At 49.2% G+C, this 71137-nt stretch overlaps 2 protein-coding genes and 2 long non-coding RNA genes across 8 annotated transcripts; 3 read left to right on the top strand and 1 right to left on the bottom strand.

Annotated features, from left to right (window-relative positions):
* The first annotated feature begins 14747 nt into the window (after nucleotides 1-14747).
* LOC120660308 (histone-lysine N-methyltransferase ASHH3-like) lies at nucleotides 14748-30576 on the top strand. 4 transcript variants are annotated; one of them, XM_039938781.1, is made up of 13 exons: nucleotides 14748-15256; nucleotides 15375-15464; nucleotides 15898-16012; nucleotides 16213-16315; nucleotides 16696-16795; nucleotides 17910-17988; nucleotides 18120-18291; nucleotides 18377-18457; nucleotides 18596-18754; nucleotides 19194-19245; nucleotides 19328-19393; nucleotides 29489-29541; nucleotides 29970-30375. In XM_039938781.1, exons 2-12 carry the CDS (start codon nucleotides 15414-15416, stop codon nucleotides 29510-29512), a joined length of 1002 nt encoding a protein of 333 aa, XP_039794715.1. In that variant the 5' UTR covers nucleotides 14748-15256; nucleotides 15375-15413; the 3' UTR covers nucleotides 29513-29541; nucleotides 29970-30375. The 4 variants fall into 4 exon arrangements, with proteins under 4 accessions (XP_039794715.1, XP_039794713.1, XP_039794714.1 ...); XM_039938779.1 differs by having other exon boundaries at nucleotides 14813-15256; nucleotides 18596-18808; nucleotides 29970-30576; XM_039938780.1 differs by having other exon boundaries at nucleotides 14899-15249; nucleotides 29970-30576.
* Nucleotides 30577-31153: 577 nt separating this feature from the next.
* Nucleotides 31154-38177, top strand: LOC120662557. Its single transcript, XM_039941681.1, has 5 exons — nucleotides 31154-31166; nucleotides 31594-31770; nucleotides 31851-31926; nucleotides 37529-37740; nucleotides 37815-38177. The coding sequence occupies exons 1-5, from the start codon at nucleotides 31154-31156 to the stop codon at nucleotides 37820-37822; spliced, it is 486 nt and encodes a 161-aa protein (XP_039797615.1). The 3' UTR covers nucleotides 37823-38177.
* A 387-nt stretch (nucleotides 38178-38564) lies between these two features.
* On the bottom strand, nucleotides 38565-39646 carry LOC120660307. Its single transcript, XR_005669521.1, has 4 exons — nucleotides 39489-39646; nucleotides 39134-39344; nucleotides 38887-39012; nucleotides 38565-38771 (listed from the first exon to the last, which is right to left on the bottom strand). It is a non-coding gene; the product is annotated as an uncharacterized LOC120660307 (long non-coding RNA).
* An 18733-nt stretch (nucleotides 39647-58379) lies between these two features.
* LOC120660306 lies at nucleotides 58380-60451 on the top strand. Of its 2 annotated transcripts, XR_005669520.1 has the most exons (3): nucleotides 58380-59095; nucleotides 59732-59868; nucleotides 60078-60451. It is a non-coding gene; the product is annotated as an uncharacterized LOC120660306 (long non-coding RNA). The 2 variants fall into 2 exon arrangements; XR_005669519.1 differs by having other exon boundaries at nucleotides 58380-59868.
* The last annotated feature ends 10686 nt before the right edge of the window (nucleotides 60452-71137 follow it).

The raw sequence follows: 71137 nt of genomic DNA, 5'->3' as shown, positions 1-71137 counted from the left end.
AAAATGGTGAGCCAACACAGATAGAACCTGACATCAACAATAAAATGAGCCATAATATTTTATTCTTTTAGTACCTATAAGCACCTAGATTACCATTTATCTATGACTTCAAATACTCTGAGTTCATGATCTGTAGCCTGTATTCCATACGAACAACCAAAAGATGGGAAAAGGTAGTTTTTCGGTGCTAGAAATGTATCTGACTTCTGCAAAAAATGGAGCAAGCAAAAATGAACCAAAAACCCTAACACCTATATAGTAGATCCGCACACAACAGCCAACTTAAAAACTGTAATTGTGTACCAAATGTTCTGTAGCCTTAATTAATGGGAATTTTTTTGTTAATGGGTGTGTTATGGTACTTAGCATGTGCACTTGTGTGACTAGAAGTTACAAACATATGTATGTCTCATATTTGGTTAATGGTTATGTTATGGTACTTATAATTGTTGCCTTTCTTACCAGTGAGCAGGGTTCAGCAGCAAAGGTAGAAAATGTATGACCAGCAAAGTGAGCTAGAAAATGTATAAATCAAACACACGCACAAATCATGGGGGATCTAGGTGGAAACCATAACAAAATCGCAGAGGGCACGCTCGCGGATGAGAAACTTACAGTCGAGGACGTCGCTGCCTCCTCCTCGCACTAGTTGCTGTCGCCGATGGGGGCTCCGGCGATCTGGGCACAGAATCACGCAAGCGCCCGCCCAGGAACCATGGCCGCCCCTTGGCTTCCTTCTATCAGACGCAAGAGTGGGTGGGGGTCTGAGCCTCTGACTGAGAAGTCGAAAGGGTAGGATGGGTGGGGGAAATGATGAGAACGTTGCAGCCCGGATAATTAATGCGGCATCCTTCACGGGTCTCACCTAGCACAAATTTGAACCCGCTAACAAAGTAACAGACACGAGGTAGCCATTGGTGCGGGCCCGGAAATAAAATAACACAGGATCCAGGATCAACGTCCGCTTCATATCGTACGAGCCGCATCGTCGATTGACGAATAACAAAATTTCAATCGGCTGATGCCGAGTAAATCTTCTAAAAAAATGAACATGTTTTCATTAGCAAAAGAATATTGCCATACAATCACCTTAGTATTTCTATTTTTAAATTTCAACTTAAAATTCTGTATAAAAAGTTCCCGCAGCAACACGTCGGGTATCACTTAGTTTAGAAGAGAACCACAGACAATGTTTCAAAAGATTTTGCCCACTTTTTATTCATAAGTGCTTTATGCTGTAAAGGTTTGTGGCCGGGTGTGTGATGATAACGAGCAGCACAGGGTCGATCTTTGTGAGATGTGAGTACGCAACGATATTTGTGTTGGTTGATATCCTCGTGACCGAGAAAAAAAAGGCATGAGGGATTGGTCATAATTGCAATATTATATAGAACATTTGACTCCGACTCCGATCTCAACTCTACACGGGTCGGTGAATGCGAGAAGGCACGGAGCAAGGCTGCTGCTGCTCGGGACCGTGAAGTCGAGCACGCGGGGGAGACCGTACTGAGGACCACGGAGGCTTTGGTCGTGGTTTTAGCCGCGTTGGACGCGGCAACCATGGCAGGCTCCGCGGCAGCAAGGAGTGGGCACCCCTCACCAATCTCGGACGACTGGTGAAGACCAGAAGCACCACAGGGTCGAGGAGGCGTACCTTCACTCGCTGCCCATCAAGGAGCACCAGGTCTTGGATGCTCTAGTCTCTGGGCTCACGACGGCACACCGTGAGTTGCTGGAAGAAGAGCACCGTGAGCTGGAGGTTGATCAGCGGTGCCTGGAGGTGGATTGTGCTCGGCAGCGGTAGTTGGACTGCGCTGACCGGCGGTTGGATCGCGACCGCAACTCCGACCTCGACCCCAACTTCAACTCCAAGCCAGAGGTGCAGACAAGATGCACATGGAGTGGAGGCACGCTGAGCTCAGGCTCGCGTGGCGACTGAGTTCTCACTCGGTGGACTCGGCATCTACTCTGGAGCCGACCCAGGTCCTCACTACTTGCAACGGCACCCTAGCCAACACCGCCCCCCTCACGTCCAATCCATGTTCAAGGACTGCCCTCAGGCGATGGGCTATGGCCAGGTTCGTGATGCGCCGTGCGAGAAGGTCAAGCTGGCTCTGTTCCTGTTAGACGAGAACATCGAGCTTCACCTAGTGGCGGCAAAAGGGGGAGTGAAAGGATCAGACTTCTCTCCTCCCATGACAACCACTACCAATTCATTCTACTTCGATGACCCGATGCTTCATCATCGACTGCATCCACCTTGAACTATTCGGGGGAGTCTGCAGCTCTTCTACACCAAGTCTGTCTACTGCAGCATCCGAGTCACCATCGAGCCCGCTGAGTTCTTAGGTTTGTGATGCATCGTACGAGAAGGTCAAGCTGGCTCTGTTCCTGTTGGACGAGAACATCGAGCTTCGCCCAGTGTCGGCAAAAGGAGTAGACAAAGGATCAAACTTCTCTCCACCCATGACAACCGCTACCACTTCATTCCTCTTCGACGACACGATGCTTCATCATCAACTACATCCACCTTGAAGTATCCAAGGGAGTTTGCAACTCTTGTGCACTGAGTCTGTCTACTCCAGAATCCGAGTCACCATCGAGCCCGCCAAGTTTTAACCAGCTCCGGCAGGTTCTCCACCAACACCCACGACAACTTCTGCGTGACTCGGACCACTATGTGAGACTTAGGGGGAGAATGTTAGATAAGTCTCACGTATGTGCTAGGTATAGCCTCCCCCAGGCAATCTAGACTGTTGATGGGATCACACGGTGGTTTTACGGGCCTCTTGTGCCGCCTAGTGTATTGGTGTGAATTACTTTGAGATTTGTAAGTATTAGGGGGAGAGTCTCTCTGAATATTAACTTGTTGCAAACATCATATATTGCACTCCTTTTCTCTTTATGAGATTTTCCCTTAGGGTTTCTCATATAAAGTTTTTAATGAGGCAATATCAACACAAGATCATGTCATATTATCCATTTTCCCCATGGGGGTTTTTGGTGGATGATAATCGAACATAACATGCATTGTACTCTTTCGACGAGTTTTCCCTTGGGATTTCTCATATAAATTTTTTGAAGAGGCAATGCCAACACAAATGTATATGCTATATCATCCATTTTCTCGCAAGGGTTTTTGGATGATGATATTTGAAGCATAACGACAATATGGTCAAAGTGTCAATAGACTAAGACTTTGGATTTATCTTAAGGGTCTATTAACATTGGTAACTGTATATTATGGTGTTTCTCCTTATTTTTTCCCACTGGGTTTTAAGGATTTTTTTCTAGTATACTGGTATTACTTGGGTTTTTCCCACTGGGTTTTCCAAAGATTCTCATCAAATTTGTCCTGAAAGCTTTTGGGGAGTTATATATTATGTGGTATCTCCTATAATTTTTGCCCACTAGGGTTTTTAATGGGTTACCAATGACATAGTGGTTTATATAAATCACAAACAGATATGTTATTTTCTCCTTATTTTCAATAAAGTTTAAAGGAGTTTTTATGGCATATCCATATACATCTCCTAATTTTTCCCATAGAGTTTTCAAGGAGTTTTTCGATTGATTACAAGACCACAAGAATATCAAATTGATTACAAGACCACAAGAAGAAGAAAATTGATCAAGGGGGAGTGTTATGAAGAAATTAAAATTAGTTATCAATTTCTGTAATACTTAATTACATTAATGATATCATTAGGATGTCATTAGGGAGTTATTAATTACATGAAGGGGTCAATCCCGAAGGGGCATGTCCCTTCGGGAGTAGACACCCTTTGGCCCCCTTGGCCATGTATAAAAGATGTGGTCATTGTTTCATTCAAGGGAGTTGATTACAATCATTCATTCAATCCTTTCCATTCGGACTTAATGCTAACATGATCAAAACTATCCAAAAATAAAAGGCCCAACTGATATGACCAGCTATTCTGTTCACAAAACAATCTTCTCTTGTTGCAACTGAACATCTATTTCTGTATATATGCAGAGTACCAGTTCTAGTCGTCAGGAAACAAAAATATTATTGTATGCAAGCTGAATAAGGTGATTGGGCCAAATGTTCTGTAGCCTTAATTAATGGGAATTTTTTTGTTAATGGGTGTGTTATGGTACTTAGCATGTGCACTTGTGTGACTAGAAGTTACAAACATATGTATGTCTCATATTTGGTTAATGGTTATGTTATGGTACTTATAATTGTTGCCTTTCTTACCAGTGAGCAGGGTTCAGCAGCAAAGGTAGAAAATGTATGACCAGCAAAGTGAGCTAGAAAATGTATAAATCAAACACACGCACAAATCATGGGGGATCTAGGTGGAAACCCTAACAAAATCGCAGAGGGCACGCTCGCGGATGAGAAACTTACAGTCGAGGACGTCGCTGCCTCCTCCTCGCACTAGTTGCTGTCGCCGATGGGGGCTCCGGCGATCTGGGCACAGAATCACGCAAGCGCCCGCCCAGGAACCATGGCCGCCCCTTGGCTTCCTTCTATCAGACGCAAGAGTGGGTGGGGGTCTGAGCCTCTGACTGAGAAGTCGAAAGGGTAGGATGGGTGGGGGAAATGATGAGAACGTTGCAGCCCGGATAATTAATGCGGCATCCTTCACGGGTCTCACCTAGCACAAATTTGAACCCGCTAACAAAGTAACAGACACGAGGTAGCCATTGGTGCGGGCCCGGAAATAAAATAACACAGGATCCAGGATCAACGTCCGCTTCATATCGTACGAGCCGCGTCGTCGATTGACGAATAACAAAATTTCAATCGGCTGATGCCGAGTAAATCTTCTAAAAAAATGAACATGTTTTCATTAGCAAAAGAATATTGCCATACAATCACCTTAGTATTTCTATTTTTAAATTTCAACTTAAAATTCTGTATAAAAAGTTCCCGCAGCAACACGTCGGGTATCACTTAGTTTAGAAGAGAACCACAGACAATGTTTCAAAAGATTTTGCCCACTTTTTATTCATAAGTGCTTTATGCTGTAAAGGTTTGTGGCCGGGTGTGTGATGATAACGAGCAGCACAGGGTCGATCTTTGTGAGATGTGAGTACGCAACGATATTTGTGTTGGTTGATATCCTCGTGACCGAGAAAAAAAAGGCATGAGGGATTGGTCATAATTGCAATATTATATAGAACATTTGACTCCGACTCCGATCTCAACTCTACACGGGTCGGTGAATGCGAGAAGGCACGGAGCAAGGCTGCTGCTGCTCGGGACCGTGAAGTCGAGCACGCGGGGGAGACCGTACTGAGGACCACGGAGGCTTTGGTCGTGGTTTTAGCCGCGTTGGACGCGGCAACCATGGCAGGCTCCGCGGCAGCAAGGAGTGGGCACCCCTCACCAATCTCGGACGACTGGTGAAGACCAGAAGCACCACAGGGTCGAGGAGGCGTACCTTCACTCGCTGCCCATCAAGGAGCACCAGGTCTTGGATGCTCTAGTCTCTGGGCTCACGACGGCACACCGTGAGTTGCTGGAAGAAGAGCACCGTGAGCTGGAGGTTGATCAGCGGTGCCTGGAGGTGGATTGTGCTCGGCAGCGGTAGTTGGACTGCGCTGACCGGCGGTTGGATCGCGACCGCAACTCCGACCTCGACCCCAACTTCAACTCCAAGCCAGAGGTGCAGACAAGATGCACATGGAGTGGAGGCACGCTGAGCTCAGGCTCGCGTGGCGACTGAGTTCTCACTCGGTGGACTCGGCATCTACTCTGGAGCCGACCCAGGTCCTCACTACTTGCAACGGCACCCTAGCCAACACCGCCCCCCTCACGTCCAATCCATGTTCAAGGACTGCCCTCAGGCGATGGGCTATGGCCAGGTTCGTGATGCGCCGTGCGAGAAGGTCAAGCTGGCTCTGTTCCTGTTAGACGAGAACATCGAGCTTCACCTAGTGGCGGCAAAAGGGGGAGTGAAAGGATCAGACTTCTCTCCTCCCATGACAACCACTACCAATTCATTCTACTTCGATGACCCGATGCTTCATCATCGACTGCATCCACCTTGAACTATTCGGGGGAGTCTGCAGCTCTTCTACACCAAGTCTGTCTACTGCAGCATCCGAGTCACCATCGAGCCCGCTGAGTTCTTAGGTTTGTGATGCATCGTACGAGAAGGTCAAGCTGGCTCTGTTCCTGTTGGACGAGAACATCGAGCTTCGCCCAGTGTCGGCAAAAGGAGTAGACAAAGGATCAAACTTCTCTCCACCCATGACAACCGCTACCACTTCATTCCTCTTCGACGACACGATGCTTCATCATCAACTACATCCACCTTGAAGTATCCAAGGGAGTTTGCAACTCTTGTGCACTGAGTCTGTCTACTCCAGAATCCGAGTCACCATCGAGCCCGCCAAGTTTTAACCAGCTCCGGCAGGTTCTCCACCAACACCCACGACAACTTCTGCGTGACTCGGACCACTATGTGAGACTTAGGGGGAGAATGTTAGATAAGTCTCACGTATGTGCTAGGTATAGCCTCCCCCAGGCAATCTAGACTGTTGATGGGATCACACGGTGGTTTTACGGGCCTCTTGTGCCGCCTAGTGTATTGGTGTGAATTACTTTGAGATTTGTAAGTATTAGGGGGAGAGTCTCTCTGAATATTAACTTGTTGCAAACATCATATATTGCACTCCTTTTCTCTTTATGAGATTTTCCCTTAGGGTTTCTCATATAAAGTTTTTAATGAGGCAATATCAACACAAGATCATGTCATATTATCCATTTTCCCCATGGGGGTTTTTGGTGGATGATAATCGAACATAACATGCATTGTACTCTTTCGACGAGTTTTCCCTTGGGATTTCTCATATAAATTTTTTGAAGAGGCAATGCCAACACAAATGTATATGCTATATCATCCATTTTCTCGCAAGGGTTTTTGGATGATGATATTTGAAGCATAACGACCATATGGTCAAAGTGTCAATAGACTAAGACTTTGGATTTATCTTAAGGGTCTATTAACATTGGTAACTATATATTATGGTGTTTCTCCTTATTTTTTCCCACTGGGTTTTAAGGAGTTTTTTCTAGTATACTGGTATTACTTAGGTTTTTCCCACTGGGTTTTCCAAAGATTCTCATCAAATTTGTCCTGAAAGCTTTTGGGGAGTTATATATTATGTGGTATCTCCTATAATTTTTGCCCACTAGGGTTTTTAATGGGTTACCAATGACATAGTGGTTTATATAAATCACAAACAGATATGTTATTTTCTCCTTATTTTCAATAAAGTTTAAAGGAGTTTTTATGGCATATCCATATACATCTCCTAATTTTTCCCATAGAGTTTTCAAGGAGTTTTTCGATTGATTACAAGACCACAAGAATATCAAATTGATTACAAGACCACAAGAAGAAGAAAATTGATCAAGGGGGAGTGTTATGAAGAAATTAAAATTAGTTATCAATTTCTGTAATACTTAATTACATTAATGATATCATTAGGATGTCATTAGGGAGTTATTAATTACATGAAGGGGTCAATCCCGAAGGGGCATGTCCCTTCGGGAGTAGACACCCTTTGGCCCCCTTGGCCATGTATAAAAGATGTGGTCATTGTTTCATTCAAGGGAGTTGATTACAATCATTCATTCAATCCTTTCCATTCGGACTTAATGCTAACATGATCAAAACTATCCAAAAATAAAAGGCCCAACTGATATGACCAGCTATTCTGTTCACAAAACAATCTTCTCTTGTTGCAACTGAATATCTATTTCTGTATATATGCAGAGTACCAGTTCTAGTCGTCAGGAAACAAAAATATTATTGTATGCAAGCTGAATAAGGTGATTGGGCCAAATGTTCTGTAGCCTTAATTAATGGGAATTTTTTTGTTAATGGGTGTGTTATGGTACTTAGCATGTGCACTTGTGTGACTAGAAGTTACAAACATATGTATGTCTCATATTTGGTTAATGGTTATGTTATGGTACTTATAATTGTTGCCTTTCTTACCAGTGAGCAGGGTTCAGCAGCAAAGGTAGAAAATGTATGACCAGCAAAGTGAGCTAGAAGACTTGAAGCTGGAGTTCCAGGAATCTGAAGCAGCAAGGGAGAGTCATAGGGGAGAGATTGAAGCAAGAGGAGAGACTTTTTGAATCATAGGTTGTGAGGTCATAGGGATGTCATGGCTGTTATCGAGTGACTTTTGATTTTGGGCTATTTATAGTGACTTGACAACAGGCTATGATATGCATAGGGATCTGATGGTTTTTGGACAAGTGATATCGGGCTGTAATAAATATTCTGTGAAGTGGCCAGTATTTTGAATGAATATGTTGTTTTGAATTGATCTCAGTCCAAATCAAATAATAAGATTGAAAAATAGGCTCAAATTAAGAATTTAATATTTTATGACGAATCAAATCGTCACAATGGAGATGCCACATCATATCCTAGTCATCACCACATAACGTGAGGTAAAAATTTTATAATGTTTTCTATCCTACATGGCACATGTACAGTCATCCAGGCACATAGTTTTGTGACGTTTCTTGGTATTGATTATGATAAAAAATGAGCATCACAAATTAGTGATGACAGAATAATCATCATAAAATTTATGACAAAAAAATGTTCTCGTCGCAGAAGACCTTTTATTACATGGTATAGGCGATGAAGCGATTTTCGTCACGCAAGCGTCACAGATTATGAAATATAAGGAAAATAGAACTTTCAGTGACATAAATGAAATGTCACAGAAACCCACATGTGTTGTAGTGGCCACTTCATGCAAAATGAAATGGCACAAATCAAAAACTACATTTAGAAGTTGATGCTCATGGAGTTGCATGTGGTGCTTTTCTCGGTGAATCTGCAATTAATGAATCGAAAGGAAAAATTAAGCAAGTGTTAGTTAGAGTCAAAAATAATATACACATGCATCTATCCCTAATAATAAAGAGTAGCCCCTTACACATTCGGGTTCAGTAGAGTATATCTTCCTTCCTCCCTCATATGCTTGCACATAGTACCCACGGTACACGGGACTAAACGCTTGTGGCACAGGAAGTGTGTGTGTATAGTCATTTCTTTTGTTCTGTCGGTGGGATGAGCTTCTCATTTGACAACGTAGTACTGGTAAACCCTGTTATAAAAAAGAAAGAAATGAGATGTTAGTTTATATATGTATACTTTAGTGGAGTAATTTGCATGATGTACATATGGAAGATAAGAAATTCACTCGTAATCCTAGGATGACTGTGAATTCTTTATATTTACTCTTTGGCCAATCCAAGGAGTCCAATATGAGGACTTTTCCTGGCTGTAGTACAAAAGCAATCCAGTAATTCCTACAAAAAAATATAATATACAATTGTTAGGCATTGATCAGAGCAAGTATTTAGTATATCAAATGATTGAAATTACATTTACTGGATGTTGTATGGCGCAGATATAGAATCCATGCCTTGCCATTGCCGCACCATAATCAATATGTAGGCCACAACCCTCTTCATGATCTCTTTGTGATATTTATTTCATTGACTTTGTTTTCCTTGCGCGTTTTATACGACTTTAGTATGTCATTGTCATCTTTCCATTAACTTGGCCCGACGTGTAAAGACTCGCAAATTGCTACTGGGTCAAGGTACCAGATCTTTCCTTTTAAATAATGGCATCTCTTGTTTGCAACATGTAGGATATAATGTATGATAATTAAATATTTATGAATATAGAAAATAATATACAAGATATTAGTATCGATGAGGCACTTACATGCACTAGAGTCTAAATGTTTCAATGCCAGTTCTTTGAGGCGGAACATGTTTTGGATGTCTTGAAAATCGAACATGATATCATGGATGGCATTCCCTTTAAGTCCGAATACCTCCCAATCGTGCGGAGCAAATATGTTGTGAGCCCAAGTCTACATACCCTCTTGTACCAACTATACATCATTTGCATGTAACTTGGAACCTCCGTGATTGGCCCAGTCCAGTAGAAAGTCTTTACCATACTCAAACTCTATAGGACAATCATCTAAGTCTTGAATTGCAACCCTCAACGTCGTGTTTGTGCTCTGTGTCAGTGCAGAGCAATGAAAAGTCTGATCATCAGCTGGCATTAGAATTTGGATTATCCTTTGACTTAGCCTTTTCAGCAGATTTCTTGTTTGCGGCATGCCATCTATCCAAAAATATCTGACCCTTCCTTCCGGTTCTGGTAAGCCCATGACACTCGAGGAAGCTGTAGTTCTTGTGTTGCTGGTGGATCCAGGGTTGGTGGCGGAGCCAGTGGAGTATACTCGTGATTCGGAAACCAGAGCCTGTGGTGGCGATAGTGGGGCCTGTGGTGATAGCTCTCGTGTTGGTGGTGATGTTCGAGCCGGTGGTGATAGCGGGGCATGTGGTGATGGCTCTCGTGGTGGTGATGATAGCGGGGCTAGTAGAGGTGGCGGCGGAACCGGTAGAGTATGCTCTAGTGGTGCCCCCTCTTGTTGTTGTTGTTGTTGTGTTGGTGTTGACAAGGTATGACCTGGAGCAGCTAAAGGTTATGGACTAACTAGGATGATATCTCGTTTATGCCATAGAATATTACTGCTGACGCATTCTCCAAGGTAATTTTTTCCATCTGTGGTGGGGATGTCTATCTCATTATCCTCATAGCTAGATTTCAAGAGTTGCTCCACTTGTACGTATGCATATAGGGGCAGGATCAGTTTTCCCTCAAATAAATCCACTACCAGATGCACCTGGACCTTTGCAACTTCTTTTGTCTTACAAGCTCTGCTGATCAAACAAAGCAACAAGTAGGGAGTAGTACTCATTAGCTATCCATCGGGTATGGCTGTGCTGTGGTCGAGGCAACACAACTCTAAGCATATGCCGAACTCACTTGGCCTAGTACCGGAGGGGGCATGACCACCATCTATTGTTGCAGCCCACCTCTTGTGATGGGCTGAGACAAAGTAGCCCTAACTGCTGCTACTCCACAGTTGTTGCCATGAAGAAATCCTTAAACTTCTCATTTAGTGCTTTGTCTATTGCTTCATACATCTCTTTCTTGTAGCGATCATGGCTCCAGTACCTAGCCTGGTCCTTCTCGAAACCATCTTTGATGCTCAGCTTAGAGGGCACTCCTCTGAAGCGGCTTCCATGCTCATTGGACCCAATAGCTACACTAAGAACATCCTTCTTCCTATTGGCCTTGATGTTTCCTTGTTTCTGAAGCTCGACAAGTTCTAACATCTAATCTGCCTGCTGTTCGGTCCTAGGTTGATCAAATTTTAGTTTTCCTTCAACTGTCTTTGGCTTCCTTGCTTGAAGCCACTGCCACTCACGTTTATCCAAGCCTTCAAAAGGGTCGGGCTACCCGACAGCTATTACCGCCTCTCTTTCACGCCCCCACTAGTCGACATGCCTTTGGTACCCATTGTTGATATCTTTTAACATTCACAGATAAGATCTGCAAGCACACGATTCACCCGTGAGTATTCAAGGGGTTTTATTTCCAAAAGGAATGGAGGTGTAAAGGTCTTTTAGCTAGTTTACCCTAAGGAAAAGAAAGACGATAAGATGGTCCTGGGTAGTGTGGTTGTCTACAAGAAGAGATACTTAAGAAAGATAAACCCTGCTCTCACTCGCTTGCTTCGGGCACCAGTTTACTCCTGGTCTGCCAAGAGTATCCGGCTATTAGCTCTACAACCAACCCGGACGTGTGGGACTACTAAGGATAGATAGGGCTGTCATTACCTGCCGCGTACCCCGATAGACCATGGGGAAAGGATGCAAACAAAGGTAACTGTTGGCGGTCGATATCGATGGTTTTCGCTGCTAATGCTCCACCTGATTTGATGAAACATAGGTCATAATCATACCATAACTATTAAATCTAATGAGTTCCACAAGTTTTGGTGTATATTTGATTTCAGGAACAACATATCCAAAATTGAGCCAAAATGGACAATGTTTAGACCGAAAGGCCCGAGCTCGGCCGATCGGCATATCAACTGTGGAATTTCGGCATGAAACTTTACCAAAGTGATCATGAGGACAAATCCAAGCCAATCCAATAGGAATCAACTTAGAATTCACAAGTTAAGACCGGAAGGCTTGAGTCCCTAGGTGATGAGGACATGACATGTATGCGTACGGCCATACTTGGTGATTGGCATGGAGATGAAGGAGGCCAACAAGGCTTTCCAAGTCGAGAAGGAGGCCCAAAGCTCATCCGATTCGAGTCCCCAAGCTGGAGACCCAAAACAACTCAAGTTCGAATCCACCTCAGAGTCCAGGAGCAGCACACACTAAAAATAACTCCCAGGTCACATACGGAGTCTATTTTGCACGTTCTATATATGCATGGAAAGCCAAGGAGATAAGCTTTCCAATGGATCTGGCCCCATGCCTAAACACGGCTGGAGTCAACGGGAATCATCAAAACAATGTGATGTCCAGAATCTGCCAGGGCGCTGCGTCGCCGTCTTTTGGGCTGTTGGCCCGTGTACGGTGTCAGGCCAAGTGGCCCAAGTGGTGGACGCCCCCTTGGCCACCACCAGCAACCCTAGGACGTCCCTTAGGGTATAAACTCAGTAGCCGCCGCCTAGAATCATTGGGTTTTGTTTAGATAAAGTTTTCCATCGAGAAACTGTCTTCATTGTAACTGTGATGTCGAGTCCGTTTGCTGTGAATTCAGGGCCACTATTCTTTTTCTTCACCGCTGTGGTGATTAGTCCTTTTGTGATCAGAGCTTGAACCCCATCTTGATTTTCACTTCATACACATCTGCAATTTCAGATTGTGTGTTTACCCTTTCTTTTGTGTTCTTCGATTCGCTTGCAGAAAAAGCCTTCTTGGCGAGGTCAATCAAGTTGTGCTTGATTGATAACCAATGGAGCAGTGGTGTAACGGTTGCAGGACTTCGAATCGTGTCTGATTAGAAGCCCGGATCGCTAACGTCACATACTCCACCAATCGAATTTACCATACCTCTCGGAAGATCGGGCCAGTCCTACATCACTAAGCACAGAGGGAACACAGGCCCACAATCAGAGAAACTAGACATGTAAAGCCCAGAACCGTCCTTAGGAGCAACATCCAACCGTTGAAGATCATGACGGTGCAACGGAGGGTCGAGAGGCGTCACGGGAAGGCCACCCGGCCTTGACCAGGCCGCCCGGCCCAAGATAACTATTTTTGGATCGAGTACTAGAACACCGACCTCTAGAGAAGATCAGAGCCGTTCCACAGAAAGGCGGTGCCAGGTGGCACAAGGGCCAGGCTGCCCGGCCCCACAGGTCAGGCTCTGGCCATCAATCTTCGCGTGGAAGCTAAGCTGTTGATCAACTTCACGTGCAAGTGAAGTTTGGGTGCAAAACCGACCTTGAAGCACTTTAAATAGACCCCCACTCCTCACTTGTAAGACACACCACTTGGAGCAAGAAGAGTCTCAAGTTTAGTTCACTTCCTAGTTAGAATAGGGAGAGTGTGAGGTGAGAGCTTTGGCGGGAGCCGACCTAAAAGGGTGGAGTCGAGTTCTCTCGACCTTACCCCACTTTTGTAGCCATCTCAAGGAAATACATCTTTCCGAGTAAGTTCCTCGTTTATCTTCAGAGTCTCGCTAGTTTTACTTTTTACTTAAGTTACTTGTTTATTTACTTTCTTTGATCTACGGGATCCTGAGTTTGCGTAAGTAGCAAGTTCTACTTATCTGAGGTTACTTTCTGCCTTTGTACACAGTAGAAGTAAGTAGCTCGATAGTTGTAGGCATGGTGCCCAGGTTTGGTTAGCTATCTCAGGTTGTATTCCACCCCACGGTACCGCAGTGGTAGGCGGCAAGTGGTGACAGCCTTGTCCGTCCCTCGTAGTCCACCACGTTCAGGTATTTTCATAGCAGTAGTTGTCAAGTCTAGACACCATATCTACGCTATCGATTACTACTCTAGCACCAGCTAGACTCCGTCTTAAGACTCAAGTCCTTAAGCTAGAAAATGCATCGCAAGAACGAACGATGATCTCTCAAGCGAATGGTAATGAAAGCTTAACTTAAATAAGAAATCAACAAGTAGACTAAACCCTGATACTTACTCAAAAGGAGGCTCACCGAGGTACAAGTAGAGGGAGGTTGCGACAACTCCGGCTTTTCTCTTGAACTTCTCCTCACACACTCCCTAACCTACTCTGCTAGGTAGCTCTAAAGGTGGAGTCCCCCTCTCTTCTTCTCTTCCAAAATGTGTTGTGTTGAACGAGGGACCCTCTCCACCTTTTATAGCCTTCATAGGTCGGTTTCTGGTGGGATTAGACATGAAAACACATGAGCACCGTCTTTTGGAAAGCGTGGGGGACTACTTCCCACCAAACTACACCTGAATGGGAGTTCGTGCAGGGTCGGGCGACCCTACGGGTTGGCCAACCTCTACGTGCCACCTCTCGCGCCGCCTTTCATCCGAAACATTGCCAGGTGGACCCCAAAGTGGGTACATGGTGGTTGGCGGGTACATGGTGGTTGGCGGTAAGTTAAGCCTCGAATCCTCGTGTTTATGTGCCTTTGAATCCGTGTGCCAAACTTGGAGGTTATATGTTCGGTTTACTATATCCGATTTTGTAGTTGAGTGGGGAATTTTTTTTACTATAGTTGAGGGAGGTGAAATTAATTTTTTCCTCCTTTTTATACCCCACATAGCCCTTTCTAATCCGAAACCCGTATGGCCCCCATATGGGCCTAAAGTTACTACTGCCACCAATAGGCTATTCAAACTGGGCCCAACACCGTGTGGGCCCCACGTGCCAGAATGCTGTCTCTCGCCCTTCTCCTCTTGGTTTTCTTGCCGCTTCGCTCGCTTGCCAGTGCTGCAGACGCAGGTGCAGCTTCCCCCCGCCCCTCATCTCCGCCAGCCACCTGCCGCCGGCGAGCCCCGCTGCGCGCATCTCCGCCGCCGCCGCCGCCCCCGCCGCCGCCGCTGCCCCATAGCAAAATCCTCCCTCCCTCTTGCTCCCTCTCCCCGCCCCTCGCATTGATTCAATTTCCCTCCCACTTGGAGCCACCGAATTCAAGCGTAGAAAGCAATTAAATCCTGCCAAAACTAGCAGCGGCAATACCCTAGGCGGCTCTCCCCTCTCCCCCGAGCTCGAGGCAGCCGACCCAGCGCAGCCGCCGCCCTCTGTTTCTGCGCAGTGGCGGCCGCGCCGTCCTCTGCCTCCGCCACCACCAGCTGCTGGGGCGCCGCCGCACCTCTCACCTGTCCTGGTCGGGGTGGAGCGGAGCCGGTTTCGCCTTCCCCTTGGTAGGAGGTAATCCTAGCTCTGCGCTTCCTACTTCAATTGGATGGTGGATTTGATTCACGCTGCTGGGACACAGTGAGGAACTTTTGGTCCAATTAAAAAAAACTCAAATCTCCCTCCCTCTCAGATTGCTGCGGGCCATTGTCCCGCCCCAATCCATCCGTCCATGGCCCGCGCGGGCTCGTCTTCCTCAGGGCGCAGTGCGGATATGCCCACGGTGAGCGCTTGCACTTCTTTGTACAAACAGTTTTAACTCAACCCCATGCATAGTCTTGGCTGTTTGGATACATGTTCTACTTGCTGTTGATTGTCAAAGCTGTATTTTCCCATTATTGTTTTTAAAAATGGAGATTCATGAATTCAGAATTGGGCTCGCTAGAGGTGCCTAAGTCACGGAAATGGACTCTGTTTATGCCATTGTCTTCGGTTATACACCTGCTGCTTGAATGTGGTTTGCTTCCCAGTCAAAGTATCACAGCGTAACTCAATGATTTTTTTTATGCCCAGAAAGACAGCTTCACAGATGCATATGAGTGACCATGACAGGAGAGGATATTACTTCCTTTTTTCTACTCTACTTCTAGGTTACGTGTAGTTCCTGCTTAGTAGTAACATATCTTACTCACCAATCTTTTACTTTTGTTCTGCAGCAAGTTGAGAACGTCTTTGAGCAATTGATCAGCAAGATAGAAGCTGCGGATTTTGATCCGCGACCCTTATTGAAACAATGTAATGCGTTAGGCCGCTATGAACCAATCAAGCGGAGTATCCTTACGACTAGCCTTTTCAATCTTTGCTGTAATTTATTGTTTCTCCACATTATAAAGTATCTGTACATTTGCCTCATTTAGTTCCTACTATAGCTTCTGAGCTAAAAATAGTAACGGAAATGGCACTCTGCATTGGTGAATCTGATTATGTGCCTATTATGGACATGTCTGCATTTTGTCCTTAATTCTATGAAGATGTATACCGCATTAAGAGACGCACTGAAGATTATGGCATTTTCTGTTCCTGTAAGCCTTCGTCTGGTTCATCAGTTGCATGTGGCAAAGACTGCCATTGTGGGTAAGGTTTCTCTTCCTTCCTCTGTGTCAAAACATTTACTGGCTTCATAGGACTCCAAAAGGACAAGATTTTTAAAAATACACGCTCATATCTCTCATCAAAGATAAAACAGTGCTATTTAGAATGCATCTATTTCACATCTTTTGGTATGCTGGTTTATTCCCGCATTTTTTCTTTTATCTGTAATGAATAGACTTTCTCACAAATTCAACATGATATTTCATTGTGCATATGTTTTTAAAAATTTTAGTGCACATAATAACATTGGTACTACTTGGTTCTGTGATCACCTTTGCAAATTTGTTAACTATTAGATTATTGCACCTATGAGTTTTATCATTATCGAGATATTATTAAATGCTGAAATTTTGCTGATGCAGGATGCTGTTCTCTTGTTGTTCATCAAGCTGTGAATGTGATAACACTTGTGCCAACAAACCATTCCAGCACAGACCTCTGAAGAATACCAAATTGATTACAGTAAGATTATTACTGTGAGATTGATTCAACTTTTCGAAATTATTTATTTTAATAGGGATGACTGTTTAGGGAGAGGAATGATGGGGAACAGTAAATGCATTTGCTGGTGATATATATTGGCATAGCCTCTTCATTCTCTGTTGGGTATGAACAGGGCCCATTGTCATTGACACAGGTAGTCCCACGCCTCAGTGGGATGGGATGGCAAATGAAACAGCCAATCTTAAGATTGGCAAGTTCTTGGATGCCCCTGCTTTCTAAGACTCTGATTTCCCTTTTCTCTGATGTACTCCTGCTTAAACAGAACAAAGATTCATGAAGACTTTCTATGTTAGAGATTGCACAATGGGGTTCAATTACTGTTCCCAGCTAGATAATTCCCGTTTTGCACAATGGGGTGCAGGGTTGGAAATTTTCTTTCCTGGTAAGAGGGATAACCCTACAAAATAGGAGCAAGGATATTCTTATGTCCTGTGTTCATTTTCCGATCTGGCTGTGAGGATCTATGTGCACCCCAACCATGGTCCATGGTAGCACCATTGCCCAATCCCATCCCACTTCTATAGTTCTATGTCCTCAATTCGAGTCCCTGTGTGACTGTGTCATCGCTTCACTCTGCCAGCCTATCTGCCCCAATTATCCCCGCCGGTGCGATAGTGGCAACCAAAAGTGAGTCCAGTGTGCACTGTCCAGCAATATCAATCCTTGCGGGTCACTGTTATCCTTATCCCATGCTGCCGCTTCCACCACCTTATACAATAGCCCTCAGTACTTTCGTGGTTCAGGTGAGTGGTAGTTGCTGCAAACTTTTTAGAATCTTTTCAACTAATCTAGTATATGGTCCTTGCTCGATCTGATGTTTGTGTTTCAGCCTTTGAGGATATGGACAGAACTAAACATCGCTTAAGCTTTCATGATTGATACATCTGCCTTTGTTAAGGAACCGGCAGTTGCTCATTTTTGTAATTAACCGACGGCGCTTCCCAGAAATCTTTAATTTTTAGTGATATTATTTTTAATAGTTTGATCAGTATGGTAGCTTGTTTTACCGGTTATGTTTCTCATTATAATGTTCCTTTTTGTTAGTTCCTGAAAGACTATTGTTTTGTTTCAGACAGAGAAATGTGGATTTGGATTGGTAGCTGAGGATGAAATAAAGAAAGGAGAATTTGTTGTAGAATATGTGGGGGAAGGTATTGTTTTGTTCAATTTAATCGTGAGCAAGTAAATACATTGCATGGAAGTGTATGAATTGTGTTGTATTTCTGAAATCGGATGCTAGACAATCAAACTAACATCCATATATTTTGCATAAATGCTATAGTTATTGATGACAGAACATGCGAGAAAAGATTATGGCAAATGAAAAGGCTGAGTGACACTAACTTCTACCTTTGTGAGGTCAGTAGCAATATGGTCATTGATGCTACAGACAAGGGAAACATGTCCCGATTTATAAACCATAGTTGTGAACCAAACACAGAGATGCAGAAATGGTTAGTTATGCTCTATAAATGCCCTACTTCCCCATGGACCCCATTGATAAACATGATATATGCTGCTAGCACCATATTTTTTCAGGACTGTTGATGGAGAGACCAGAGTTGGAATCTTTGCTCTTCGTGACATAAAGAAAGGGGAGGAGCTGACTTATGACTATAAGTATGTCCATCCCAGTCCCCCAGCTGATCCGATTCCCCAATCCTTCTAATTTTTAACAAAGTTTTTCTCCCATATTGATCTCTTAGTCTTTTGTTTAGGAACTATGTGCTGTCTTTAATCTCTTAACGTTATTTACAGATTTGTCCAGTTTGGAGCAGATCAAGATTGTCATTGTGGATCTTTAAACTGCCGAAAAATGCTTGGAACAACGAAGTCACTTAACTCATTGTTACTTCGAAATGGCTATTCAGTTAGCTCACGTAATCAGTATGTCAAGAAGAAAAAAAGGAAAACAAGGTGTGAGAATTGCATTCAACAGTTTCTTCGTTTGTGGCATCCACGGCAACAAATGTAGGTCTTGATAACCGTATTTCACCCTGTTAACTATATAGGTTTCTTACAAATCTGGAAATTTATCATCGAGTTTTTATATGATCACTTGTTGACATAAAAGAAAACCTGTCATGTTCAACATTGCCCTTGAGTCAGTTAATATACTCACTGTAAACGACTTAAGGAGTTAAGTAGTAAGGAAACTAGCTCCGAAGACTGCCTAGCAGTACCTGTCACCTTCCTGCAATGTTTTTATGATTAATTATTGACATTAAGTATCCATATGCTTTTCTAAGATGTCTCAATATATGATTGAGGAAATTGATCGATGTCTTTGTGTTTGTTTTGATCGATTCCTGATGCACTTTTACCTCTTGTTGTCTATCCAATATTATTTACTCAGGTATGTTGGATGTTGGATAATTGACTTCGATCAAGAAACTAAAATACATACTGTGAGTTCATCAACATATGGCTTTGTCAATCTAATTATTTTATTTCTCATGAGTAATTTTGTATTATTTTTATATTTATCAGCTGCAGTTTACTGACCTCCATGTCGAAAAGTTTAATTTGAAAGAAGAAGAGTGGCACTTCTTACTGGTATGATATTCTTAGGCACAAAACAAGCTGCAGATATGTTCTCTTTTTCTTATGAGGGACTTGGATTATGCTTTTCCTTGCTTTGGTTGCCAACCCACATATTTTGGACCATTCTAGCTACTACATCCTTAAAAGTTACTATGGCATTCTATTAGTGTTATGCATGCTTAATATTTTTTTCATTGATCCTGAAATAGCTTTCTGACTTCTGAGTATCTTGCATGAGTTTAGCAGTTTTTCTTGCATCTTCATAAAGAAGATACTCAGATTTCTCTGCATTTTGCATTATTATAAAACACTATTGGCTTAAAAGTAAACCCTAAGATGCCAGTATCTTCCCTCTACTCTTTCTCTACTCCGTCTCACCTCCGTTTCTAAGGAGGTCGATTCCAGGGGTTAAGTGGAGTCCAGTCATCCAGTGGCAAGGAGGCTTAAAAGTAAACCCTAAGTTGCCAGTATCTTCCCTCTGCTCTTTCTCTAATCTGTCTCACCTCCATTTCTAAGGAGGTCGATTCCAGGGGTTAAGGGGAGTCCAGTCTGTTGGAGTATATTGAGCCCATGTGTATAGATGCCCATCTAGAGACCCATGTATAGGATCTATATATACCCACCCTTCTAGGGTTGGATGAATACAAGCCATTATTCTCTCCTACATGGTATCAGCTAGCCTTCTCCGTCTCTCTCTCTTCCTCTAGCTGCAGCCGCCGCCGCCGCCGCCGGCACCATGGCCGGCCGGCCGCCGGCGCCGCCTCCCCTCCCCTCCCCTGCTTCTGTGCTGCCTCCCCTGCTCCAGCCCGTCACCCCTGCTGCGGTGCTGTGTGCATGGCCCCACCTTGTGGCCGGCCCCGCCGCCGCGTGGCCCAGACCCGCCGGATCCGCTGGAACCGGTGCCACTCCGGCCGCCCAGGCCGCCGCTGCCCAGGCCGCCGCCGCTGCCCAGGCAGCCGCTGCCAGGGCGCGGGCCGTGCATGGCCTGCCCAGGCAGACGCTGCCCTGGCCGCTGGGCATGCGTGGCCTGGATCTGCCGCCGCCGCGTGGCCCAGACCCGCCGGATCCGCCGGAACCGGTGCTCCGGCCGCCCAGGCCGCCGCCGCTGCCCTGGTCGCAGCTGTCCTGGCCGCCGGGCGCGCGTGGCCTGCCCAGGCCGCCGCCGCTGCCCAGGCAGCCGCTGTCCAGGGCGCGGGCCGCGCATGGCCTGCCCAGGCAGACGCTGTCTTGGCCGCCGGGCATGCGTGGCCCGCCACAGCCGCTGCCTCCGCGGGCGCCGCGGGACCTGCTGTCGCCCTGATGCCGCGCACCCCCTCCTCTGCCTGGGCCGCAGCGGCCTCCTGGCCGCAGATCCGGCCTGCTGCTGCCCTGCAGCCCGTCGCCGCCGCCGCCGCAGCAGCTGGCGCGGCCGCGGGTGCCGGGCCTAGGCCGGCCGCCGCCGCTGCCGCGGGTGTAGGCGCGGAGGGGAGCGCCGCCGCCTAGCTGCCTCCTCCCCTGCAGCAGGCGCTGCATGTGCAGCCCGACCTCCCCGGCCGCGGGCGCAGACTCGTGGCCGCCGCGCACGCTGCGCAGGCTGTCGCGCCCGCCGCGCAGGCCGCGCGGGCGCCCGCCGCGCACGCCGCCATTTCGCCCGCCGCGCAGGCTCAGGCTGTCGCGCCCGCAGACCTGGCTGCCGCCGCCGCCTTTGTGGCTGCCGTCGCGCCCGCCGCGCACGCCGCGCAGGCCGCGCGGGCCGCTGCCTCCCTCGCCGCCGCGCACGCCGCCCAGGCCGTTGCGCCCAGGGACCCTGCGCGGGCCGCTGCGCAGGCTGTCGCGCCCGCCGCGCACGCCGCGCCGGTCCAGGTCGTCGCGGGCCCTCGTCCTCGGCCCCAGCCGACGGCCATGCTCGCCGCTGCAGCTCCCTTGTTCGCGCCGTTCTGGACACTGCTCGCTCCACCCAGCCAGCAGCCGACCTGGACTGGGGGGTGCGACCAGGCCGCACTGGCGCAGTCCTTCAACGCCATGGGGCAGACGCCGCCGGTCTGCACTGAGTGGATCGCCGACTTGGGTGCCTCCTTCCACACCACCCCACATGCCGGTATCCTTTATTCTGTCAGACCCCCACACCCCTCTTGTCCTTCTTCCATCATGGTTGGTGACAGGTCTTGCCTTCCTGTCACCGCCGTGGGTTATGCTCCTGGCTCTTTTCGTCTTCCCAATGTCCTTGTTGCTCTTCAGATGGTTCATAACATTCTTTCCATTCGTCAGTTTACAGCTGACAATTCTTGTTCCATCGAGTTTGATTCTTCTGGCCTCACTGTAAAGGATTCGGCCTCCCGGCGTCCGCTACTCCGGTGTGACAGCACGGGGCCCCTTTACACCCTTCGCCTTCCTTCTTCCGCTGCACCACTCTCGTCTTCTTCTTCGCCCTGGCCGTCTTGGTCTGCCGCTTTTGCCACGACGCCGTCTTCCACCACCTGGCACCACCGTCTTGGTCACCCTGGCCGCGACGTTCTGGCTCAGCTCAGTCGTAGTACCGATGTTCCTGGTACTAGGGCTCCTGCTGAGCCCCTCTGCCATGCGTGCCAGCTCGGTCGTCATGTTCGGCTCCCTTTTTCCTCTTCTTCGCATGCAACGCATGCATTTGACCTTGTTCACTGTGACCTGTGGACCTCTCCTGTATTAGCCTTTCTGGTTATAAGTACTATCTGGTGGTGGTCGACGACTTCTCGCACTACTCTTGGATGTTTCCTTTGCGCGCCAAGTCTGTGACCTTCCCCACCCTCCTCCACTTCTTTGCCCGGGTGTCCACTCAGTTCGGCCTCACCGTTAAGGACCGTTAAGGCTGTCCAGTGTGACAACGGGCGGGAGTTTGACAACTCCACCTCCCGTTCCTTCTTCCTGTCTCGGGGTGTTCAGCTGCGTATATCTTGTCCGTATACCTCTCCTCAGAACGACAAGGCTGAGCGGATGATTCGCACGACGAACGACGTCGTGCGCACCCTTCTGATCCAGACTTCTCTGCCCCCGCGCTTCTGGGCTGAGAGCCTCCACACCGCCACCTACCTGCTCAACCGCCTTCCGTCCACTACTTCTCCTGCTCCCACTCCACACCACGCTCTCTTCGGTAACCCTCCTCGCTACGACCACCTTCGGGTCTTCGGGTGTGCGTGTTACCCTAACACCTCCGCCACCGCTTCTCACAAGCTGGCGCCCCGCTCGACTCGTTGTGTGTTCCCCGGGTACTCCTCTGACCACAAGGGGTACTGATGCTTTGACCTCACCTCTCGCCGCGTTCTGATCTCCCGACACATCGTCTTTGACGAGTCGGATTTCCCCTACTCTACCTCCTCTACACCTTCTCCTGACCCCGAGCTGGAGTCTCTGTTTCCGACTGAACCGGTGGTTCAGACACCGTTACCTGTCTGTCCTTTTCCTGCAGGTTTTTCTGGCACGCCGGCACCGTTTCCGGTGATCCCTGCTGCGCCGAGCGCGGCCCCAGTGCCCGCGGTCGCGCCACGCGCGGTCCCTGGACCTCCGGTCGTGCCGCGCACGGACCCGGTGTCTCCCGCTGCGCCACGCGCGGCCCCGGTGCCTTCCCCTGCACCTGCGCGGTACGCTCAGCCGGTGCGGTGTACCGGCGTCGCTCGGCGCCGACCCCGGCGCTACAGCGGTACGCTGAGCCGGTGCAGGTGTACCGGCGCCGACACCGGTGCCGCCTCCTGCTCCGGAGGCTCCTGTGACGCCGACACCGGAGCCGCCGCCGCCGCCGCCTCCTCCGGCTCCCTCTCGAGCCGAACCGGAGGTGTACCACCCGCCGGTCATCCATCGGGATCCTCGGCATATCCATCCCATGGTGACTCGGCGGATGGCGTCCCAGGCCGCGACTCTCTTCGCCACCGAGGGAGAGCCGCGGGTCTCTCCGGTACCCTCCTCTGTCCGTGACGCCTTGGCAGATCCTCACTGTCGTCGCGCGATGGAAGAGGAGTACGCAGCTCTTCTTGCCATCCAGACGTGGGACCTCGTGCCGCGTCCGTCTGGTTGCAATGTGGTGACTGGCAAGTGGATCTGGACGCATAAGCGTCGGGCTGACGGCACACTGGAGCGCTACAAGGCTCGCTGGGTTCTCCGGGGGTTCACTCAGCGGCCTAGTGTGGACTATGATGAGACCTTCAGCCCGGTCGTGAAGCCCGCTACGGTGCGCACGGTCCTCTCGCTTGCGCTCTCGCGCACTTGGCCTGTGCACCAGCTGGACGTGAAGAATGCGTTTCTTCACGGCACCTTGTCAGAGACTGTTTACTGCTCTCAGCCAGCGGGATTTGTGGACTCGAGTCGTCCGGATATGGTCTGCCGGCTCAACAAGTCTCTCTATGGACTGAAGCAGGCTCCTCGGGCTTGGTACTCTCGGTTCGCCACGTTCTTGATGACACTGGGGTTCACCGAGGCCAAGTCTGACACGTCTCTCTTCATCTACCGCCGTGGGGATGAGACGGCATATCTGCTGTTATATGTCGATGACATTGTGCTCACAGCTTCCAGTCAGCAGTTGCTTCAGAGTGTCATCTCCTCTCTGCAGCAGGAGTTCGCTATGAAGGATCTCGGTCAGCTCCACCACTTCTTGGGCGTCACTGTTGAGCCTCGCCCGTCTGGTCTTCTCCTTCACCAGCGGCAGTACGCCCTCGATATTCTGGAGCGGGCTGGGATTACTGATTGCAAGCCCTGCTCCACTCCAGTCGACACTCAGACGAAGCTGTCTGCTGATCTGGGTGATCCGGTGGCTGATCCTACTACCTACCGGAGTCTGGCCGGTGCTTTGCAGTACCTCACCTTCACCAGGCCGGATCTCACCTACGCTGTTCAGCAGGTCTGTCTCCATATGCATGATCCCCGGGAGTCACACCTTGCTGCGCTGAAGCATCTCCTCCGGTACGTCCGTGGGACTGTGGACCTCGGCCTGGTACTTCACCGCTCGTCCTCTGCTGAGCTGGTGGTCTACACCGACGCTGACTGGGCTGGCTGCCCGGACACTCGTCGCTCCACCTCCGGCTACGCTGTCTTCCTGGGCGGCAACCTGGTCTCCCGGCCGTCCAAGTGGCAGCCGGTTGTCTCCCGCTCCAGTGCCGAAGCGGAGTACCGGGCTGTCGCTAATGGCGTGGCGGGGGTGTCCTGGCTACGACAGCTCTTGGCAGAGCTCCACAGCCTGCTCGCCAAGAGTACGCTCGTCTACTGCGACAACGTCAGCGCCGTGTATCTCTCCACCAACCCCGTCCAGCATCAGCGGACGAAGCACGTGGAGATCGACCTACACTTCGTGCGCGACAGAGTCGCCATCGGCGATGTTCGGGTACTCTATGTCCCGACTACCTCCCAGTTTGCTGACATCTTCACCAAGGGGCTGCCCTCCTCGACCTTCTCGGAGTTTCGATCCAGCCTCAACGTAGCCGGTGGCTAGTTGTGGCTACGGGGGGTATTTGCCCTTTGTACTCTCTTCTTGTCCAGTCTTGAACACCGCTGCGTCGGTAGTTCAGACTGCGGGGGGGGTGTGTTAGCTTTCTTGTTGTCCAGTCTTGAACACCGCTGCGCCGGTAGTTCAGACTGCGGGGGGGGGGGGGGGTGTTGGAGTATATTGAGCCCATGTGTATAGAGGCCCATCTAGAGGCCCATGTATATGATCTATATATACCCACCTTTCTAGGGTTGGAGGAATACAAGCCATTATTCTCTCCTACACAATCATCCAGGCAAGGAGGCTTAAAAGTAAACCCTAAGATGCCAGTATCTTCCCTCTACTTTTTCTCTACTCCGTCTCACCTCCATTTCTAAGGAGGTCGATTCCAGGGATTAAGTGGAGTCCAGTCACCCAAGTCCTTTAGAAACTGAAGTTGCCTTAAAATTACCCTTGGTCCTGTGCAATAATTATCCAGGGGCTCACCCCATGCAGCAGCAGCACTTAGACTGGCCGCCGCCTTCTCCCTCGATGCAGCAGCCAGAGCTTGCTCAGTGATGACGGCCGTGCCAGGCATGAGACTCACTATCATCGTGCCCATGTGCTGGGCGGGGTCTGTGACTTGCTGAATGCCTCCTGCTCAGGTAGATGAAACGTGCTTGAATGGATACTAACAGCGTCCGTAGATAGATTGAGGGTTTAGGGAGGATTGCTTTGAGATGTAACCAGACAAATTTTACATGGGGAGATGAGGTATTTCAGATTTGCTAAGGATCTAGGTTTTGTGCAATTTAATTCCGCTAGCTTGATACTGGGAAGGCCAACCCAGCAGCATATGGAGTCATTACTGGCAGTTGATTCATATGAGGCAGAAACCAATGGCAGGGGAGGCACAGCACGGAACCTTCTCGGTGTAGCGGCCACCACCTCTGCTGCCTAACCTGGTGGTGGATACCTCATAACCCCCCTCTCTTCTTCCTTCTCCCATCCCTTTGGCCCATGCCATGTCCGTTCACTTCATGGCGGCAAGGTTGCAGGGCACCGGTTTGCCTTCCTTATACAATATATACTGGCATTCATGAACTGCTATTATTGGTTGCTGAGGTCTTATTTAGTTCCAACACCTTCATAACTTTAGAACTTTGCGTGGAAAAACTTAACTGACACCCAACTTGTTTTAACCATGGAAAGCTTGCACAATAAAAAGGGAATTAAATTTCTAGCATCGCTGGATGGAAAGAATTTAGGAAATGGGTCAGATTTAGAAATGTCTTTCTCCATTGTCCATGTGGTTGGGATGGATTACCTGCAAATATTTTTAATCTATTTTTTATCAAATGGCTGAGAATCATTTAAGGCCAATCTCAGTGCACGTCATCGCACAGTTGCAAAGACTGCCATGTCAAGTTGACACTGAAATGAAATGGTTTTTTGGTGTTCTTGCCCCTGCTTTGAAGTGCAATTGTGCTTTTGCCCTCATGTTTTTAACTTTGTGATTTTTCCCTTTATTTTTCACAAGTCATTGCGATTTTGCCCTTGGTATTTGCGTGTTTTCCCCTGTTTTGACCGTTGACTAGGGTTAAGCTCGCATTGACTTGTGAATAGTAAAGGGCAAAATCATAAAGTTAAAATTGAGGGTAAAATCACAATTACACTTCAAGTAGGGGTAAAAACACAAATGCCCCAAGTGAAATAGTCACTCTCAAGTGCAAAGTTCATAGACATGTTGCAGCATTTGATTTTTCAATGGTGTTGTGATCAAATGTGCCATATGAACTTTGTAGCATTTTGTAATATTGTCTAAATTAATCTAAGCATGTCATTAGCATGTTGCATGTGCCTTTTGGCATTTATTTATTAACGAAAAGGCACAAAAATAGTAAATATGAATAATATACTCAAATAATTGTGAAATGTATCATTTGTGATCCATAAACACGGTTGCTTAATGAAATAAATTCAATTTAAACATCACTCACTTGAAAACTGTGTTGGAATTCCAAAGGACTTATTTTGAGAAGCCATTAAATGAAATTTTAACTAAACATTTGAAATTTGGTTAAGAGCAAATTGATAGTCCAATGTACATACTTTAACATGAATATGATCTTGTCGTGTGAAAACTTGATTTATTGGTTCAAAATCTCAGTCAAATATTAACCAAAACCCTGTTTTCAACCTCCCTGAAAAACTGGCCAAATTCTGCCATTAAACAGAGTGAACTCATAAATTGAGGACCTCCTTTCTCACAAATTTATACTTAAATTTTCCAAAGTTTCTTTGTAAACCAGTAGCCCTATATGTAGACTGTAGATTCACGGGGTTGTTGGGTTTCGAATATCACATTAAATTAAATATTTCTAAATCTGAGCTAAAGTCGTGCAAAAAGAATAGAAAGTGCTTGCACTGCAACTCTCAATTTTTTGGGTAACTCGAGTTTGACCTCAAGTATCTCTAAAACCATGCAACGAATCAACAAACGTTGAATGCAAAGAACTGTTCTCCTATGTTACATCTCAAATATTTGTTTTGGCCTAACTGCAAGATTCAACATGAAAATTTGTGAAAGTTTGAATCAAACATAGGTGGTTCACGGGAGGGAGTCAAGTCTGTATCTGCTGTTCTTGGCCAGCGATCTCCTTCTCCCTCTCATTTCCTTTGTTCCAGTTCCTAACTGAGCAGACTACCTGATCGGTGGAGCTTCGCCGGCCAAATCCGTGCACTTCCAGCCACTAAAACCAAATCGCTGCCATCCACGCCTACACCACCTTCCCACCTCCCTTGTCCCCCACTTTCCGCACCTGAGGTGTGACCTCCATGGCTGGAGATTGAAGATCCCGGCCATCAGACCACCGTAGCCACCACCTCCGCTGCTCACCGTTGAACTCCTACCTCCAGCCATCGTTCTCGTCGTCCATACACTAAAATGGATCGCTGGTGAGCCGCTCATGCTCGTGCTCTCATCATCTCGCGGTGTTCGCCCTCGGTTTGGTCGGAAAACAGGCATGCTGCTTGGCCGTGCCGCCACAGGCACTGCTGCTCGCCACCGGAGTGAGCGTGCGGGAGTGGAGCGTGGGACGGGAGCGGGGGAGGGTGGTGGAGATGGCGGAGCAAAAGCACAGCAGATCCAGCAATGAAACGAAGACGGGCTCAATGTGAGTTTCATCGCGTGTCATCCAGCTTGTTAGCTGGGGCAGCAGCCTGTCGCGTTGATGAAATGTTTCTCCCCTCTCTCCTCTTTAATTACCTTCCATGTCAGCGAAACTGCTGATGTGTCATGGATTTAATGCTCATGAAACCCTCTTGACACTACCACACAGACTGGCCTAAAACACCATTGCATGGATGCCATCTCTTACAAATAGTACTTGGTCTAGGACTGTTCAGGTCATCTTGTCCTATTCTAGGCAGTAACTGACCATTTGGAAACCTAAAAGTAGGTCGCAGAATTTTAAATCAAATAAGATAGGAATATGCAGCAGCTAAATAGTATCCTGAAAGACTTCTGAAAACTAAAATTTATGATACTTCTTACTGCTGTGTTTTTTTTTTGTTTCTTTTCTCTTACTTTTTATGGCTGCCGAAATGTAAATTTGACCATTAGTTTTTTGTAACTTTAAATCACTAAGATATACTCCCTCCGTCCCAAATTATTAGTCATTTTGGCTTGTCTAGATACATCGATTTTGCTATGCACCTAGAGTCCTAGACATGATATATATCTAGATGCATACCAAAAGCTATGCACCTAGAAAAGCTAAAACAACTAATAATTTGGAACAGAGGGAGTATAAAGATGTAATATTGTAAAAAATACTTTTTATGGCAGTAATACATTTATCCATTTTTATCAATTTAAATACATTGAATCTGAAGCTTATTTGCTCAGTTCAAGTATCCAATAAAAAAGAACTGATGGAACATGATCAGATCCAAGGCGGTTTCTGTTATTTTATTAGAATTTTACTTTGCTTAAGAAAAGTTAGACCTTGGAACAAGTTTTTAACTTCAAACCTTTTTGTTCTAATTATTCTTTTTGAGTGCATGTTTATCATACAGTGTTAAATTCTTTTCTATTTTCTTATTTTGCCACCTGACATTGTTTCGAGAAGAGTAAAAATGCTCAATCTTTGAGTTGTATCCTAGATTCATTGAACTTATCTTATGTCTATGTCTTATGCAAGTGAATGGCAGTTTCTGCAGTTACTACAAATCTTGCTTATGAGTTAACCACATCATCAACAAAAGACTGGGATTTTGGCTAGCCATCTTAATGGTTACTTTTCCAATTTGTGTTCATATTCCCTTGGGCTAGGAACCCATTTGTCCCTCTTTGTCCCATTAGCTATCTGTCATCTTCCTTTAAATTTTTCCCACTGTACTGGATTTCTACCCTCACCTTCCAACCAAGTCTAACAGATCCAGCAAACAGTGGGATTTAACGTTTCTCCTGGGAAGGGGGAACGACATGTGCCCTTTGTTCTACTTTTTTCTTAATGGATATGCAATACATATATGTATCTATTGTTATTCAGTGCCCATGGAAAATATCAGTTTGGTACTGTTTTTTTCCTGTTATTGTTAATGATTTTGCTAAACCAAAGCTTTAATATCTGATGGCCACTTCTTTCAGTTGCGTAGAGAACTTTCCAGCAGCTAACTCGCCCTTGTTCTGTTTCCAGGTCGATTCATCAGATGAAGAGTGATCATTGAAGGTAACCGTCACATTCTATTGGTATGATCCTTTTTCTCTAACCGACCATTCTTTTATGAAAATGGCTTTTGTGTGTGAATTATAATTTGCACGTTTGTACAATATATTTGTTTATCCTGTTTGCATTGGATTCTTGTTCAACTGTACTGCCATACACAAACTAGAAAATATTAATTAGGGAATGATATTGACATGAGGCGTGATCCGTTCCAAACTCCAAAACATGCACTTCATATTTGTAAATGACCATATAATTGATTTATTCTAGGAGATCCTTTTCTTGCTTCAGTAGAGATGGCAGTTTGCATCAATTTTATTGCACTCTTTTTCTTAAATATAAAATTATATATCTTCTGCCCTTCAAGTACTGGTGCAACCTGACTCTGCATCAACGTGTTTCTTGGCTATCTTTGACCCTTGACTGATGGAATTGGTTCCTTTTCTTTCAGAGGACCATCATCGTTCGCTTGGCTGCCAGCCTGATTTCGGTTCATTTGTCATCAGTAGCAGCATCGCAGAACTGGCGGGCAGTTTTCTCCCATTTGGAGTGTACTGCAACCCTGATGCTTGAGACAGCAAGCTTGTGCGCTCGGGCATCGTAGGCTGTAACTGCTGATTCCCATTGCCAAACTGAACCACACCCCTCGGCCCTCGATTGCATTGTTCGCTAAGTACCACTACCACAAGATGCTCGGAAACAGAATAAAGTCTTTGGTGATTTTAGTGTACCAACGTCGTTGTGTTGTGTGCCGTGGAAGTGTGCTTGATATGTCGGCTACTGTCAATAGAAATGTCGGTTGTGCTAGTTGTCGTGCAGTGGCATCCTGTGACGAAACATGATGAGGCATTGTCGAAGTGATCTGTCTCCCTGACTGCTGCCTGTTCGACGCATCCCTTCCCTGGGATAAACCAAAATAGGCTTGCTGGGTATAAGAGGCAGTGGTCTGCTAGTCTTGCTAACCGAGCTTTTATGTGATGTTTTCGTGTTTTGTACTCTACCGCGGAATGTTTTAAACACTGATATTTTGTTGCTAATGAAATACATGCATTGTGCCTCTTTTTTGTTAAAAAAAGAGAGAAATGTTTTACTGATGTTCGACACAAGTGCTAAGTTAGTTTGTCCTTAAACCAGGGAGATTTTCCATTGATGAGGGACTGACTATTGTGCCGTTGTGCGTGGCGTGGCCGAAACGGGAGACAGCGCTGGAGCTGGAGCTGCAGCTGCTCGTTGGCCTTCGCCTTGGGAGGGGAGCATTGCCGGCCGGTAGCTGCAACGCTGATGCATATATGCTCGCCGTGTCCTGTGGCTTTTTCTTGCCGCGGCGGTGCCTAGACAAGCAAGCATGGCGCTTCCTTTTTCCCATCTGGTTTTTGAGGCCCACCCATGTTCTCCTGCGCCACAGCAACATCTGAGGCATCATTTGTTTCATGCGCCTGCACTGCATCTCTCTCTCTCTCTCTCTCTCTCTCTCTCTCTCTCTCTCTGAAAGCAAGCAAGGAAGCAGACAAAAACAGGAATCTTACGAGAAAATAGAACTTAAGAGGAAGGTAGATGTACGTAGGAGTACGTAGGTACGACCTTGAATGGAGAGAGAGAGAGAGAGATTGCAGCTGGAGAGGGGGAACCAGGACCATGGTGTGGCCCAGTGGGCCCTGGAGCAAGGAGAAAGAGGGGCATGCGGCGGTGCCGCAGGGAGGGGGAAACAACGGCCGCCTTTTTTGGGCCCACAGGCGTGGCTCGCGAGTCCATCGAGTCCTTATTCTGCTTTCCCCACAGATGGAGATGGATCCTTCTAAAGCCACCTCATGTGGTGGCCCACTCAACACGCTGTTTTTGTTACCGCACTGCAACTGCATTTGAGTTATTTGGGACTTCTATTCGAGAATTTTTGTAACATAACATCTGAGTTCTAAATATGGTAATCACTATATAACAGCCGGCCGTTTTTTTGTCCGGTGGAATGGCCGATTCGATTCACCGTCCATCGTCCATCCAATGAGCCGGTCCAATGTTTCGCCATTCGCACGGTGGCGCTCGGCCCAGACAGTCTAGTCCCACCTTATAGAAACCAGAGGGAAATTTATTGAAAACATCGGGTCGCACGCCTGTTCATTTCTTCTACTCATCTTCTCTCTCTAGGTTTTCTCTCTCTCCTCCATCTGCTCTCACACCCATTGGCAATTTTGACCGCGCGCATCTGGACACGCAGCGAGGAATCGGCGCGGGGTTGAAGTGGAGATCATACCCAGGTGAGTGTTTCCTCCCGCGCAGTATCATTTTCGATCCATGGCGGTTGATCCAGGATTTCGTTGTGGTTTTTTTGGTTGAGGTCGTCGCCTCGAGCAGCAGGAATCCGGAGGGGTGGAGGGGGCGGGGGAGGAGTGCAGGAAACGCAGATCAGATAGGTGAGTGTAGTAACCCGTGGCCGCTGGGCGAGGTGCTGAGGCGTGAGAGACACAGAGACCTCGGAGTTCAGGACAGAACGAGGAATGATTCCTCTTCCAATTTTACTAGATCATTTGTTTGTTGGTTTCTTCCCCACATGGGCACAGCTTATATGCCAGTACAGAACGGCCTCGGGCCCACACAGCTAAAGATAGTTACAAGTAAAATTCCAAACGCAACACCACGAAACGTGAACGCCACGTCGTTTCCTCGCTTCATGCTTGTGTCATGACATCTTCCCCCCTTCAGAAGTGACTTGGCCCCAAGCACTTGCCGATGGAAAACGTTTCTGGACGACGTACAGGTCCTCCCAAGTAGCAGCGTCAGCAGGAAAATGAGTCCATTTGACTAACACTTGTGGAACTGCCGTGTTGCCTTTCTTTACCAAGCGACGATCCAAGATGAACTCAGGTTCAGTAGGCGATGCCGAGAGGTCCACCAGTTTCAGAACATCCGAGAAAACCGGAGAGTGATCACGGGTAAAAGCCTTCGGTTGGGAAACATGGAACACATTGTGGACCTTGCTGTCCGCAGGAAGATCCAGACAATAAGCAGTGGATCCAATGCGTTCAGTAATGGTGTAGGGACCAAAAAATTTAAAAGCCAACTTAGGAAATGGTCGATTCACCACGGAATGCTGAGCATAGGGTTGAAGCTTAAGTAGAACCTGCTCTCCAATTTGAAAGACACGATCAGTACGGTGACGATCAGCTTGAAGCTTCATTCGTTTCTGAGCAATTGTTAATTGTTCCTTGAGCATTTCCATGTGTTGTTCCCGATCTTGAATCAATTCCATCATAGAGACCTCAGTTGTGGAAGATAAATAGGAAGCAGACAGAACACCCAGATTGGGGTCATAACCATACAGGGCTTTAAAAGGAGAACAACCCAGGGATGTGTGAAGGGAAGAGTTGTACCACAGCTCAGCCAATGGCAGCCACTGACGCCACAGTTTGGGAGAGTTATGAACAGCACAGCGCAAATACATCTCCAGACACTTATTCACTTGTTTCGTTTGCCCATCGGTTTGCGGATGATAAGCCGTACTGTGCAACAATTTAGTGCCCAGAGCAGTAAATAGATCCTGCCAAACCGTGCTAAGGAAAATCTTGTCACGATCAGACACCATTGTCTTTGGCAAACCATGTAATTTCACCACGGAATCCAATAATAGGAGGGTCACCTGATGAGCAGTGAATGGGTGCTTGAGTGGTAAAAAATGACTGTATTTGGTGAACCGATCAACTACCACCAGAATGACATTAGCATTTTGAGACAGGGGTAAGCCTTCAATGAAATGCAAAGAAATGTCTTGCCATGCACCCGCTGGAATAGGCAAAGGTTGCAATAAACCCCCTGGATTAGTGTGCTCATGCTTAGAATGCTGACAAATGCTGCATTGCTTAACAAAATCCTCAACATCCTTCTTGAGACCTTTCTAATGGAAAAATTTCTTCACTCGATAATAAGTGGCTTGAATGCCCGAATGACCACCAATAGGGCTAGAATGTAAAGCTGCAATCACTTTAGTGCGAAGAGCAGAATTGTGGCCAATCCAGACATGATCCTTGTATCTAATCAGACCATCTGTCAGTGAAAAACCCTGCTCATTAGGAGAATGGACAGACAAGGATTGCAGAAGTTGTTGTGCTTGCTCATCAGTATGATAAGAGTTGAGAACTGCCTGGAGCCAAGCTGGAGAAGTAGCAGATATAGCCTGCAATGCCATAAGATGACCCACGCGGGACAAAGCATCAGCTGCTAAGTTCTCTCTTCCTTTCCTGTATACAACCTTGAACTGGAGGCCCATTAACCGTGTCATTGCTTTACTCTGTAGGTCAGACTGTAAGTTTTGTTCAGTCAAATAGGAAAGACTCTTGTGGTCAGTCAAAATAATGAATTCTTGACGCTGCAAATAGGACCTCCACTTTTCTATGCCCATGATCAGAGTAAGGAATTCCTTCTCATAAATAGACAAATGATGGTGAGTAGGGCCTAAAGCTTTGCTAAGAAAAGCCACTGGCCGGTGATGCTGCATCAGAACTGCCCCGATCCCAGTTGCACAAGCATCAGTTTCCACCACAAAAGGATCATTGAAATTTGGGAGAACAAGGACTGGGGTTTGAGTCATGGCCTGTTTGAGAGTAGTGAAAGCCAATTCAGCTGCAGGAGACCATGCAAACTGCTTTTTCTTTAGTAACTGAGTAAGTGGTCGAGCTAGTAAGCCATAATGTTGCACAAAACGCCGATAGTAACCAGTAAGACCCAAGAAACCCCTCAGTTCTGTAACTGATGTTGGAGTAGGACATTTTAACATAGCAGCAGTCTTAGTAGGATCGTTGGAAACTCCTTGTTGAGAGATCACATGTCCCAAGTATGCAATTTCAGTCTGAGCAAAAGTGCACTTGCTACTCTTTAAGTAAAACTGATGGATCCTCAACTGGTCAAGCACCTGACGCAAATGGGATAAATGTGCCTCCCAAGTGGGACTATAGATAAGAATGTCATCTAAAAATACAAGAACAAATTTTCTCAGGAATGGTTGTAGGATATCATTCATCATGCATTGGAAGGTAGCTGGTGTGTTGGTGAGCCCAAATGGCATGACACGAAACTGAAAATGACCATGATGAGTCTTGAAGGCTATCTTATGCTCATCTGCAAGGCACATTCTAATTTGATGGTAGCCTGCAGTCATATCCAACTTGGTAAAGAACTGAGTACCAGCTAACTCATCCAATATCTCCTCAATCACAGGCAAAGGAAATCGATTCTTAATTGTCAATTCATTCAACTTGCGATAGTCCACACAAAAGCGCCAAGTACTATCTTTCTTGAGCACAAGGAGGACAGGGAAAGCAAAAGGACTAGTGCTCTGGGTAATCAAACCAGCAGCTAGAAGATCCTTGACTTGTCTTTCAATCTCAGTCTTGTGGAGAGGAGAATATCGATATGGTCTGGAATTGGCAGGAGTAGTATTGGGCAAAAGAGGTATGGTGTGGTCATATATTCGAGATGGAGGCAAGGTTGTGGGTTTGGCAAAGACATCAGCATACTCCTGAAGAAGTGTAGCAATTTCATATGGTAATTCTGAAGAAGTAGAAGGCTCAGCAGAGAGTACTGCAAAAGCCCAAATATCATTCCCTTTACAACTTTTGATCAGACTAGCAGCGGAAATACCAGATATAGGTTGCTGAACTGGCTGAATACCCTGTAAGGCAACATTGTGACCATTCTCCTCAAACTCAATAATTTTCTTGTCCCATTGACAGATCATAGGACTGCGAGTCTTGAGCCAATCATAACCCAAAATGGCATCATACACACTTAAGTATAGCACTCTCATGTCAGCTGTAAGAGTGTGCCCTTGACACCACCACTCCATATGGGGTACCATCTTGTTACTGAGTAGCACCTGACCATTGGCCATCTTGACACTCTTGGGTGGAGCATCAATAGGTTGGATCCCCACTGTTTGCAGAAAAGATGAGCTGACAAAACTATGAGAACTCCCACTATCAATGAGCACCAGCATGACTTTATTAGCAACAAGAGATCTCAGCTGAAGAGCATCACCATGTGCAGTGCCATCCAAAGCATTCAAGGACAGCTATTCAAACTCTTCTGACATAGAATCCTCCACAGCAAGTTGGTTCAGAATTTCTTCAGTCAATGGTTGATCAAGGTCATTCACAACCAGAGCATTGGCTTGATGTTGAGGTCTCAGAGTACAAGAGGCAGCATGAGCAGCATCATATTTGTCACCGCAATACATACATAGCCCATTGGTTTTCCTGTAATTGCGTAGCTGACGTTCTTTCCACAAGGAACTAGTAGCAGTGGTGGATTTAGTCTCTGATTTGGCTGGGATAGCAAGTGCTTTACCAGGAGCAGAGGATTTGGGGTATCTGAATTTAGTGCTGTCCAATACTTGTTGCTGAACTCGGGCTAACAGTATTGCTCGATTGACTGAATCGGGCACCTGACACTGCACTCCTCCCCTAATATCAGACTTCAACCCCTTGACAAACTGAGTAGTAAAATATAGTTCCCCCAAACCAGTGTTGTGCATGGACACACTATAGCGAAGGTCCTGAAAAGCAACTATATAATCCTCCAGAGAACCTGTCTGTTCGAGAGCAATGAGTTCACCAATAGCATCACGATAATCAAAGGACCCAAACTGAGTTTTGACTGCAATAATAAGATCATGCCATGAACCCAGCCCAACCTGCAACTTATACACCTATAACCACTTGGCTGCCTGGCCATCCATGTTCAAAGAAGCCATGGTGGCCCAAAAACCTTCAGGAACATTGAACAAATGAAAGTAATCGAGACACTTGTCTTTCCAGATACGAGGATTAACACCAGTGAACTTGGGAAACGACATTTTAGGAACACCATGTCTGACCCCCCAGAATGATCACCCCCACCCCCGAGCAAACTCTGAAAAGGGAGATGAGCAGGGATATCACCTGACGAAGACGAAGGATCCTGACGATGGGAAGGACGAAAATCCGAAGAAGAGAACCGAGCAATTGCTTGACCAGTGGCCTCCACTTGCTTGGCGAGAGATTGTTGATCCTTCAGCATCTGCTCCATCACTTGATTTCCGAGATCCATCTGCGTCGCCATACGCTGGTGAGTAGTGTCAAGCTGACCAACCTTTGCGAATAGGAGATCCAGAGACTCCAAAACATGGTCGAAACGCGACGATTCGCGCTCTTTCGAAGACGCCATCGCCTCCAGGACGAACTGTGTCTGCACGGAAGGCTTAGGGGGCGTCGTGTCGACTGCACCTCAAACTAGGAGACACTGCTCGATTTGAGAAAACCTCCACACCGAGGCACGAACAGCGTCAATCCAAGTCGAAGGGCTACAGCAATCGCACACCGAACCCACCAACAGCGACGAATTGCTCGCCACCGCGCCCTTGATGCAGACCCGCTCCAACGTCGGCTGCAATCACCAACCCCAAACTACGACCTAAGCGGCCGAAGAAACGGAAGTGGACGACGGTGCCGGACTGGCTAACCGGCGTGTGGTGGTGGCCGCCGTCGGCTGGAGGCCGATGGCGGGGCGGGGACGCCGAACCCGTCGGAGTTCGGCGGAGCAGGTCCAGTGCACCGTGGAAGCGGACCGGATCGGGATGGAAACGCCGACGAGGAATTGAGCGGTAGCGCGCCGAGGAGGCCTGAATCTGATACCACTGTAGTAACCCGTGGCCGCCGGCGAGGTGCCGAGGCATGAGAGACACAGAGACACCGGAGTTCAGGACGGAACGAGGAATGATTCCTCTTCCAATTTTACTAGATCATTTGTTTGTTGGTTTCTTCCCCACATGGGCACGGCTTATATGCCAGTACAGATCGGCCTCGGGCCCACACAGCTAAAGATAGTTACAAGTAAAATTCCAAACGCAACACCGCGAAACGTGAACGCCACGTCGTTTCCTCGCTTCATGCTTGTGTCATGACAGTGAGTTCATCCCCATCCCGCGCACCCCTGAATCTCTCTACAAGTCGTCTATGATTTTGGGGCTTTTTTGGTGATATGCAGCAGCAGCATCTCGTGGCTCGGAATCTGGCAGAGCAGAATCAGAATTGAGGTCAGCGATCCCACATACCTCTCCCTTCCTGTAGCTGAAATCCCCGTCCCCCTTTTTGTCTCTGATTTTTGCTGTGGTTTTTGGTTGCAAGGAGACATGAACATCTCCCCACGCGCTCTGCCTGTGCTCCTCTGCAATCTGGTGGGGGAAAGCACATGGTCAGGTGAGGGGTCCTTTTTTTGTGCGATGTGTTCTTCTAGACCCCTTCCCCCTTGTTCATACGTGGTTTTTGCTCAGATTTCTAGCACATGAAGGTTTTGTTGCGGTCTCTGCCAGAGAAAAAAATTGCACACGGGTGAGTCAAACTGACCCCATCCCATTTTTTTGGCAGCTTAGATATAGGTGTTTTTTTAGTCACTAGGTTCATGCCCGTGCGTTGCTACGGGCAGAAAAAAAATTATAACCGCAGCACAAAGATTATTCACCAAAATAGCAATGTTATGTAACATTGTCAACCAAGCATGAACAAATAACACAAATGCATAATTAAAACGGTGCCATAAATATAGTTTCTCCATTGTGCATATATGAAAAGAAAGTGCTTAAGGCATACATAATTTGTACAGGACGCTTAATTGAAACTATTTCATCCCCATACTAAATTTCTTTTGTCCGGTACCTGACAATTTTAGCTAGGTCTACTTAAACAACGGCAGGTAAGTACTCAAACCAGAGGCGGAGCCAATGGTGGGTCTGGAGAGGCTCCAGCCTCTCCTACCGCCATTGGACTCATGGAGCTGCTCCTAAGCCTCTTCTACAATTTTTGTCATAGATGCACTGCGAGGTTAAAGTTATCTATAGGTGGAAATAAGCCCCTCCTAAGAATTATGCTGGATTCGCCAAACTATTCTCCTTGTATTTGCTTTGGCATTTATTCATTGAGATCAGAAATAATGTGCCAATGATCCTATCAGTGGACTATTTGTAAACAGAGCACCTTTTTTATCTTCCAGAAAAAAAAACAAAGATGCTTTTAGCATTTATCAGTTGTGAAACTGCCTGGATTGAAGGAAAAGCAATACCTGTTCAACCAGACATAATTAATCCGAAGATACAGATTGTTTCAAGTGATTGCTCCAAATTAAAGTAAAAAAACATGAAACCACTTATCTAATCCAGTTGACCAGCAGAATCCCATCACCAAATAAGAAAGAGGATCACGAATCGAGAAGCATTTCAGCTAGCAGTGGATAGCTGTAGGCAGCAAATAAGTGTGTATTCAAAACGTGGAGGTCTAGACTCGATCAACTAAACTGAACAACTCAAGAGAGCATCGGAAAAAGGCATTGTCGCCAGAAAGATTTTGTACCTTCGAGGGGCCTCTTTTTTTGGGACAAACCATCACCCTTTTTTTTCCAGATGCGGTAGCAGCCTGCTGCTGTCTTGTGGGATTCAGCATCACATTTCTTCAAGATCAGAAAACTGCTCAACATCACTGTGTAACATAGCCAGCGAGTATTCCCATATCCCATGAGATAGTTGAAACGAAGGAATACATGAGTAAATACATGCATGCAGAAAGCACCATACATGTGCAAATACAGAAAAGCTAAAACCTTGGGTAGAGAAAGGTTGTCCTCTCTGTGTCGTTCATGTAGCTATTCAGCAATTGCGGGTGATATTCCAGTTTCTACAGAATATCAACTCCCTTATCTCTTCCTTTGACATTCTTTTGTGCTCAAAGTCAAATTCCACCTTTTTGATTGGCTGACAGGATGGCTCTCTTTCAACCCTGGCAAGACCTTTGAAGTATGGATCACGCAATGCCTGACACAAAAGGGTATTTAAAGAACCTCACAAACACTTAGGCTTACCAAGTAAGGTTGCAAGCAACATCACAGTCCCAATTTCATAGAGGAAAATGAACTGAGGCAGCAGAAAAATTAATGTAGCAGAGCACCAAAGGATTACCTCTTCTGCAGTTGAACGTCCTTTGGGTCAAACGCTAATAGCTTTTCCAATAGTTGAAGTGCCAAAAGATCTGCATTGTGAATCTTATGAGAAAATGGAACTGGGTCTTTCTTTCTCATGCTGCTCAAGTACCTTCTTGCTTTCTCATTCCGAACCTGAAAAGGAATTTAAAAATGAAATATAGAACAACAAAGACAAGCATTTATATCTCCACCTAAATATATACAAAGTTATTTAACAAGACAATGGTGAAATGTAGTAACATGCCACGATAGAACTCATTGTCAAAGGGGTGGGGGAGAGAATAATATGCTCAAAGAATCGTAATTGCTAACTGAATTCCTCTGTCAATATAGTGAGCATTTGTATGATATAACTATAGGGCTCACCATGGAGAAGGAGGATCCAAAAAGCTCGGGATCTTTGTATCTTGTTGCAACATAATCCTGCAAGGCATATGTATCAAATTTGATATCCATTATCATTCAATCCAATAAACAAAAGAACAGATCCCCCCCTTACATACCATCCCAAATACTGTTATTGGGGTATCTATGAATGCAACTCGTGCTAGTCCAAAGTGACATATTTTCAGTTTGTAGTTAGAGTTCGCTAAAATATTCTTGGGCTTCAGGTCACCATGATAAACATTAGCTGCAATTATTGAAGCTCAGTGTCAGCTCAAATGATGGCTACGGACATAAAATACAATATGCAGTCAACAGATACCCAAATCGACTAATCCAAAGCATAATAACAACATGAAACAGTTATTGAACAATGAAGCAACAGAGCTTCAACAATCCATTTAGCGTTAGTAATGTCGGGTACCACAATTAGGGACACCCTAATCGGGGTACTAAAATTACTCTGAAAAACGCAAACATGTGTTAAGGCAACTAGGCCCACGAAAGCCCACGAACTCCTTCCAATTTGGAAGAAAGGAAATGACTCAAAGAAGCCCAGCATGTGGCCCTTTCGCACCCCTCTCGGACCCGCGGGACGATCTCCGCCTCGCTCGAGGGCTCCCATCGGGACCCTCGACTGCGCCCCACATCTCCGCCTCGCTCGAGGGTAGCGAATCTGCCCTCGAGCGGGCAACCCATCTCCGCCTCGCTCGAGGCCACCCCTTGGCGTAAAAGACAAACGGCCCCGCCGCTCAACCGCCCGTCGTGCGAAGGCATTGAATGCCAACCACTCCTCCACAGTGCTCAGGACAGACGGCGTCAGGCCGCCATTCCCCACACACTCCTCCACAGTGCTCAGGACAGACGGCGTCAGGCCGCCATTCCCCACAGTGGCTGTGATCGGAGTCCCATCCGCCAACTCCTGTCACTGCTCCGCAATCCCGGGCTCTGTGGCAGCACTGTGGGACCTACGACGCAGGACGCAGCGTGCTCGGCACTGCTCACCGCACTATTCTGCCAACTCCGGCCGTCCGGACTCCACCTCATCACACGTATGGCCCCGGACCACCCTCCTGCTTGGGAAGGGGTCCGACGACGCCATGTGCCCCTCCAAGAGGGACACACAGCACACGCAGCCGGAGCCCGGACCTCCCCCCTCGAGGGGTCCGGGACCTCCACGCAACCCTCAAACCTCCTTAGTGCGCGCACCAGCACTTTATCCAGGGAGGTCCGAAATCGCCGCGTGCCCCGCCACTGCTGGAGCACGCAGGACCCAGACCTGCAGGACCCACGGAACGCCACATCGGGAGGACTGAACATCCTACAGCGACGACCACGCCGCCTGCTGGGGTTGGCAGGACGCCGGCGCGATCTCCGCAAGACCACGGACGACATCCAGGACGACCGCCATGCCCGACGCCATGCCCCACAGTGTACTTTCTACAGTGTTCGACCACTGTACCCCCGCGATTCGGGAGAGGACGACGACTTCCACGTTCCCCCCACTCATGTACTCCGCCCCTCCTTATAACTATAAAAGGAGGAGGCGGGCTTCCTTTAAAAGGGGGACGTTCTAGGCATCAGCGGCCACGGTCACCTACACTCGCGATCATCGTTACATTCTCAGTACCTCTGAGCACTCACCTCAACCGACTCCTCTTCTAGCAGAGACCTGGGAGCCTCCCTCCCTCTCTCGCCTCGCTTGTACCCCCCACTACAAGCACACCGGGTGCAAGATAATATAGTGCCCTCGCACACCCCTTTGCTGGACGTACGGCCCCGTGGTCGGAACCAGGATAAACCCGTGCGTTACTGTGTTGCCTCTTGCATCAACATTTGGGACGAGGAAACATGCAGCATTTACTAGTTGGCATCCGGACCCCCGGTTCAGGACACTGACAGTTGGCGCGCCAGGTAGGAGGGACGCTGCGTGACATTTTCTCTTTTGTTCCCATTTGATCTCCAGGGATGGCGAGCAAATCTAACCCATACCCCTTGGGTGTTTCGGATCCGCTCCCAGCAGGATTCGTGATCTGGTTCGGGAGTCTTGAGTTCAGAGCAACCGGTAACGATTACCTCATGGAGCTCCTCTCGCCCAGACGCAACCCCATCACTCCGACTTCACTAGCCCAGCGCAACAGGCGCTCGGGCCACCATTCGCGACAAGCACGCACGGAGCGGCGATGTGCGGCACGCCATATTTCCCCCACATGGGTTGAGGCTAGCATGTCGCAACTTAGCATCGCGGCCAACGGGGCCACCGCTTCGTCATCACGCGCCTCGGCGTCATCTGCGCCGACACCATCAGCTGTTGTAGCACCAGTGCCCCCCAGGGGGGGCTCGACCTCGTCGTCGCCCTTCCCCTTCGGGATGCACAACGCTGCCACCTACGCCTCTTCAACCAGCACTAACTTCACCGAGTATGAGGATCTACCGGTCACCATCTTCTGTCAATCCGCAACCTCACCGCGTCGTCTCCCGACGAATCCTACCCCGAGACGGTGAGCTCAATTGCCGATGACGTCAACTTCTTCATGAACAACTTCACGGCCGAGGAGGCCGAGGACTACTCTGGGGTCCGTGACCCCGACGCATTCCGCTCATTCCAACTCGCGACAGCCTATTGCCTCACCTGCTCTGAGGACTCCAGTGAGGGAGATTATGATCCCACCCGGGAGTATTTCATGGCCAACCTTGCGGACGAGCAAAATGATAACGCCCCGGGCGACGACGGGGACGGCGGGGCGGACGCACAGGCGAATCAACCAGTGGTGTCGCCTGCGGCCCCTTCTTCTTCGTCAAGCTCGGTGGCGCGGCAAGCCCAGCTGGCACAGCTCAAAGAGCTTCAAGCTAAGCTCGACGAGCAATGCCGGCAGACACAGGAGCTGCGCACAGGACTAGAGCAGCAGCGCACCGCGCGTGGCGCACCTGCCCAGGCAGCGGCGCGCGTTGCCCGGGAGCGCATCCTGGCCGACGACAACATCGACAATCCTCCGGAACTGAAGACGGCCGGCGAAAAGCTCGTCGCTGCAGCCTATCTACCGGCGCCGCGAAGCACAGGCGCTTATCGAACAAGCTGTCGTGCAGCAAGCCGAGAGCTCTGCGTCTCGCATGCGCTCGAAGGCCCCGGAGCAGCCCGATGGGACTGCACGCCACGACCACGAGGCTTCTGTGCTCGCTCCACCGGCAGAGAAGGGCAAGGCAGCCGTGGTGCCCGGTGCGAAGGCACCCTCGGTGCACGACCGCATCGGAAGGCCTCCCGCGAGGGAGCGGCTCCACGACACACGCGGGCACACCGAAGACGGCGACACCCGCTACATTGCCGGCGGCAGGAAGTACACCCCACGATGGGGTGGACGTTTCGATCCCGAGCACGACAGGGGTGAGTCACCGGAGCCCCCGGGCACCCGGGTGTTCAGTCGGGAGATTCGAACCGCTTCTTTTCCTCCGCGCTTTCGACAACCCACCACCCTCGTCAAGTACTCGGGCAAGACCGATCCTGCAGTCTGGCTCAACGATTACCGCCTAGCGTGCCAACTAGGCAGTGCGACCGAAGACGCGGTCATCATCCGCAACCTTCCTCTTCACCTTGCTGATGCCACACGAACGTGGCTCGAGCACTTGCCCGCGGACCAGATCCATAACTGGGCCGACTTAGTCAAGATCTTCGTGGGCAACTTCCAGGGCACATACGTGCGCCCTGGGAACTCTTGGGACCTCAAGGGGTGTCGCCAGAAGCCCAATGAGTCCCTGCGCGACTACGTGCGGCGCTTCTCCAAGCAATGCACCGAGCTCCCCAGCGTCACCCACGTCGAGGTCATCAACGCCTTCCTCAAGGGTACGACGAGCAGGAACCTGGTGCACGAGCTTGCGAGAAGCCAACCCGCCAACACCAATGAGTTGTTCGACGCCGCCACCAACTACGCCGCCGGCGAGGAGCCTGTTGGTGCCATCTTCGACGATAAGCTGAGCAAGCGCAAGGACGATGCGCCCGCGGAGGGCAGCAACGTCAAGCCCAACACCCCCGCCAAGAAACAGAAGCGGGGGAGGAAGGGAAAGAAGCCAGTCCCACCGAACCAGCGCGGATCGGGGCAGGCAGAGGACTCCGAGGAGGCGTTCGCTGCCGTCCCGGACCGCAAAGGACCTCGAGGCCCCCTCGAACCGGTAGTGGCCTATTCAACGACGTGCTTAAGAAGCCGTGCCCTTATCATAAGGGCTCGGTCAACCACACCCTCGAGCAGTGCGAGATGCTCAAGAAGTACAACAACCGCGTCGTGCACCGCGACGAGGATAAAAAGAAGGATGCTGGCGACAAATGTGGAGATGACGAGTTCCCCCCAGTGGAGAACGCCTTCTTCATCTTTGGAGGACCAACGACGAACATGACCTCCCGACAGCGCAAGCGTGAGCGCCAGGAAGTCTTCACCGTCACCAAGGCCACGCCATCCTACCTCGACTGGTCGAAGGACACCATTTCCTTTGGCCGAGAGGATCACCCCGACTACGTCCCGCATCCGGGATGATATCCACTCGTTGTCGACCCCATCATCAGCAACACCCACTTCTCCAAGGTGCTCATGGACGGAGGCAGCAGCCTAAACATCATGTACGCCCATACCTTGGAGCTCATGGGGATTGGATTGGACAAGCTTCGTCCCAGCAAGTCGCCATTTCATGGCATTGCGCCGGGGAAGCGAGTCCAACCCCTTGGCCAGATCGATCTGCCTGTCTGCTTCGGCATGGCAGCCAACTTCCGCAAGGAAGTACTCACCTTCGAGGTGGTGGGGTTTCGGGGATCCTATCATGCCATTTTTGGCCGTCCCTGCTACGCCAAGTTCATGGCCGTCCCCAACTACACCTACCTCAAGCTGAAGATGCCGGGTCCGAAGGGCGTAATCACCCTCGGCTCTTCATTCGAGCATGCCTACGAGTGCGACGTCGAGTGCGTTGAGCACGCGGAGGACGAGGCCCTCGCTGCCACCCTCGACAAAATGGCAAGCGAGGCCTTGGACTCCACGCACCGACACGCGGGAAGCTTCGAGCCCGCCGAAGGTATCAAGAAGGTGCCCCTTGACCCGAGCCACCCCAACGACAAGGCGTTACAGATCAGCGCCACCCTCGACAGCAAATAGGAAGTGGTGCTCGTCGACTTTCTTTGTGCCAACGCAGACATCTTTGCGTGGAGCCCCTCGGATATGCCTGGCATACCGAGGGAGGTCGCCGAGCACTCCCTTGATATCCGACCCGACTCCAAGCCGGTGAAGCAACGCCTGCGACGCTTCGACGAGCTCAAGCGCCGAGCGATTGGCGAGGAGTTGCAGAAACTTCTGGCGGCCGGGTTCATCAAGGAGGTATTCCATCCCGAGTGGCTAGCTAATCCTGTATTAGTGAAGAAAAAGAGCGGAAACTGGAGGATGTGTGTAGATTACACTAGTTTAAATAAGACATGTCCGAAGGTTCCCTTTCCTTTGCCACGAATTGATCAAATTGTAGATTCTACTACGGGATGTGAACTTTTATCCTTTCTTGATGCTTACTCCGGTTACCATCAAATCAAGATGAAAGAGTCCGACCAGCTCGCGACTTCTTTTATCACACCTTTCGGCATGTACTGCTACGTCACGATGCCCTTTGTCCTCAAAAACGCCAGAGCTACGTATCAGCGGTGTATGCTCCACATTTTCGGGGACCATCTCGGGCGCAACGTAGAGGCATATGTCGACGATATCGTTATAAAATCCAGGAAGGCGGACGACCTGGTTGCCGATCCCAGGATCGCATTCGATTGCCTATGGGCCAAAGGGGTAAAACTCAACCCCGAGAAGTGTGTGTTCGGAGTCCCTCGAGGCATGCTCTTGGGCTTCATTGTCTCCCAGCGGAGCATCAAACCCAACCCTGACAAAGTCTCGGCCATCACTCGGATGGGACTGATCCGAGACCTAAAGGGGGTACAGAGGGTCATGGGATGCCTAGCGTCCCTCAGCCGGTTCATCTCGCGTCTCGGCAAGAAAGGCTTACCCCTGTATCGACTCTTGTGGAAAACCAAGCGCTTCACGTGGACCCCCGAAGCCCAAGAAGCCCTCGACAGGCTGAAGGCATCGCTCACTCATGCCCCCATTCTCACACCACCCACGGACGGCGAGCCCCTCTTTCTGTACGTAGCCGCGACGACCCAAGTGGTCAGCGCGGTGGTCGTTGTCGAAAGAGAAGAGGAGGGCCATGCTCTGTCCGTACAACGGCCGGTGTACTACATCAGTGAGGTGTTGTCTGAAACTAAGACACGCTATCCACAGATTCAGAAGCTGCTTTACGCACTGGTTTTGGCTCGGCGCAAGCTACGCCACTACTTCGAGGCCCATCCCGTCACCGTGGTCTTGTCTTTCCCTTTGGGAGAGATAGTCCGCAACCGGGAAGCCGAGGGTAGAATAGCCAAATGGTCTGTAGAGCTGATGGGAGAAACTCTCACTTACGCCCCATGCAAAGCGATCAAGTCCCAAATCTTGGCTGACTTCGTGGCTGAGTGGACGGACACTCAGCTAACCCCACCACAAATCCAGGCCGAATGCTGGACCATGTTCTTCGATGGGTCGGTGATGAAAACCGGCGCCGGTGCCGGCCTCCTCTTCATCTCACCCCTCGGAGAACACATGCGGTACGTGATACGTTTGCATTTCCCTGCGTCTAACAATATGGCGGAGTACGAGGCCCTCCTCAGTGGCCTCCGCATCGCCATCAAGCTCGGCGTCAAACGCCTCGACGTGCGCGGTGACTCTCAGCTCGTCATCGACCAAGTAATGAAAGAGTCTAGCTGCCACGACCCGAAGATGGAGGCATACTGCAATGCAGTGCGCCGCCTCGAAGACAAGTTCGACGGCCTAGAACTCAATCATGTCCCGCGCAAGTACAACGAGGATGCCGACGAACTAGCCAAGATTGCGTCGGGGCAGACCATCGTCCCCCCGAACATCTTCGCTCGCGACCTCACCAAGCCCTCCGTCGAATTCAATAATCCGGCGGAGCTGAGCCCCTTGACCGCCGGGCCCTCCGATGGGAACCCCCTGGCGGACGAGGCAGAACCCATGGACATTGACTTCGGGACTACCTCCGCGGACGAGGCTGAAGAAATGGAAGTCGATGAGGCCCCCGCTTCGCAAGATTGGCGCGTCTAGTACCTTTTCTGTATGATTTGAGGGGTTCTACCCTCGAAGCACGCCCAGGCGCGGCGCCTTGATAGGCGAGCCAAGTCCTTCGTTCTATTCGACAGCGAGCTATACTAGCGCAGTCCCTCGGGAGTCCTACAACGATGCATTCCCATCCCCGAGGGCAAGGAGCTGATCGGCGACATCCACGCTGGCGTCTACGGACACCATGCCGCGCCACATACCCTCGTGGGAAACGCGTTTCGGCAAGGTTTTTACTGGCCCACCGCGGTCGCCGACGCCACCGACGTCGTGCGGACCTGCGAGGATTGCCAATTTTATGCTCGAAAAACGCACCTCCCTGCGCACGTTCTGCAGACCATCCCCATTACATGGCCTTTCGCTGTGTGGGGACTGGACCTCGTCGGTCCGCTGCAGAAGGCGCCCGGGGCTTCACCCACTTGCTGGTGGCAGTCGACAAATTCTCCAAGTGGATCGAGGCTCGACCCATTGGCAAGATCAGTTCCGAGCAAGTGGTTCTATTCTTCACCGACATCGTCTTCAGGTTCGGGGTCCCGAACTCGATCATCACCGACTATGGCACCCAGTTCACAGGCAAGAAGTTCTTGTCGTTCTGCGACAGTTTCCACATATGTGTGGACTGGTCGGCCGTGGCACACCCACAGACGAACGGGCAAGTGGAGCGTGCCAATGGCATGATCCTCCAAGGACTGAAGCCAAGGATCTTCAACAAGTTGAGCAGATTTGGCCGGAGGTGGCTCATGGAGCTACCCTCGGTCATTTGGAGCCTGAGGACGACCCCAAGCAGAGCCACGGGCTTTACCCCATTCTTCCTAGTATATGGCACCGAGGCCATACTCCCCATGGACTTGGAGTACGGGTCGCCAAGGCTCAAGGCATACCAAGAGTAGCAGAACCAGCGAGCCCGCGAGGACTCGCTGGACCAAGTGGACGAGGCTCGAGACGTGGCGCTCCTACACTCTGCGCGCTACCAGCAGTCTTTACGAAGGTGTCAGGCACAGAGAGTCTGGCGCCGAGACCTCGACAAAGGGGACTTGGTGCTGAGACTTTGATAGGACAACAGGGGCCGCCACAAGCTTTCACCACCATGGGAAGGACCGTACGTAATCGCCGAGGTGCTCAAACCCGGCACGTACAAGCTGGCGAACGAAAACGGCGAAGTCCTCACCAACGCTTGGAACAGACAATAGCTACGTTGCTTCTATCCTTAGAATTCCGAGCTATTTGTACATCGCTTGTACTCGCATTTTCAATTTCCCGAAATAATAAAGAAGTATGCTTTATTTGTTTATTTTTGGGAACCTTCCGGACCCTCGAAGGCTCGGATGCGCACGAACACTGAGGTACGCCTGGCTTTACCCTCGGCAAAGTCAAGCCTCCCTCGGGGGCTACTACGGGGGGAACCCCAGAACGTCCCCAAAAATCGCCAATGTTTTTTTTGAAATATTTCCGTCTCGCCCCTAAGCTTCTTGTATCCTTGGAAAAAATGGACGCGAGGCGTAAGCAACCACGGTACGGGGCCGGCCGAGTCGTGGGGCCGCCTACGCCTCCGGGATACGGCACCCCCCTCACCACCCCACACCTACGTTGCTTATGAACGCGAAATTCCTCGCAGAAGTTTATCTAAGTCGCATACGAGAACACGGAAATAAAGTAAAGAAAACGAAGGTTCGAATGCACAAGGCCTCGATGGGCCACACAGTCGATTCAACGAAAACGAATTTCCTATATTTATAAGCACGATTACAAAGTACAATTACAACAAACGCTAATCTATTACATGGGCTTCGAGGCCCAGATTTCCTACTGACTACCATCCCCCCTTGCGGGTCTTCAGTGGCGTCGAATTTGGCGATGGGAGGGATGTCTGCTTCGAGCTTCCCAGCGAGGATTGTGGCGAACTCCTCCGCGGCTGCGTCAGCATCGTCCATAATGGCCGACGTGGCGTCCGCATCAGCGTCATCGGGAACGATGTACCCCGACGACACCCACTGGAGATCCATGCGGTAGTGTGTCGAGGCCACGGCGAGGGCCCGCAGGACACCGAGGCGGAAGGTGCTCTTGGCGTGTTCGGCAATCTGACTGCTTAGCGCTCGCAGGCGGCTGATCACCGAACTGCTCGAGACGGCACCCTCCCCCTCGAGCTGTTGGCACACGGTCACGGCGGTTTGCTCCAGCTCGGCGAACTCCGCCTGCGCTGATGTGAGTGCGGTGTGGACTGCTTCCTTCGCCGCGGACTCATCCGCCACCTTCTATCTCAGCTCTGAGCAAAGGAAATCAACATAAGCTATGAAAAGAAACAAATCAACGAAAACTCGAAGGTACTTACCCGTGATACTCTTCTGCGCCTCTTCCCTCTGGATTCGGGCGGCCTCTTCGAGCGAGGACAAGGAGTCTTCCTTCTCCTTAAGGGCGGTCCCCACGTTCTAGAGGGCCACCTCTTTCTCCTCGAGGGCCTCACCCTTTTCCCGGAGGGTCCCGGTGAGAGTGACAACGGTCACCTCCTTGTGGAGGAGCTCGGTCTCCTGCTGATCGAGCGTTGTTCTGAGGCGCCGCAGCTTGGCGTTCTGCGCCTCGGTTTCCCGAGCCTTCTCCTCGAGTGCCGTCCGGAGGCGTTGCAGCTCGGCAGCCTGCGCCTCGGCCTCCCGAGCCTTCTGCTCTGCCAAGGCCCTCTGGACGTCCCGCTCACCGGTTGCCCGCGCCAAACCCTCCTCCAACGCCTGCTGACGCGCTCCCAGATCCGCCATTTTAGTGTTGGCTTCGATGTTCTTGAGCACTAGCTCGGCGTTGTGCTGCCCAAGCTAGCTCATCTGAGAGTACATCCGGGTCATCTCGGTGCTCTTTTCGTGCGAGATTTCCCTCAGCCGCTGCAAGTGGAAGGGCGTGGGTAAAAGCACGTTAAAGCCAAATCGAATCCAAGCAATTTTCGGGGGAAAGTATTTACCTTGCTGACCTGGTAATCCGTCCCCTGATGGAGCTGGAAGGCGCGGTCGAGGGCTTGTAGGATCTCACGACCGACGTCGAGCTGCGCATTCCAAGCCTCCTCCTCCTGCTGCTCTTTGCGGAGGAACTCCGAGGGGAGCCCGGACGGGATGATCGCCCCGTGGGGAGGCCCCTCGGACGTCCACGCCTTGAGCACATCCGCGCTGGCCGATGCGAACTCGGCGATGTGCGCGGCGGCGCTTGCCGCAGCAGCAGGGTCGATGTCCATCGAATCCCCGTATTCTTCGCTGCTGTCCGGCAGCTGCACCACCGGCACCATGCTCCCTTGCGCCGTTGGCACCGGCACCACCGCGACGATACCCTCGTCCCGGGCCTCGGTGGGCTCCGAGACGAGGGCTCCTTCCACCTCCGGCGCCCCTAGCATCGTCTCCTCCTCCACGATGCTCTCGATCTCAGCCCTCGGGGGCTCGAGGACGAGGGTCTCCACCTCCACATGGTCGGCGGGGCGCTCCTGCACACCCCCACCAGTTTCTCCTTCTGTAACCGGCCGGGCGGCGCTGGCCGCGTCGCCCTGACCGGCCTCAACTTCGATGTCCGCCGCTCTGGCCGACGTCGCCCTCCTCCTCCTGAGCTCGAGCTTCTGGGCCGCCTTGGCCCCTCGAGCCATCGCCTCCCGCAGCTTCGCGGCCTCCGCCACGAGGTCCACGACAGGCAGGGGTTGCGGCGCCGTGTGCGGCATGCTGCGCGCCCCAGTCTTGAGGGCCTTAGTTGGGGCGAGCTCGACCGCATCCTTGGCAACGTCCCCGGGGCTGGAAATCGAGGAACAAAAGCTGAGGACAACAGGAATCAGCCTGGTGCCTCGAGGCTGTCGGCACGGGCGCCTCTGTGCCCGCCGCAGACTCGTCGCCACGAATCAGCACCTGGGGTGCGGGCGTCTCCTCACCCGCCGCCGGAGAGGACGACTCCCGCTCCGCCCCCTCGAGGGACAGATCCAACGACGACTCCGCCGCGGTCCTTGTTTCTTCCGGCGCTGCCGATACCCCCTCGTCGGCATCCCACTGATAGGTGGGCGGGGAGCTCGCACCCGCCACCGCACTGTCGTCCCCCAAAAGGTGGCCCTCGGCATCCGAGGCCTCCTCCTCCTCCTCGCCTGTGGACTCGGGTGTGGCAGGCCACAACATCCCCTCCGAGCGTGCAATCATGCACGCCTTGTCGTGCTTCGCTTTCCTCTACCTTTTCCTCTCGGCCTTCGCCTCTGCCGCGTCCTTCCGCCTCTTCAACTTCTCTGCATGCAGGCGGTTGATCTGGAGTTCTTATGGGACCGGAGACCTCGAGGGTGGCACTTTAACCCCTGCAAAATACAACCGAAACAGAGTCAAGGGCGAGGAAATGGGCCGCACAAGACATAACGAATTCGGAATCGAAACTCACCAGTGAAATGTACCCCGGCTCGGGGCGCATCTTGATCCTCCAAAGATCCTCGGGGTCGTGGGGGAACTCCGCCACTGCGTACCTCGCCCTCCGGGCAACAGCGGTTCGGGAAAGCAGTTCGAACCCCGTCCTCGAGCCCGAGGCCTGGGTCCCGGGGGTGAGCTTGTAGATAGGCAGGTCCCTCTCCACGAGAGGGATCACCCTCTGCCGGTGGAAGTTTGCGATGACGGCTGCCGCCGTCAACCCCTTCTTCGCTAGATGAGCCAGCGCGTCGGTGAGGACTCCGAGCTTAGCTTGTTGCGCTGGGGGCGACACCCCCCAGTCCCACTTCGGTGGTCGCTCCCGGAGTACCCTGTTGGTGAACGCCGGGAGCGTGCCGCTGTAGTTCCGAAGGTAAAACCACCCTCGACTCCACCCGGCGTTGTTCGTCGTCATCTTGCTTGGGATGTACAAATTCTTCCGGTACGGGCGGACGTGGAGCGTCAGGCCACCGGCGCGCACGAACCGCTTCGGTTGGCCCCGCGCGTTCTCGACGAAGAGTTCGTCGCAGAACAGATGGATCCATAGATACCAATGGGCTTCGATGTCGAGGTACCCCTCGCAGATGGCGACGAAGACAGCCGCCTGCGAGATGGAGTTGGGGCTGAAGTTATGCAGCTCCGCTCCGTAGTACTCGCATAACGTCCGCATGAACCTGCAGACGGGGATGCCGAAGCCTCGCTCATGAAGACGCACGAAGATCACAACGTAGACCTTGGGAGGCTTCGGCTCGGTCTCCTCTGGCAGTGGGGAGATCCACGCCGGCGCCCCCGAGCTGGTGTTCATCGGCAACAGCCGGTCGGCGACCAACTGCTCCAGAACCGCCACGGTGGCGGAGGACCTCCCCCACGGCAAGGGCTCCTGGACATCCGACATCTCCGCGAGTCGAGGGGGGATGTGGGAATGAAGGCTCTGGGATGGCTAAGGTGCGCTCTCACTCTCCTTCCTCTTCCTCCTTTCGCTCTTGGCTGTGCGCTCAGGATGCAGAGGAGGCGGAGAAGGCGAAGCGAGGCGAAGGCAAACGGCTAGGTGAGCCCAAACAACCCCTTTCTCTTCGTTTTTATTCACCGCGACGGGCAGATCCGTCGCCATAGCCCGAATCTACCGCATTGAATGCGGTAGATTTCGCTGTTGCTGACGGCTGGGCCCCATGGCCGCAGAGTCTCTCACGCACGCACGCAGCAATAACTGCGACTGTTGCACTATCCCATCCGTTAGCCGCCGCCCACGCCACTTCGTCTGCCCGAGGCTGCCGCCTGAAAAGGCGCGCCCACACCGCACCGCACGAATCGGGCCACGTCGCCCACAACCAGCGGAAGACCCGCGCGCGTGACTCACGACTCCGCGCCGTTCTCGAATCATGACAGAATATTCCTTCCGGGGTCTCGTTACCCTCGAAGGAATCGCATTCCGAGGCCTTACTGATCAGGGGTTCGAAGCCTGGCCCGTTGGGGGTTCGACAGGCGCCCCAGATCGCCAGAGTCAGGGATGAGCCGTACAAGCTACCCTCGAACGCGGAGTTCGAGACATCCTACGCAGTGTTCAAGGCCGATCGAGGGTGCCTAGAAGGGGAATCCCAACGAGGGAGAGCATCGAGCCCTCGGACCCTATTGAATGGGTCCGAGCCCCGCCTAGCGAACCTTCGCAAGCGCTTTATATGACGTGTTCATGGACTACGAGCCGACCCTTATCGAACGGGGCACCGACGTCCGCTTGAACTACCCGCTAACAGCTCACTGAAGCAGCCATAGCTCGCGGGCCGGGCATGGGTAGCATGGTGCGCTTCACCCCTCCTCCCTGCGAAAGGGCGACGAGGGTCGTAATCAAAGTCGAGGGTTCCCCTGAACGCTTTCACATGGGCCTAGGCTCGGGGGCTCCTCACGCACCACGGTTCAGACCGCTCCCTCGAATAAGTCGATGACCGTCAATTGTGAAGCTCCACGTGTCTAAACCAAATCCCCCACTATTAACGCGCGCCCGCCTGATGGTTAAGCTAAACGCCGGGTCGCTGTACAGCACTGAGAATGCCGAGGGCGGCTGAAAGAGTGTCGTTGCCAGCTGAAAATGATGCTGGACGGCCACCCTAGTGAAGCAACCCAGCGGGGCGACGTTTATAGCCCTTGGACGAGTACAAACACTCCTCCAAGGCCTCGGGGGATACACCCGCGGGTGCGCTGACGTGCCCCCACGAAGGAAACTTCACACATATTAGAGGGTTGTAACTCTCTGTGCATCCCTATACCCTCGGTCATCCTCCCCGTGAAGGAGAAAGGGACTTTATAGCTCCATGCAAATAAAGGTTACAAAGGGTTACCGGCGCGAAGCCGTCAAAAAATACAAACACATTGCCACATGCGTGGCAATTTTCACTGTCTTGGGGAGGAGCAAGCGACGAAGAAAGGCACCGAGCCCCTGGCTGACGCGATGGCCAGGCTGCTAGGGATGCGAGGAACAGCCCCCAGGCCGCGCGGGTCCAGCGGGATGCTCTCCTCGCAAGCTTTCTCCTAGCATTTCCTCCACCAAAGACTATGCGGGGGGTCGAGCTGGCGGACAGCACCCTCCGCACTGTCTCCCCGAGAGCAACCTTGTTGCCGGGGGGGACGATGCGAAGAATAGCCACTAAACCTGGCATTAACGCCATGGTCAGGCGTCTCCATCCCCCTTCCGGCTAGGGGACATCGCAGGAGCAGGACCCCACGGGCCCAATGCTCTTCTGCTGATCCCACTGAAGCTGAGGGATGGTGCGCACACCCTCTTCGGTCTTCCCCCGCCGCTTGCAAGCATTCTTCTAGCACCAAAGCCTAAAAAAGCTAGGCCACCCCATCTGGGGGCCGGTTACGAAAGGCAAAGGAAAACATTACAAGACTTAGGCGATGCTGGAAGAAGAGTAGGGAAGTTGGGAAGGAAAAGGAACCCCACGACCCCTATTTATAGCTGCGCCGGGCGCCAAGCTTCAGGCCTGTCGAAGGACAAAGGGCTTGGACCGCCCGTGACGACGCGGCGCTCCACGAGCAAAGGATGCCCTCGGTTACCGCGCTGAGACACGATCGAACGAAATAAAGCGAAGCTGAACCCCTGGACGCAAAGCGGCGCAGCATCGGCTCAGGCCGATCGCCCTCGAACAGCGCGCCGCAAGGCAACCAAGGAGAATAGGGCCAAGGTCCTGAACGCGGGACAGCGCGACGAAAGCGCCAACTGCCAAGCAGCAGGCGCCATCGTCGCCCTGGCCCCCTCAGCGAACGGACACATCTTGTCCCCGGAACAAACAAACAAAAAGGCGTGCGCCTCGAAGTACTCTCCCCGCAGGCGCATTACCCTGACCGACGAGCTGTCACATCCGCCGGGCTGGCGCTAAGGCGCGCCTGGCGGGTGCACGACATTGACCGATCACGTCAAGGGAAAATTGCCGAATTACCCTTTGGCCGAATCCCTTGACTCGACCAAAGCCTCGGGGGCTACTGTCGGGTACCACAATTAGAGACACCCTAATCGGGGTACTAAAATTACTCTGAAAAACGCAAACACGTGTTAAGGCAACTGAGTCCACGAAAGCCCACAGACTCCTTCCAATCTAGAAGAAAGGAAAGGACTCAAAGAAGCCCAGCATGTGGCCCTTTCGCACCCCTCTCGGACCCACGGGACGATCTCCGCCTCGCTCGAGGGCTCCCATCGGGACCCTCGACTGCGCCCCACATCTCCACCTCGCTCGAGGGTAGTGAATCTACTCTCGAGCGGGCAACCCATCTTCGCCTCACTCGAGGCCACCCCTTGGCATAAAAGACAAACGGCCCCGCTGCTCAACCGCCCGTCGTGCGAAGGCATTGAATGCCAACCACTCCTCCACAGTGCTCAGGACAGACGGCGTCAGGCCGCCATTCCCCACAGTGGCTGTGACCGGAGTCCCATCTGCCAACTCCTGTCACTGCTCCGCTATCCCGGGCTCTATGGCAGCACTGTGGGACCTACGACGCAGGACGCAGTGTGCTCGGCACTGCTCACCGCACTATTCTGCCAACTCCGGCCGTCCGGACTCCACCTCGTCACACGTATGGCCCCGGACCACCCTCCCGCTTGGGAAGGGGTTCGGCGACGCCACGTGCCCCTCCAAGAGGGACGCACAGCACACGCAGCCGGAGTCCCAAACCTCCCCCCTCGAGGGGTCCGGGACTTCCACGCAACCCTCGGACCTCCTTAGTGCGCGAACCAGCACTTTATCCAGGGAGGTCCAAAACCGACGCGTGCCCCGCCACTGCTGGAGCACGCAGGACCATGACTTGCAGGACCCACAGAACGCCACATCGGGAGGACTGAACATCCTACAGCGACGACCACGCCGCCTGCTGGGGTTGGCTGGACGCCGGCGCGATCTCCGCAAGACCACGGACGACATCCAGGACGACCGCCACGCCCGACGCCATGCCCCACAGTGTACTTTCTACAGCATTCGACCACTGTACCCCTCGATTCAGGGGAGGACGACGACTTCCACGTTCCCCCCACTCATGTAATCCGCCCCTCCTTATAACTATAAAAGGAGGAGGCGGGCTTCCTTTAAAAGGGGGATGTTCTAGGCATCAGCGGCCACGGTCACCTACACTCGCGATCATCGTTACATTATCAGCACCTCTGAGCACTCACCTCAACTGACTCCTCTTCTAGCAGGGACCTGGGAGCCTCCCTCCCTCTCTCGCCTCGCTTGTACCCCCCACTACAAGCACACCGGGTGCAAGATAATACAGTGCCCTCGCACACCTCTTTGCTGGACGTACGGGCCCGTGGCCGGAACTAGGATAAACCTGTGCGTTACTGTGTTGCCTCTTGCATCAACATTTGGGACGAGGAAACACACAGCATTTACTAGTTGGCGTCCAGACCCCCGGTTCAGGACACCGACAAGTAAGCTCATCGCAGGTGCTCCCAGCCCTAAAGCCCGAGCACCTTAGTTCCCCAGCAGAATCAATAGATTGATGAGAACCAGATTGAACCACCTGACAAATTAATAGATTGATGATAACCCAGCACAGGTCGCAGGAGGCTAGAAGAGGCAGGGGGACTGACCGACGTAGTTGGTGTCAAGCGCGTCGCCGCCGATGCGAAGGAGCTCGATGAGGTCGTAGAACTGGCCGTGGATGTTACCTCAGACAGTGACGACGTGCCAGCGGTCCTCCGACACATTGTGACGGCGGGATGCCAGAACTGCGCGGCAGCGCGACGTGACGGCGCATCGTGGCGACGCCAGGCAGTGGACGGAGCGCGGATTAGTAGCGACCACCGTCTCGACGGGAGGACGGGGTGCCGGGAACTGCACGGCGGCGCGATGTGTTACGTGACGTCTGGATTGGAGGGTGGAGCAGGGTTCTAGCAATTCAAAAATCAAAACAGGTTAGCTGCGGCGCCCCCTCCGGGATTGATTTTGGCCAATGATCAGCAGATCAGGGTGTGAACGGGACAACGGTGTCTACAGACCAGAGTTCGATGAGACGATGGTGCAGTCCGGCGGTAGCGGCGTCGAATGACAGGTGGTGCAGGCAGTCGGGTCTGGCGGCGGCGGTGGTCCAAGGAGGCGGACTCGACGTGGTGTTTGGGTTTCAGACGGTGATGGCGAGGGGGAAACGCGAATGGGCGAGGCCGCACACAGGGCTGGGGAGGAGGACGCGCATGGCGGCGGGCGGAGGACGGCGCGCGCAGCGATGGGAGAGGCAGCAACGGATGGGATCGAGATCCTTTTTTTTAACGGAAGTCACGGGATTGGTGGGCGGGGTGGGGCGGATGGACGAAAACGAAATGACGAAGGACGAAAGGCTGACTGCTGAATTTTTTGTCACTCTTAGCCTTTTTTTAGTAGTAGAGGAATCTGTTGTTTTGGCGACATTTTGGCAGTAATTTTGTTGGGGGATGGTTTAGGGAAGTAGAGGTTGTTTCAACATTTGCTGGTTGATTTTCGTATCCACCAGCAGAGATTTTAGTAGAAGTGCAGGGTTTGTGGGCTCAAATCCTCTGCATCGGGTGGGGGGTGTGAAAGGGCAGGGGCGTCAGACCATTTCGGAGACCCCCTTGAACAAGATCTTCATTTTTACTTCATTTTCTTCACATTTTTACCCCACCTTCCAATCCACCTTAGTGTTTTCTTTATGTTTCAGCATATGTTGGTTGCGAATTTGAGGCCCTGGAGATGACACCGTCTTTTGCTGCTAGCTAGAAGGTGAGTCAAGCAGACGTCCCCACCTTTTCCCCAGTCCAGTATATGAAATGATATGTCTAGTTCCTCTCGCTGCTAGTGGGTGGCTTTTTATCGGGGGAACATCAGCACTTAGCACATGAAATGGAAGCTTCTACAGAATCTTTAGCTTTCTACGTTGTGTTAGTTTTTCATAGCACAGACAAAGGCAGCTTACTGATGAAGAACACATTTCAAACAGTGTTCTTTCTAAATGGTTTTTACATAATATATTCATATTGGTGTGGGTGGCGGTGATAAGACTAATCTTAGCTTAATAATGCTTCTTTTTAAATTGGTAGGACATTTTTGCATATGTAGAATCATACACTTGTTTTTTTTTCAAAAATAACCTCGCATAATGTGATTTCACCTACTTCTGCGATACAAATAATAACCTTGCACACTCCCACTAGCAGTAACACATTTTTCTGGGCAACTTGTAGTTTCTGTTTTTTGTTTAAGAAATATTGATTACGATGACAACTACACTATTTTTCACCCGCAATTATGCCTATTCCTTGTAGCATTTCTAAATCTTCTGACAAGCAATTTTCAGTTTCCTTTTAGATTAAATTTGCATTCATCCATCTCTTTTACTGAGTTTATTTTTCTGCATAGTCTTTGGCTTTTTGTATTTCTGCATGGAAGATAGTTTTTATCTTTCATTCCTCAAACTGGTTGCATGCATGTTCAGCATTAGCACTCTAATAAATTTCAATAGGGATTTTAATACTATCCAACTAGCATTTAAAATGTTCACACGAACCAATTTAGAAAAGTTTCTGCTTTTTGCTGATTAGTACATAAGCATTGCATGCAACTTATGCTAAACTAGCATTTTTATAAAACTTATAAGCATTTATAGGTAGGAATTAAGCAACAATATTATTACAGATGGGCAATAATATAGTTCCCAATAAGCATTTTCCCTATATGTAACAACAAAAATATCAACATTAGGTAAACATTTAGGCAATTTATATGTAGGAATTAGGGAATAATATAATTACAGATGGGCAATGATATGGTTCCATAAGCATCCCCCCGGTTCATTGTTTGTGTCTGGTTTGCTGGTTAGTTGTACAGCTAGGCATGAACAAGCTCACACAAGGCTTGAATTGGTGGATTTGCTGGCTATTAATACTGATTCAATTCCTTGTATTGCTGTTAGCTATCCTAATTAATTTAGGTGATTTTGCTGGTTATTAATAGTGATTCAATTTTTTGTTTTGTTGGTTATCTATCTTCATCAATTTAGGCAATTTTCTGGTTATTCATACTGATTCAATTCCTTGTTTTGGTGTCATAGCAGACTCACACAAATCTGATGATGGTGCTGGTCCATACTGTTTTGGTGCTAGAGAATAAGGCCTGAAGATTTATATTGTATGAATTTTAGGAGGCATTTAAATTCTATTTAGATATTATTTTAAATATTCCTTGCTTATTTCTCTATGCATTTTTGGAGCAGTGTGACTTGGTTGACCTACAAATCTCACACTCATTCCTCTTTGCCTGGGCATTCATCCCCTTAGATATCACATTTTCCCTTTTTTGCCATTTGACTATCGATCGTGGTAGGTTGTGTATGTTTGATGATGTAGTTGCACGACCAGTGCAATTAGGTTAGTTGGGTTATCAAAAATTATAGTTGAGATATCACCAATATGACATGCCTACAGGTGCATCTGATTAGTTATTGAACTTTATAAGGCTGTTAGAGAGTAATACTAGCTATGAGAGTAGGCAATTAAATGTACTTCATTAGGTAATAATGTTGTTCTAGATTAGCAAATTATGTAATTATTTGCGGCAATAATATGATTCTTGATTGGGTAATAATATGATCAGAAATTTTAAGCAATGTTATGTTTCCGAATTAGCAAAAAATATGATAATGTGGGTCATATAGAACTAGCAATGTTTGTTACTAGAGGTATTTAGCCTTTGATGATATTTACTCCTAATACTAACTGCATTTACTATTCTTTCACTAATCTGTGTTTTCTTTCCTCATTTCAGTCACACAAAAATGGTGTTTGGAACTTGAAACCTGATTTTCCTTTTCTTTTTGTCTGCAAGATTCCTCAACAAATCGGCACTATAACCCGCCATGTAGCTGTAAGGCTCCCATCATTGTATTTTTTTTGGGTGCCAAGGTGAGCTTTCCTCTGCCTCTCTCCTTTGTGCTCCCACCACTGTCCTGTAAGTATCAGCAATATAAGTCATTTTAAAAGGCAATAATGTGTTTCTAAACAGACAGATCAGTGTTTCTTGGTCAGTCAATTATGCATATTCTTTTTCTTCCTGATTTCTAAATTAACCAGCATCGAAATCCCTAATGAATGTATTTTTTGCATTTAATCAGGTCTACAACATTTCATTATACATATGGGGAAGGAGGGCAATGAGGTGTATCAACCCATCAGTTCGGAAACTTCAACACATGTTGTTTAGTTTGTCCATCAAAAGCAACTTTTCAGCATTACAACAGATCTGTCCTGAGGCAATGTGTGTTTGTGTTAATAGGATTTTGTAGTTCTTTCTTGTGAGATGCATGCGTATCACAACAGAGTCATGAAAGTTTAATATTTGCCTGTGATGTAGTTTTTTAGCCAAGGAATGAGGGAGAGGCAAATCTATGTGTAAATAGACTCCTGTAAACTAAATTGATATGCTTATGACATTTGGCAGTTCTTTATAATATGTATGTATTCTGAATAAAATTATATATTCTATCCATACAGTGTTTTCCATTTAGGAATCACCAGTGTAGTTTTTTCCAAAAAGGAAAAGCAGATAAAAATGTAATACCCCGATTGCCGAAAAGGGGATAGGCCGTACCGGCCGTACGTTAGCCATGTCCTCTAAATATAGCATATATTTTTCCAAAATAAAAAGAAAGCATATACACACGTGTATATTATATTAACTCCCATCATTCTTATGTGTTTCTCCAATCCTGTGTTCCAAGCAGGACGAGGCTCAATTTTGCCTCTAATGAGACATATGAACGATGAAATTACATATCTAGTATCACAACGTCGACCCACAAGTGCATCTAACTTTTTTAACGAATTAGGCAAGAGAGCTGCCGATTATATTAAAAAGCAGATGAACCCAGAGTGTATAAAGAAAACAAATACAACAAATAAATAAACAAACTCTGGCCGACTGGAATGAGACATCGATACGAGCCACACAAGCTGGAAACTCGACACAAACACACACTCCACCACCTCCAACCCACCAGACCTGATAGCTGCCTCTGGCCATCCACATGTCGACAAAGTTCACCGAGATCTGATCATACCTTGTGGAGTCCAAGCAACCTACTCGCCTCGTCGAAGAAAGCAGGAATGCCACACGGAGCCTCCGGCAACCAATAGGAAGACCACCACCGCACATGACACTCTGGTAAGGCACCTCTGCCGGCCACCTCCTAGCTACCACTCCGACCTCTGCCACAACCTCGTGGTCACATCTGGTGCACAGTCCGCCCAAACTGTCGCCCTCAAACGCCAAGCAGAGGTCCTACCCTCTAAACATTGCGCCAATGTCCGCTTCATGGCTGCCTTCCGCCACCGCGTATACATCCACCCCCTCAACTCCTTGACTAGGTTTCCGCCCACTCTACCACAAGGCCTAGTCCACCAACGTTGGAGTCTAGCATCGACTCAAGGATCGCTTTGCGTGGCGGATCGCCTCCAAACCCATGGACAGCCGGGTCCCACCTATCTAGTGGACCCCTCGTTGACATATTTGACCCGCAACCCTGACTCATCTATCTTGGGGTCCCAGTCAGCACATGTCGCTGCCAGGTAGACATACTGGACCAGTCAAACGGGACCTTCAGTTACACGTGTTAGCCACGTTAGCTTGCTGGGCCTGCACTTGTACACGTGGACGCCCGGTTCACACCTCTTCAGTGGACCCGCATTGACATAGTTGATACGAGGACTGGCGGGTCCACATTGCTACACGTGGTAGCCAGTCGGGTTTTGAGGGCGCACCATTTTGTGATGCTATTAGATTATGTTTTGCGACACTCATCTTACTTTCGTCATAGTTCCACATCGATGAGGGCTGCGATGATAACTTATGATGAAACAAATGTTGTTCTGTGACGCGCATTTTATTTTCGTTATAGTTGTACAGTGGCTGAGGGGCATCACCGAAGAGCTATGATGAATCCTGAATTTTTGTCATATATGCGGTCTATTCAATGACTATTTTTTGAAACGTCAAGCGCAAAACATCATTAGAGCTACTATTTCCACTAGTGCGAGGATGGTGTGTTGAAAATGTCCCCAGCAGGAGATACAATGCCAAGGCATCGCCATTGTTAGCTTAGCGCACCGCCCAGCAAGGATTTCTTCTGGCACCCTCCTGCCCACAGCCAATGCAAGCTCACTGCCAACCATGGCCACAAACACCAACCCCACCTCTCGGACAGCACCGCAGCCCCGCGCTACACAGGTAGCTAACTGTTGCGCCGCTGCGACTCTTCCTCCACACTAGCACCACGCCCGGTCGCGGCTTCAGCCATCACTCGCCCATCCGCCGCCCAGGCACCTTGTGCGCATGTGGCCGCCGCCACCACTCAGTCATGCGCATCACGTCCGCACGCCCTAAGCTTGAGTTGCTGCCAAGCCTGTCACCTCTAGAACTCGCCAATGTGCATCGGCCGTCCCCGACTTCCATGCCACGATGGGCCTCCCTCATGCCTCGAAGCAATGGCTCCCAAAGTCCGCCAAGTCGACGAGGCAAATCCAACCTCGGGGACGCTGGAACCAGCCCCTAGAGCACTGGATCCGCCGTCCCGGACTACCGTTACTGCTGCAGCTGCCGTGGCTGGTGATGCCAGCCTGATGATGCAGCAGGAACCCGAAAGAGAGGGCTCCGGATCCTCCTACGGGAGCTTGCCGTTATCGCATGTCTGCCGCCGCTGCATGAAGACGCCCTCCATGGTACGAACGCCAGGGAAGGCCGGGAACAGCCCCGGCCCGCCGCCACCTTGCTCATAGCCGCGCGCGGGCCTCCTAGCGAGCTACTCGGGTGGCGGCGAAGCTTGGGGAGTGGCTTGGGGGACGAAAGCAGTGCAGGGGTCGGGTTGAAAGGTCCCAGATGTCAACTAGAGGGGGTGAATAGTTGAAAACAAAATTACAACACTTAAAGAAAATTCGTTAGTAACCTTCAGAGTTTTCGGATATTTGTCTAGAATCTCTGAAAGTTTTCGGAGATTCCGAAGAAATGTCCGGAGATACAAATCAAATGGAAATCAACTCGACTACTCAAACATCAACCAAATGAAGATCAATCTTTCAATAAGTAGATCGAGAGCAAACCCTAGAAAACTAGTTAGAACCAAGAACTTCAACAAATTCAAAGAGACAAGTAAGAGCACATGAGGATTTCTTTACCCAAATTCGGTTCCACTGAACCTACATCTCCGTTGAGGCACCCAAGAAGTACACTTCCTGAGCTATCTAGCCTCACCTTTGCAACCAAGGTCACTAAGGGCACTTACTCAATGTTGGGGTCGTACAAAATTCTCGGGACACACCACAATCGCTGGGTGCTCAATGGGAGACACGTAGCCAGCTAGGAGATTGAAGCTCCTGTTGACGTGAAAGATCACACACCAAGCCCGAGAGCACTGTTCGCCAAGCTCAGACTGCAAATGCTTAAACCGAGGCGTGCCAGTCAATTTGACATATAAATTGACAAGAAATCAACAAACCGTTAAATTCGAGAGCGTATCGGCTGGATTTCCGAATAACTCTCACGCGGTGTATCGGCAAGGAGCTGCCGATACAGAAAAAGACAGATCGAACGGGATAAACAAGTATTAAAAGCGATCTACAGGAGATCAGCAAGAATCTGCCAAAATCGGTAGCAACAGACGGTTAGATCTAACCGACACGTGCCAAGGGACAATGCACAAACCTACAAATGTATGGATCTGAGCAAAGCTAAGCTCACAACAGATCTAATCAGCTCTGTGAGATTTTTAACGTAACAGCAAGGAACCTAGCAGCCGATTAAACAGATTATGAGCCGGGTAAATTGTGAATAGATCTAAACGAGAAAACAGCGATGCGCCAGAGATCAAAGCTTAGATAAATTCGATAACTTTTGAATAGATTTGAACAAAGCAACAGCGATATGCCCGGAAGCTAAAGCTCAGATTTACTCGGTAAATGAATACTTACCAGCAAACCAAGTCACTCGAATGTGAGGCATCCTTGATCGGCTTGAAAGAACTCGCAGAAAAGAAAATAGCGAAGTCGCCGACAGAAAATTGTAAAGTTGTGTTTGTTGGATGTGTGTCAATCTTCTACAAAGACCAGGGGTACATATTTAGATCCTACAGTAACCGAGTCCTAGCCGATCACGGCAAAACACAATCTTGACATGAAAGAAAAACTACCCCTAAACAAAATATTGCCTGCCAAACCGGAACCCAAAAAACTGGTCAACTTTATCTCTCCATCGGTCAATAGGATCTCTAATCGGCGATGCATCATTAGCTTGACAAATCCAACGTTCCCTTCCGAACAGCAACCTTTTCTCTTCTTCGAGACTCAACCCTAACACGTGTCAAAATCTGGTGTCAACACATGCCGCCCAATTTCGGAGTAAAACATCCTTTTACTTCGAAATTAAGCTCTGTCATTATTGCACTTCTGAACGGTCATTTCAATGCTACCACTCCTCGCTTCCCATGTGGACGGTGAGCTAAAAACTCTTCTTTGCCCTTCACCTTTCGCCTTCCCGTCCACACAATTGGAATGCGCCGATTCATCTTCCGTCTTTTCACCCATACACTCCTCCAATTAAATTTAGGGGCAAAAGTCACTTAGCTCCCCACGGCCGATTCATCTTCCTCACTCTGATCTATAAATATCACCCATCGGTACGACAAACCCACCAAGCTTCCATCGGCCATAGTCCTTCCGCTTCTTTCTTCTTCCTTAGCTAAAAACCCCAGTTTCTCTCTTCTTCAGCATTGGTGAGCAACAAACGCGCTGGCGAGGGTCCCTCCGATGAGCCTCCATCCCTTTGTCCCCGCCACGGGTAACACATTCTTCTTCTCCACGACCAATGCTGTAGCTCTGATCAGATCTTAACCATTTCTTGATCCTTGCAGGGACGACGTCATCAACCTGCCGGAGAACTTCCATGCCCTCGACGAGGGCACCCAGGGGCTCATCCGCAACCTCCTCCGCGAGAGGGACGAGGTCCGCCGCCAACTCGATGCGGCGCAGACCGACCAGGCCATCATCCGCAGCCAGCTCACCACTGTTGACGCCATTGTCGCTAGTAAGCCCCCTCGTACTAGCTTTCCCCATAGTTGCTCCAGCTTCTTGCTTCTAACCTTCTCCTTCCCAGACCTGGAATCACAGGTTCTGGCCCTCCTCAAAGCAACCTAGGTCGCGATGGACTCGGTGAATGCCTGAGGAGGCACCGTCGCCGCTCGCCTGAGGGACATCCCCAGTCACGTCCGGGAGGTCGCCGGCTATGGGGCCCATCAAGGCGCCGCCGTCGTCATTGCCGTAGTGTCGACCATGTCCGGGGAAGACTACCGAATGTTCGATCCGGTCTTTCCCGTGGGCGATGCATGGGAGAAGTTCGACGAGCTCGTTGACGACCTTAGTGTCGTTGCCGATGCCATTGTCAATGACATCAGCCTGGACGCGGTGGTCGGCAGCGTCTTTGGCGAGGAGTGAGACTAGGTTGCTGTAGTCAATGTAACAGCCTAATTGGCTCCTTGTAAATATTAATCAATGAATGGGCCTCCCCTTTTCTTTGCTTTTGTCTTGTTCTGAACCTGGATTTCCCTTGCATTGACCACAACCATCGTATCAACTGAATTCATGCGCCTCCACAATCCAAATCAGAGAACTCATCGCCAAAAAATCCCAACAAATAAGAGAAAAACACCATATGACCTTGAATAGAACTCATTTATGTTGGGTATGTTTTTGCACTAAGGGCGATACGTATCATATCGGCCACGAAAGCAACCGAATGCATCCACATTGCAATTGGATCTTTCTTACTTTCGTACTAACAGGCGATACCTCCAGTATCGGCTATATCATGAACCAAACCGATTACTCACGCTATCGGTTATGCCTCTACCCACACAGTAGGGTAATATTTCTTCAAATATTTTTCATTAAGTGCTCTGGAAAACTCTTCTCCTTCCAATGTTTCCAAAATGTAAGCATTACCAGGAACACATCTAATAATTTTATATGGCCCTTTCCATGTTGGGGACCACTTGCCGAATTTAGGATCCTTGGTTCCTATCAGCAAAATCAATTTCCACACTAAATCCCCTTGGTCAAAAGTTTTGACTTTAACTTTCTTATCATACCACCGGCCCACTCTAGCCTTGTTTGCTTCAAAATTTATGAGAGCATTGAGTCGATGACTAGCCAAATCTTCCTATCCATCTTTTATTAACGCCGCATAATCATCGGCCGTCAACTAATCCTGGAATGCTACACGCCTAGAACCAAGCCTCAATTCCCAGGGAAGAACGGCTTCATGTCCATATACCAACTGATATGGCGATACCTTGGTGGCCCCATGACAAGGCATCCTGTAAGCCCACAAAGCTTCATTAAGCGTAGTATGCCACTTCCTAGGTTGTTCGTTGATTTTCCTCTTAATCAACTTAATAATTCCTTTATTGGACGCTTCAGCTTGGCCATTAGTTTAGGTGTAATATGGAGAAGAATTAAGCAATTTGATCCCCATGCCTGTGGCAAATTCCTCAAATTCCTCAGAAATGAACATACTATCTTGATCGGTTGTAATGGTCTGTGGAATACCAAACCGATAAATAATGTTCTCCTTAACAAATTCGACCATGTCTCTGGATGTCATATTCTTTAGAGGAATTGCCTCAACCCATTTGGTGAAGTAATCTGTTGCTACTAATATAAATTTGTGATTCTTGCTGGACGGTGGATAAATCTGACCGATTAAATCAATTCCCCATCCTCTGAATGGCCACGACTTAATTATGGGATTCATAGCCGATGCCGGTGCTCTTCGCACGTTACCAAACTTCTGACATTCTTGGTAACCCTTATAATATGTAAAACAATCTTCCAGCATTGTCGGCCAAAAATACCCATTCCTCCTGATCACCTACTTCATTTTGTAAGCCGATTGATGAGATCCACAAACACCCCCATGTATCCATCAGAACTTTAGCTTCCTCTTTATCAAGGCATCTGAGAAAAACCCCATCAATTGTTCGATAATACAGTTCCCCTTCAAGCAAGACATACTTAGTTGCTTGAAACCTGATTCTTTGGCTCACTTTTCGAGAAGGATCTTCCAAATAACCGACAATTTCCTTTCTCCAATCATCAGCACTCGAACGCACTCGAACGTGCAGCGAGCAGAGGCGCGCATTGCAGCGCCGCCGCACAGACTGGTCAGACCGGTCTCAAGGAGCGGTCAGACCGGTCGCCGCTAGTGAGATCGGTGACGAAACCTTCGAACGCTAGCCCGGGAAGACCCGTCGGGGCAGGCGCACGCAGGGTTGTTCTAGGCTCGGCAGGCCACCTAGAACGCCCTCAATCGATGTAGAGACGAAGGAGGAACAGTTAGTAGTAGATTGGAAAAGTTAGGGCAAGAGAAAATAAAAAGATAAAAGTTTTTGTGTTTGATCGATTGGATACCCTCAATCGGTCGTGGCCCTTTATATTTATAGGGTGGGGTGGACTTATCCCGCAAGGAATTCTTTTACAGATCTAAAACTACAAAAAGTCCTAATTGTTCTCGGAATTCGGGTAGACCGGTCAGACCGGTCGGGGTTGCCGGACCGGCTACAAGGCCCAGACCGGTCAGACCGCTCATGAGCACCGGTCAGATAGGTCTATTCGACCTGTGCCAACTTTGGTCGTCAACATATGCCCCCTTGTTTTTTGTTAATACTTGCATGCCAAAAAACAAGCCTCTTAATCAAAATTGTCTAAGGACGATGATACACATGCATCAGCCATATTTTGTTCTAAGGGCGATAAATTCTATCCGTTGTATCTTTCTTCTTCTTCAAGCTAATGACGAAACAACTTGCTTAGGTCTCCATACCTGCTTCATGGTCGCCGACCTTGCTGGTACAACCTCCGCTTGTTGTTCCATGGACTCCTTCTTGCGCATCCGTTGCAGCCTTCTCTTTTGGGTATGAGACAAGCCTGAGAGACACCACCTCAGCTGTAAATACTGTTTACCTTGCTTCATATCCTTCTCTCCATCTTGGTTGCAATTAGGTTTGCTTTTTACCAGATTATGGCTAGCAACAATCGGTCTTTGAGAGGCACCATAATTTTGATATGTAGAAGAATATTGAATAAAGGTTGGATGCATATACATTCTACTATAATCCAAAGGTGTGTAATAGTAAGGATACAGCCAGAACCATGGAGCAACCGGCTCACCAAATAGATATGGTGCAAAAGCATTATTACCTTGTTGCAAAGGAGAAGCCGATTGCTCACAAGACTTCGACGATGATTTTGCATCCTTAGCCTGATCTGGTCGCTCCTTCTGCTTCTGAGTAGTTCCTTTTTGCACATATTTGGCCAAGAGTTCCTTGAAACTCGGCCTTTTCTTCTTTGTGTTTTTGGAATTTTTTCTAGAGTTCCCAGAATGACTGGTCAGACCGGTCTCTTGACCGGTAAGACCGGTCTGTGCAGACCCGTCCTTTTTCTGCTGCTCGCGCCCCCCGAGCACTAAACCTCCAGAGGGACCGGTCAGACCGGTTTCCTGACCGGTCAGACTGGTCTGTACAGACCTGGCACCCATCTTCTTTTCTTGCCCCCCGATTGTTGTACTTCCTAATGAAGCTTCAAGGGATTTCTTCTCTGTGGCTTCCTATTCAGATCTTGGCTCACCGAAGATCACATTTTTTTCTCTTTTGTTGATTCGGCTTGATTTGGCCGAATTAAAACCTTAGCATTCTGTAATTCAACGGTATGCATAGGGAAATGATTACTATCAACTTGCATTTGTGGCACAACCAATCGTTCTTCATTAACGGCCGATTGAATTTGCCTTCTAAATACATTGCAATCATTGGTTGCATGAGAAAATGAATTGTGCCATTTGCAATAAGCATGCTGCTTTAATTCCTCAAGCGGCGGAATAGCACGAGACAATTTGATGTATCCTAATTTATTTAACTCATCAAATATGCGATCACATTTGGATACATCAAAAGTAAACTTAATATTATCTTGCCGATTTTTCTGAATCGGCTTGAGAGAACTGCAAGTGCAAGGTTTATCATTAGAAGGCCAAACAAATTCAGCAGCATAAACATTATTGCCTTCATCGTCCGAACAATTTGATTCACAACCAACAACATAAACAGGACGATTAGGCTTTTCATTGGATTTTTGCAAACTTCTAGCCACTTTAGCTCGGCTTTCATTAGCTAGAGCCTTTTGTAGAACTAGATCAGCCAAATCTCTACCAGAAATTGTCAAACTATAACATCGGTTTCTAATATCTCTAAATCTTCTAATATATTCAGCAACACCTTCATGTATCATTTGCTTAACCAATGTAAGATGTGACAATTTCAATTTAGTTTCACCATTAAAGAAATAATCATGGAATTTCTGCTCTAAATAGGCCCATGTGCGAACTGAATTAGGTGGCAATGAAATAAACCAAGTAAATGCAGCACCCGATAGAGATAAAGGAAATAATCTCAATTTGTAAATATCACTAGTACTAACTTCACCACATTGTATAATAAATTGGCCGATATGCTCCAATGTAGTTCTACTATCATTACCAGTGAATTTAACAAATTCAGAAATTTTAAAATCCTGTGGATATGCAATATGCTCATATTCTTCAAGGTATGGTCTTTTATATGATCAGCATCTCCCTTTTGGATCTATACCAAAAGTTTGTCTAAAGATTTTAATCACTTCATCTTTAATGCTTCCAGATCCAAAATCATCGGCCATATGCCAATTTACATTAGGTGTACCATGATGTTGAGCAAAGTTAGGCGGTGTAGAATGCTGCAACGAACTTGCTGCCCCATACGGCACATTTGCATGAGGTGCTGAATTATAATTAACTCGGTTATGCTGGTTAGCCGAATTAATCACTAAAGCATTATTAGTTGGGCTTTTGTAATTAGCCGAACCATCCATTGCTTTATCGGTATTAGATGTAGATGCATTGTTATCGGGATTCTATCCGGCTAAAGCGGTCATCAAACATACTATGAATATTTTGACCCACAAATTCCAACTTATTATTCACATGAGAAGAAATAGCACTATCTATAGCATTAGCTATTTTCGGAATTAAGAACATGATGTTTGTTCTCATTGAATTTTACCTCAAACTATGAAGCATCGAAGGCGGCATCCGTTGTGACCTTCCCTTGATGGTCGATGGAGAAGTGCGAGATGTACTGCTTCATGGCTTCTTCCTCCAGCTTCTGGATCTCCTTCTCCTTCTCTTCTCTGATCTTCTTTTGGATGACAGCAAGAACCTTTTGATGCTCGGCCAAAAGTTGCTGAACAGTCGGCCTTTTGATGTTGGCGGCATCAACATCACTAGGTTTAGGAATTTTACCGGCCATGGCAGCCGATTGATTCTGTCCCCAGTGGAGTCGCCAAAAAAATATATTGATGCAAATTACGGCCAACACACGGACGCACTCGAACGTGCAGCGAGCAGAGGCACGCGTTGCAGCGCTGCCGCACAGACTGGTCAGACCGGTCTCAAGGAGCGGTCAGACCGGTCGCCGCCGGTGAGATCGGTGACGAAACCTTCGAACGCTAGCCCGGGAAGACCCGTCGGGGCAGGCGCACGCAGGGTTGTTCTACGGTCGGTAGACCACCTAGAACGCCCTTAATTGACTTAGAAACGAAGGAGAAACAATAAGTAGTAGATTGGAAAAGCTAGGGCAAGAAAAAATAAAAAGATAAAATTTTTTGTGTTTGATCAATTGGATACCCACAATCGGCCGTGACCCTTTATATTTATAGGGTGGGGTGGACTTATCCCACAAGGAATCTTTTTATAGATCTAAATCTACAAAAAGTCCTAATTGTACTCGAAATCCGGGTAGACCGGTCAGACCGGTCTGACCGGTCGGTGTTGCCGGACCGGCTACAAGGCCCAGACCGGTCAGACCTCTCGTGAGCACCGGTCAGACTGGTCTGTTCGACCTGTGCCAATTTTGGTCGTCAACACTTCCATCAGTCGGTAACCAGAAGCATGTTGTGCCAACCGATTTGCATCACCATTATAAAATTTGGGGACATGCTCTATAGTTACTTTTTTAAACTCTCTCAGTAATCAGCAACATATCTCATGATAAACTCGTAGAATGTCATCCTTGCATTCATATATGCCGATCAAATGATT

This window comes from Panicum virgatum, chromosome 2N (assembly GCF_016808335.1).
Source record: "Panicum virgatum strain AP13 chromosome 2N, P.virgatum_v5, whole genome shotgun sequence".
NCBI classification, from domain to species: Eukaryota; Viridiplantae; Streptophyta; class Magnoliopsida; order Poales; family Poaceae; genus Panicum; species Panicum virgatum.
Note: the sequence above shows the minus strand (reverse complement) of the source record. Positions and strands in the feature narration are given on the sequence as shown.

Excerpts from the sequence above, each read along its gene's own strand:
- LOC120662557 (XM_039941681.1), top strand. Across the intron at positions 31,771-31,850 it reads GAAGTGGAGATCATACCCAG|GTCGTCGCCTCGAGCAGCAG; the intron begins GTGAGTGTTTCC and ends TTTTTGGTTGAG. Across the intron at positions 31,927-37,528 it reads AGGAAACGCAGATCAGATAG|CAGCAGCATCTCGTGGCTCG; the intron begins GTGAGTGTAGTA and ends GGTGATATGCAG.
- LOC120660308 (XM_039938779.1), top strand. The coding sequence starts at position 15,414 with ATGGCCCGCGCGGGCTCGTCTTCCTCAGGGCGCAGTGCGGATATGCCC. Across the intron at positions 18,458-18,595 it reads GAGCTGACTTATGACTATAA|ATTTGTCCAGTTTGGAGCAG; the intron begins GTATGTCCATCC and ends CGTTATTTACAG. Across the intron at positions 19,394-29,488 it reads AAGAGTGGCACTTCTTACTG|GTCGATTCATCAGATGAAGA; the intron begins GTATGATATTCT and ends TTCTGTTTCCAG.